Source organism: Podarcis muralis, chromosome 4, assembly GCF_964188315.1.
Source record: "Podarcis muralis chromosome 4, rPodMur119.hap1.1, whole genome shotgun sequence".
In the NCBI taxonomy this organism is placed as follows: domain Eukaryota; kingdom Metazoa; phylum Chordata; class Lepidosauria; order Squamata; family Lacertidae; genus Podarcis; species Podarcis muralis.
Window position 1 is genome coordinate 26,736,978 of NC_135658.1, and position 71,136 is coordinate 26,808,113.

Below are 71,136 nucleotides of genomic sequence, written 5' to 3' on the forward strand. Positions count from 1 at the left end.
TAGCTTCCTGCAGCCAATCGGAAGCTGTCCCTTGCTTTCCGAACGTTTTGGAAGTCAAATGGACTTCTGGAATGGATTTCGTTTGACTTCTGAGGTACGACTGTAATATTGTTAGTTATATGAGGCTGGTTAGCCCACAATTATTTTTTAAATCTGCACCTATACATACATATTAGCATGTGCAGAGGTTTGTGCAAATCCATATCCTCCTCTGTCTTCTTTTTTGGCTATGTGTTTCTTTTTTTGGCACTGCATATGCTGCCACGCTACTAAGTTAAGGATGGATGGCGGCTAACAGATTGAGGTTGAATCCTGACAAGACAGAAGTACTGTTTTTGGGGGACAGGGGGCGGGCAGGTGTGGGGGATTCCCTGGTCCTGAATGGGGTAATTGTGCCCCTGAAGGACCAGGTGCGCAGCCTGGGAGTCATTTTGGACTCACAGCTGTCCATGGAGGCACAGGTTAATTCTGTATCCAGGGCAGCTGTGTACCAGCTCCACCTGGTACGCAGGCTGAGACCCTACCTGCCCGGAGACTGTCTCACCAGAGTGGTGCATGCTCTAGTTATCTCCCGCTTGGACTACTGCAACGCGCTCTATGTGGGGCTACCTTTGAAGGTGACCCGGAAACTGCAATTAATCCAGAATGCGGCAGCTAGACTGGTGACTGGGAGTGGCCGCCGGGACCACATAACACCGGTTCTGAGAGATCTGCATTGGCTCCCAGTACGTTTCTGAGCACAATTCGAAGTGTTGGTGCTGACCTTTAAAGCCCTAAACGGCCTCGGTCCTGTATACCTGAAGGAGCATCTCCACCCCCATCGTTCAGCCCGGACACTCAGATCCAGTGCTGAGGGCCTTCTGGCGGTTCCCTCATTGCGAGAAGTAAGGTTACAGGGAACCAGGCAGAGGGCCTTCTCGGTAGTGGCGCCTGCCCTGTGGAACACCCTCCCAGCAGATGTCAAAGCAATAAACAACTATTTTACTTTTAAAAGACAACTGAAGGCAGCCCTCTTTAGGGAAGTTTTTAATGTTTGATGCTGTACTGTTTTTAATATTCAGTTTGAAGCCGCCCAGAGTGGGCGGGGTATAAATAATAAATTATTATTATTATTATTATTATTAGTAGTAGTAGTAGTAGTAGTAGTAGTAGTAGTAGTAGTAGTATTAGTATTATTATTATTACGTGAGTTCTAGGAATCAGTCACATAAAGTTTAATGGAAATGAAACAGAAGGAAGAGTTGTTTCTTTTACATAAACATCCAGGCGGAAAACTGTCGCACTGAGCAAAGTGCTTTGCTTCAGGATGAGAACAGAAATTGCACTGCAGCACGACGGCGGCAGCAGGAGGCCCCATTAGCTAAAGTGGTGCTTCAGGTTAAGAATAGTTTCAGGTTAAGAACCGATCTCCGGAACGAATTAAGTACTTAACCTGAGGTACCACTGTACTAGGGACGCGAGTGGCGCTGTGGGTAAAACTTCAGTGCCTAGGACTTGCCGATCGCATGGTCGGCGGTTTGAATCCCCGCGGCAGGGTGCGCTCCCGTCGTTCAGTCCCAGCGCCTGCCAACCTAGCAGTTCGAAAGCACCTCCGGGTGCAAGTAGATAAATAGGGACCGCTTACCAGCGGGAAGGTAAACGGCGTTCCGTGTGCTGCGCTGGCTCGCCAGATGCAGCTTGTCACGCTGGCCACGTGACCCGGAAGTGTCTTCGGACAGCGCTGGCCCCCGGCCTCTAGAGTGAGATGAGTGCACAACCCTAGAGTCTGGCAAGACTGGCCCGTACGGGCAGGGGTACCTTTACCTTTACCTTTACCACTGTACTACAAGGTCAACCAGCAAACACTGTTCAGTCTTAAAAATTTGGCAAGCAAGTCAGGCATGATTTTAGGGGAAGGGATGCAGCTCAATGCATGCAAATGGGTCAAGGGTCCATCTCTGACATCTCCTTTTAGGACTAGGAAAGACTCCTGCCTGAGACCCTGGAGAACTGCTGTGAGTCTGTGCAGACAACACTGATGGACCTCTGATCTCATTTAGAAAGGCTGTGTCCTATACTTATGGTGTTCTCAGCACTCTTGGTAACATAAGAAGAGTCTGCTGAATGAGGCCAATGGCCCATCTAGTCCAGCATCTTATTCTCACAGTGACCATCCAGATCACTGTGGGAAGCCTGAAAACAGGACCTAGATCTTGGATAATAACTTTTTGGAATATTTTGCCTTCCTTCGTTTTTGTTTATCCCAACAAGTGAAAAGCATTGATGACTATGGCTTTGGTTGATAATCAGGGTATGTAGCAAGAAAATAAGATGTAGCTCTAAATGATCTCCTTAAAAAAATTAAAATCCTTATCTCTTCATTTGAAGGGTTGTTCTAAAAGCAAGTGCTGGGCATGAATCACGCTTGCAATATCATAGATGGCAATGACTTCATCAGCAATATAAACCCAAGCCCCACATCTGACAGAAAAGAATGTGGCACAGAGGCAAAAGCTAGATTGTTTAGTCTTTGTTACTGCAAGTGTTAGGACTTGACTCACAGGCCGCCACTTATGATGTGTTGTCTTGCGGATAACTCTTTACACCGCACATCCGTTTGGCCCAAATGATGTTTTGAGCCATTGTTTCATTGTGCAAGTAGAAACAATTGTGGGTTTTGTGGTTTATGTAGTTTTGTCAGTAGTATGTATCATTTCTTCATATATCATAACCCTCTTTCATGTTAGGTTGGGGAAAATGGGGAACCAATAAGATTTATTATTTTTTTTAAAGGAAGACAAGCCAAGTATCAATGGCTTCAGAGGTGACAGATGGACCAAGGTCAATTTTCCTACAAGCAGATGCTGATTTAGTGACTAGCTTTGAGGTCTTCCTATGAGTCCCTCCTTCAAGGGAAGCATGAAGAATGATGACCAGGGGTTTTCAGTGGTGGTTCTCTATTGTGTGGAACGCTTGCCTCCCTGGTGCCTTCAGGTTAAAATGTACTTCCCCTTGCAAATTTTGATGGACTACAACAGGGGTAGGAAACTTTTCAGTTGAACGTGAGAGGCCTTAAGCCTGCCTAGAAATAACACTCTTTGACTAGAGAAGTGATGGGGAATCTGTGATCTTCCAGATCTTGTTAGACTCAAACTCCCATCATTCTGGACCATCAGACATGCTGGCTGATGGGAGCTGAGAGTTCAACATGATTTTGAGGGCAATAGGTTAGCCACACCAGGGTTACTTATTGGTGAGGGGGATGCACTTTGCATATACTCAGAATTACTTTGCCAAAACAATAATCTCACACTTTGTTGGCATTCCAAGTATGTGAAGAAGTAGAGCCCCGGTTCAAATTAAAGCCAAGCCATGAAATGAATTTACCAATGTATCCGGGATGTTAATGTCAGAATACGACTTCATCCCCACAACCCTCCAGAGCAAATTTAGGAAGTACTCAGGGAAAGGGGAATTTAAGCATGCTTACACTCGTAGATCTCTCTGTAATAATCTACTCACATAGGTGACCACTTCAAACATTTGACAATACGGGGCCTGTCTCTCAAAAGCTTATGCCACAATATATTTTTTTCACTTGAAAGTGTCACAAGAAGTTTTGCCACACCCCTGCCCACTGCTACTAGCATGGCTGGACTTTTAATTTGCATCCAGCTGTAGCAAGGGGCATACTAAAGGTGCTCTTTCCCTCAAATGCAAGACTGAAGATGCAAATGATCCCATACAAGCCCATGCTCCACCACACCTATGTGTTACAATGGTGTCTCTCAGGGGTTAGGAATCAAAAGGTGGGACATGAACTTCAAATTCTCAAGTGTCGCATTTTCAAAAACTACAAGTTTCAAAACAGCTTCTTTTCATACAGGTTTACATAACACAACACTAAACCTATATAACAGTGTGCCAGATTCAAACAGATCTTCCAGTTGGGTAATTTGCTTTTGATTTAGGAAGATAAAGGTAAAGGTACCCCTGCCCGTACAGGCCAGTCTTGACAGACTCTGGGGTTGTGCGCCCATCTCACTCAAGAGGCCGGGGGCCAGCGCTGTCCAGACACTTCCGGGTCACGTGGCCAGCGTGACAAGCTGCATCTAGCGCACCAGAGCCGCACACAGAAACGCCGTTTACCTTCCCGCTGGTAAGCGGTCCCTATTTATCTACTTGCACCCGGGGGTGCTTTCGAACTGCTAGGTTGGCAGGTGCTGGGACCGAACAACGGGAGCGCACCCCGCCGCAGGGATTCGAACCGCCGACCTTTCGATCGGCAAGCCCTAGGCGCTGAGGCCTTTACCCACAGCGCCACCCGCGTCCCTTTAGGAAGATATCAGTATGTATATATGCACTCTTAATTAGCTTCCAGAAATCCAGCTTGTGCTTTAACCATCTACCAAATTTGGTTAAGCTCTTCCTATCTTACATTTTTGGTATATAAAATCATGGGTACATAAAATTATTGCGTAATATTTATATCAAGAAACAGAGGTTAAACCGTTTCCAGTATTCAGCCACTGCTGAGCCAAAGTCATTAAAATGTGCTGGCGGTAAGTTTATGGTCATACTTGCATCTAATTTAGGACTGGGGAATACGCTGTGATTATCAGCGCTTCTTCTTGACTTCAAGCCACATCTCTCTCTCTGTAAAAATAAATAAATAAATGGATGATGCTACAAGCCTATACTCTGGCTGGAAAGAACTCCTAAAAGTTATGCTCAGATATTCACATAAACAGCTAAGTGCACAGTGTATACTGCTGAGATATTGGGGCCACCTAATGGCTCCTTATCACACATAGCAGTTTCACACAAAGCTGATGTGCTGGGCTGATTCAATATTTCACTCTTGAAGGCGAATACTTACTAAATGCAGCAGAAAAAGTATTCCAAGTTCATGAAACGTCGTTCCAATTAGCAGACAAGGCCCATACTCCACTTTAATCGTTCACATTTAATAGGCCATAACAGTAAGCAGCATTTAAAAATGTATTTTTTTATTTTTTAAAAATACATTGCAGTCAGGGGTCGGTGGGCTGCCACAGTTGGCCTCCCTAACACTGGAGAGTCAGGATGCTCAATCTAAATGAAGCCTAAGAGAATTCTCTACCTTAAAGGAATATAAAGAGAGTCCCACCGAACCAGAGTAAAGGCCCATTTAGTCTAAAATTCTGTTCCACAGAAGCCAACCAGATGCCTCAAGGAAGTGCACAAGCAGAATATCACTGTCTCTCATCAGTATCAGAGGTGTGCTGACTCTGATACTAGAGCTATTAATCTTCAGATCAGGATTAAAGAGGACATGTAGAGCTGTGGTCTAAACCACTGAGCCTCTTGGGCTTGCCAATCAGAAGGTCAATGGTTCGAATCCCCACGACGGAGTGAGCTCTCGTTGCTCTGTCCCAGCTCCTGCCAACTTAGCAGTTTGAAAGCATGCCAGTGCAAGTAGATAAACAGGTACCGCTGTGGTGGGAAGGTAAATGGCGTTTCCGTGGGCTCTGGCATCGACATTGTGTTCTGTTGCGCTGGAAGCGGTGTAACCATGCTGGCCGCAAGACCCGGAAAGCTGTCTGTGGACAAACACCAGCTCCCTCAGCCTGAAAGCCAGATGAGTGCTACATCCCATAGTCGCTTTTGACTGGACTTAACCATCCAGGGGTCCTTTACCTTTCCCTTACCTAGGAAAATACTCTGTACTGCTAACACCAACTTAATGAATCAATAAACACATTACTTTTGTAATTTTTGGAACATTTGTACTACTTATCAGTTAGAATGAAACACTGTATGACTCTATCCATGTTTTTGACACTGCAAGAAGATGCATGAGAAAGCTAAGAGAAAATAAAATAGTGTTTTCAAGCTTTAAAATTAAAATCAGAGATCAAGTATATAATACGTAATTTCTCACTGACAATGTACTATTTCTGTTAAATTCTAATCCCCTGCACAAAATACGAACTGCATACCAATCATAATTTATATCTGAAGACTTCTTCCCTATCTCTTTGGACGGTTGTTATCCTTTTTTCAAGTGACGATTTCAAGCTCTCAGTGCTTCTCAAATTAAGCTGCAGTGTGATGCAAGCAAATTGTTTATATTTAAAGAACCACCTCCTCATATTTTCAACAGCGCCAGGAATAAGATAAATGTCATGGCTAGAATTCAAAGAAATGTGCAACTACTTTCATGGACCCAAAGAGGTTTTGGACTTGCTTTTGAGCAGCATTTTTCAGCCTTCCCAGATTCAAGGTGATGTTAAGGGGAATTTCAAAACAGTTGTGATATGAAAGGGAGCCAGGTGTACAAGGAAATGAATTTAGAAAAAGTACATATATCACTGGATATATGTACAAGTCCTTGCATGAATCTCTGTGGTATTCAACTCAGTGTTACTCAGTGTTGAAATTCTGAAATTAATGTACCTAATTTAATCATGTTCACTAATTTCAGTTGGCCTACTCTAAGTAAAACTTAACTGAATGCCACCCTAAGCCATTCTTGGAATTTCTGGCATCTGAGAAACAGTAGCCAGAAGCAAAGCCTAGTTTGAAAAAACTCCAAACACATTGCTGATGTAAAGCAACATACACTCTCCTCTCTTTATCAAAAGATCCCATATCAAAATTATTCAAGCTCCACATCACCATATGGGAAAGTCACAATGGCTATGAACCATAAGCCATATATTTAATTTAGATTTGCTACTTTTAAAACTACTATGTATTCTCATTGAAGACTTAATATGGTCATCTTTGAAATGCTGGTGTTTTAGCTAAGTAGCAGTTAATTTTTAAAAAAAGAAGAAGAGTGCAGACCAAAACAAGAATTTTATAACGTTTGTTTTTATATAAAAAGAATCTTTACAATTTGACATGACATTTTCACATTTGTTAAATAAAGTAGCCCACTTGGTGACCCTGTTAGAAATCTGTTCAGTTATATGAAGTTGTTTTCCTGAGCTAAATGATACCGATAAAGTATATGCATTAATTATAGCAGCAGAAAAGGGGGGAAAGTTTTACATTTTAACATGTCCAACAAAACAAAAACCACATTCTATCAAGGCATAAATGCTCTTATTGGGAATGTGTGCTCAGCCTCTTTCTTTCTTTCTTTCTTTCTTTCTTTCTTTCTTTCTTTCTTTCTTTCTAGAAGTTACATTCAGCCACCATCAGACAACAATGATAATGCATGGAAATGTTAACTAGAAGAGTTCAATTCCATCAGAAGAGATCAGTTCCCTATCATCTGTTGCTGTCGTGATCCAATCAAAATATCAAAAGACAATTTTATTACTTTATTACTATATAAATTTTACTGAATAGAACCATCACAGAATTGTAAGGAGTCATTTTATCCAACATACATCTGGGATTTTAAAATCCACTGTAGCCACAGATTGAAGATTGAGATATTCTGAAACTATTTTCAAATTTTAATTAAATGTCACAATTAAGCCCACACTCTGATTCTACTGGGACTTAAGCATGAGGAACTCTGACCTACTTTGCAGCCAATTGTTTAGAAGACTTTGAACAGAAAGTCTAGTACACCAACGGTGCTCTAGTCTCTCACTGTGATAAAACAAGTAAGCTGTTTTACAAGGTCAGAGGAAAGTTCCTTTTCCAACTCCTTAAATAAATCATGTCAAATACATAGCCAGAGTCATCAGTTCCTCATGGAAGGAAGTAAAACCTATACCTTCCTCAGTTACTTCAGGCTTTGAATGTATCCTTATTGAGATATGAGATAAATCTTAGATAAGCAATGAAATAAAATATTTAAATCTGATATAAGCTAATATACAAAACTAGGCTCCAAAACATGTTGGAATTGAGAAGAATACAAAACCTCTAGAAGTTACAGTAATACATAAATAAAAATAAACTATAGTTATAAACCAAGTTATTCCCCATAGGGAGTTTAAAATCCCAAACTGTTACCAATTATAGAGGTACATATTACTGTAATGTAAGCTTCTTAAAAGAAGCAAAACATACTTGCCTTCTTGATTCTATTAGCTAACACCAAATTCTATTAATTTATTCTGGCCAGGAAGGCAACTGTTAGGCTAACTCTCTCTAATTAGGTGTGCGATAAACCCAGAAACTGAGTATAAATGAACAGAGAATCATTTGCACTTTTAATAAGAAACAAACAAACAAACCAACAAACAAACAATGTATGTCAAATTAATATTGCTTCTGTTACACTTATTTCCTGTGCAACACTGGCCAAAATTCAAAGCGTACTGAAGATCGTGAAAATATTACCACTGACTTGAATGGACTTTTGATAAAATCTTCTAGCAGAGTTTCAGCTGCTCGATAGCTAGCTCTTATGAGAGCAGCTGGCCTCTCTGTTCCCACTGAGCAATTGTCATGGATCAGCATTCTCAGTATGACACCTGAGCAAATTAAATGAGCATGATATAAAGAGCTTAAGAAAGCCTCTCTGAAACATTAGCTTTGTTCTGTGCAAACTGTGCTACCACTCTTTTGACTCTGCATTCCTTCCTTCCTTCTCTCTCTCTCTCTCTGGAATTATTATTTTCTCCTTTCCACAAATGTCAGAAAAGCAGCGATACAGGAAGTCAATTTTCACCACAGACCCATTTCAGTCCCGAGACTGATAGAAGAGGATATAACCAGACTCAGAGTTTTTTGAGATGTCCGATGTCAACCCGTAGAATTCTTCAATCGCTTGTGCATCTATTTTCTGAAACGAAATGCGGAGGATATAATTTCTGTAAGAAGAAAACCCACTCCAATTTATCTAGCATGGCTACAGCAATTCTAATTGGGGTTGGGAGAGATCAGAGTGCTGGAGCCACTGCCATATCTCAAGGACAATCAAGGGTCTGGAGCCTTGTCAATTCAAAACCTCCAGTGTCCCACCCCAAGACCACCCCATTTCCGAGTTTTCAACTGGCTACTGCCAATGGCAGAACTACTGGTGAGAGCTTCACAACAGTTTGGGAACAGCTTGGGCCTCTACCACAGCAGAACCTCATCAGCAATGTTTCTCTTTGCTGGTGGGAGGTGAGGGTGGGAGGAGACAGGACTGCATCTTAGAATTCCTGATCCATGATTGCAGTCATGGGATTTTTGTCTGTCACATGACAGTGTATGTTTTGACTCCACAGAGTGGGAAGTGATGGAAACAGGATGTTTGTGTTACTGTGTTCCGTGAAGTGGGACTATTGTCCTTTGTCCTTTTGCTCTTTGCTGTCTGATGCTAGAGAGAGAGGGAGCCATGTTGCAGTGCTCTGTGTGTGTTTATATGTAAATAAAGTAGATTAGCCAAAATGCTGAGTTGCTGAGGTCTGTCACGCATGATGCGCAAACTCTGCGGATCTCTAAGTGTGCCAGTGTCAGTTGGCATCGGTCACTGTGATGTTCGGGCTGAAGAAAGCTCCTGAAGCTCCTGAACAATCGACCAGGAGGGAGGGAACATGCCAGTTGGGGATGTGTCTCTGCCAGGGTCCTACTCGAGTGTAGGCTGAACTCCTGACAGTCCCCTTCCTCCAACCAACAACAACAGTGGGTGGGGTGGCAAGATTACAGCATAAACTCTTATGCTTCATAACAAAGGAAAAAAGATAGAAGTTAAGGGTAATAGCAAACATTTTGGGAACACATTTCTGCTAATGCAACAGGATTTCCCCTTCCACTCTCCTGCAACAGCCTACATACCCCTCAACCCTCTTGAGCAGATTTGGGGTGTGTGCAGGGGGCTGCCAGGGGCAGGAAATACATTCCATAAACTGCATTCATACCTCTGGCTAATAAACACCACTGGCTATCATTTTAAGATTACGACAGTAGCTGCTTGCTAGAAGGAGACACACTGAAAAAGACACTGCAAAAAAAATAATATGCAAAGGCATACTCTCTTTACTAGAAATGTTACCATGTTCTACTAGCATTGGTAACAAGTTAACAGTTTCTTTGCAAAATCTATTGTATTGGAGATAATCTAAAAGTAAGTAGCAGACACAGAATAACTACTCTAACGTTTAGAATCTAGAATTACAGACATTCTTACCTCTACAATGTCATCATCAAAGAGTAACCAAAAATCATGACTCTTCACTATTGCAATATAGTGTCCTCTGTTAGGTCCACTGTGAAGAAGAAAGCAATTCACATTGTGGTCACCATCAACTTTAAGATCATTTTTTCCTCAGAAGAAAATGTTGAAGAATTCTGACAACTACTTCTGCTTATTTTATCTTTTAAACACAACATTTATATGAAAACAAGCTTCAAATATTGCTTTTTCATAAAGAACAAGAACCAAAGAAGCAGCTAAAACTGAAGAACAAGACGTGCTCCCCCCCTTTTTTTGCTAATTTAATCACTGTATAAAAACAACACTCAACTATGACACTTGAAGGAAACAACAACGCTGGCACATAACTCTACATAAATTAATAGAGTCCATCAAAGGCCTATTGTTTTGATGATTTTAAAGAATGATACAATGCTATTTCACAGGAAATCAGTAGCAGTAATGTGTCACATTGTATTTTCTTACCTTCCACAGTGGACTACCACAGCCACTAGATCATACATTCTGTCGGGATTAGTGGCATCTCCTGATGTATTAAACAGCCGAAGCTCTAAGGGGAACACTACCCTGTAGGAGAGTTTTGTATATCGATGTAGCTGATCCATGTATTTAAATCTCTTCAGATGGAGAGCTAGGATCATAGGCAGCTTTTTCACTTTCATCCTGAAACAAAGTATTTATTTTAGTGTGGTCATAAATGTCCAAGATTCAACTGCATTTTAAAACCTACTTTTCTCTGGTGGTGGGCAGTAGCCAATGAAGTCATATCTCACAGTAGACTTATTAAAATCAATCAACTTAAGTATACAAATATGTTAAACAGAAATACCTTCACACAGCAATTACCACTTGCTAGCTGTTGAGAACTGCGTGCCGCCGAAAGCCCATAGCAATGTTTGGAAGGTGCCATAGCAATTTTGTGGGGAAGGGAACATGGTTGAAACCAAGCAAGTCACAAACTATTATATACAGAAGACTGAAAGCAGTTTGAGAACTTGGAACAGAGCTTCTGAAGTAGGAACTAAAAATATTTGTGTGCCAACACTGAGCCAAAAGGGGTGAGCATTTTGTGAGCATGTTCTACTCCTGTAAAACATTCCACTCATTTGGGGCAATTTTTCACATCTTTGCAAAATAATGTAGATTGTTTGCGAGTGGGGTGTGCGTGTGGAAATGGGGAGACATTCCTGATACTGAGCCAACCTCCTATACAATCTAGTCCTCTATACAGTACCTGACTATCTGGGGCAGCCCATTTAAAAAGCAATGCAGTGCAAATGAATAACATGAGTATGGACATCATCAATCCACCCGGCATTATTTTCAGGGGGGTGTGCATTTTAACAATGGCATCAACATGCTCGTTCTGCAATTCCTTGTTGGTATGCAAAAATTAAGAAAGTTCTAAAATGTTCACTAAGGAGCAGCATGTCAGAGCGTTTTGCACCCCTTAACGAACCACTTTTCACACTGAAAATCAGGCATCATTAAACTTCAGTAGTACATCACTGCTTGCAAATGCATGCTTTACTTTCCTGAAGCACAGCCATGCACTTAAAAGCAAACAAGATGAAAACAGCAATGGTTTGAACAATGAAGGTTGGTGGACAGGTAATGCGAATTATTACATACAATTTTACTTTAAAATTAGTCTAAAACATGGAATACCACATTTTATAGACATTAAATTAAAAACTGAACTGAATAAATATACAAGGCTGCAATTCCAACCCTACTTACCTTGGAATACCCCCCACTAAATTCAATAGGACATTGTTCTGAGCAGACATGATTAGGACTGTGTTGCAAGTATACCAACACCAATATTTTATTTAAACTTTTAGGAACCATAGTTCTTATTAACAGTTGTTGGATCCTACTGATAAACAGTGATGGCTAGAGCAAAGGCCTTACTGCTTCATTTTATCTAGTGAACACATCCCTTGTGGAAAAATTGATACAATGTAAAAAGTAATAACATTTCTAGATTTCGAACTCAGTCTTAACCCTAGCCTCCAAAGTGAGATCTGCTTTTACTTTTAAAAAAAACCATATAGTCTTATCCCTCTGCTTTCCTCCCTTCTGCTTTATCTCCTCTTTTTCTTTTTCTTAAAAGTGTAATAAAACTAGCAATGGTGCTACTGGTGTGACCCACCATGAGGTGAAGGTGAAAACCAGTTGTAGACCCAAGTAGCTAGAAATTTATCACTTCCATGGTGTAGAACTACAGCTACCGCAGACAAAAAATGCTGAGTGAACATATTCAAGGACTGATAGTTTCCTGACCCATAGAATCATAGAGTTGGAAGAGACATTGGAGGCCATTGAGTCTAAATCCCCTACTCAGGACAGGCTCTGTAGTGCAGGACGCAACTGTGACATACCTGACAAGTGGCTGCCCAGTATCTGTTACGATACCTCCAACAAAGGAGAGCCCCCGTTTTCCAAGGCAAGTCTGTTCTATTGTATAATAGCTCTTGCCACTAGGAAGCTTCTTTGAATGCTTAGCCAAAATCCCTTTCCCTGCAGTTTCCACCTAGTGGTTCTAGTTCTGCCCTCTGGAGCAACAAAGATGTCTACTTGTCACATGACAACCCTTCAGAGAGACATCCTTTTATCAAAACTAAAAACACTCAACTCTTACAGAAGCATCAAGTGAAATTCCACAAAAGTACCGATCAATTTAATTAATGACTTAAGCATAGACGAGAATAGTTTTATGAAATTTTAATCATCACTCGGCTAAACTGTAGCTTAAGTCATACGTCACCATGAAGATTCAAAACTCCAAGGAAAATAATGGAAACATATATAGAAATGAAAATGTTACATAGGTAAATGAGCCACATATACAATTTTAGAAACAGAACAATTCATGTCAAAATGTTTACAGTAGCCTATGTTCTCCTATAAAAGGATATAAAAATGGATCCTTTTCAGCTGGTCAGGCTCAGATTACATATAACAAAAAGCCAGAGATGGAGAACCTGTCACCCACAGCCTAATTTCATGCAGCCTCCTCCTTTGGCAGTCTGCTCTGAGGATGAGAAAAAGCCCTTCCCCTTTTGGCTCTGGCTTCTCCCATTGCCAGCATGCAGCCCTTGAAGGGCGGGGAAAGAGTTTCTCACTCCTGAAATAAGGAGGAGGGGGGAAGAGTGCAAAAAACGAAAGCCTGATGTGGGCCATTCCCGTCATATGCCAAAGCTTATCATGACGTCCAACAATTCCCATTTCTCACACAGAATCTTTGTAAAAAAAGCTGGTTAAAGATAAGATTTTTAATCTTCTTAAAATATACAGTGCTCACCATCTCCAACGATGGATCATATCCTGATAACATCTCACATTGCTTTGTCCAGCCACTCAAGGTTGGCTGCTCCAAATAGTATTTGTCTGAATACTGGTACCATGGTAACATCTGGAGCTTGAGCCAGTGTAAGTGTATAAAATTTGCAGATGAAATACAAAAGGGAAGGGGGTAGGTGGGAAGACAGCGAAGACAATTAGGATTAGCTTTTTAGATCATATTGAAATATTAGGGGCTGAAAACGTGAGAGGCAGAAATCACGCAGTTAGGAAATTAATCCCACTGAACCTCAAGTATCTTGGTTGCTACAGAACATTTACTGGTGTTATAACCAAATTAAACTTTCAATACACAACGTAAGGAGAAATGTTTGGATAGCTTGCTAACAACTGTGAAACCTACAATATATGCTTATGGTACCTTTTGTGTGCTTCCTGTTTACTGCGACACTCTTCACAGTAATATTTATATTCACTGCACAGGGTTTCTGTATTGCTGAATCCCCTAAAATAGAAGAACAGGCATTAATGTGAAAGACAGACCAACTCTCAACATCTTGCTTAAACGTACTGAATTTAAGCTGGCAGCGACTGACATGCTAATCCCAAAGGACAAGAAAGCCATAGCAGGTATAATGACATCTAGTAGTTCAAGTTTGGTTAATAGAGAGCGTGAAGAGCTCCATGAAAGGGAAAGGCTTGAGATTCCTAGTAGCAGTCTAAGTCGGTGCAGTAAAAGATACATTTTTACCAACTTTCTCTCTTGTTAACTTGCATAGTATGGATGAATACAGAAACGTGGGAATGGCAGCCCAGGAAATTGTGCGACTCCCTTGCCTACAGAGGTGCATCTAGCATATTTGCCATATAGCTTTCGTTATATGCTTAAGATGCACCTCTTTAGTCTGGCCTGTGACAGTCAAAGCATGTTGTTTTGAGAGACCCACCTCTTTTACTGAATTTATAGTGCTCTGGCTGGAATAGTATTACTTATTTTTATAACTGTAACCATTTCAGCTGATTTTATATGGGCATATTATATTCTTGTAACCTCCCTGGAACTTTATGGTGAAGGGTGGGTAAGAAATCAAACAAACAAACAAACAGTCCAAAATTTGAATATCTTCCATACCTTAAACAGTGAGTGATAGACGTGTTTTGCTCCACATCAACAGAAAGGTCTAAAAAATCTTCATCTTTACTGCTTATCTGCAATTTGGAGGAGGGGTGCAAAAAAAAAAAAATATTATTTCCCTGCACAAAGCACATTTTGAAATCAGGTCTCAAAGTGACCTATAAATCAAATGGTGATAAAAATCTAATAGGGGTTTTTCAAGATGAATTATCATTTAACAGGCCATACAAGCACATTAGTAAGATGGGTTTACCATTTTCTTCTATTTACCAGTATGCAGACCAGAAAAAATGCTTTTTTCCCCCACTTTCATTTTTTTGTTTGCTTTTTGTTTTTCTTACAGCAGATACAGAAGCTTTATGAAAGATAGAATAGAATACACTGACAAATGCCTAAGGCAACACTTGTCAGAACTTGGTTTGGAAACCTGCTGAACTCTGTATGCTCTCCAGTGAGCAAGATAAAAGCAAACGAGTTGATGAATTGGGAATATAATTTGTCTCTTATGAATATAGTTTTAACAGTATAGATATTAGTTTCTGTTCTGTAATACCCCATGTGTAAATACTGACAAAAGAGCAAGTGATACAAATGGAAATGGGATCATGATGCCTTGGCTCTGACTGGGACAACATCTGCAGATAAATTTACATAGTATTAATTGTTCTTGGTACAATAAACATATGAATATTGGACTGTAAATTCACAGCTGCTTTCCTTTTCTGACCCTTGTTACTGAAAAGTGGATTCCATCAGCCTTTGCATTCCCAATAGCAGACCTGAATCAAAGTCATGATGTATCTAAATCTATTGCTGCTACTACTTCTTTTTTAAGTACAAAAACTCTGCTAGATGTTTGTTTTGAATCGTACAAAAAAATTAGAGTACTAAATTTTCTTGAAGTTAAGAAGCACTGGGTAAAACTTGCTATGTGGCATCCTACCCAGGGGGATACTATGTAACAGCCATTTTGGGTAGGCTAGGGAGGTTAGGGGACAGAATGCCAGTGGTGGAGTGTCAATGAGCACAATTGATATAAAAGCAGACACATACCAGCTAAGTCTTTGATAATTCATTCATTAATGATGCAAACCTCTCATTGAAAAATATACTTCAGATTGTCTGTATTAAAAGCTACATAAGATTCTCTTTGAAGTTCCATATTCAATTGTGCTTTCACGCAAGACATGCATAACAGCACTAGAATTTTTTTATATTAGAAAGTCAGGACCCTCACAAATTGCTGCAGTGCTCTGAATACTGCAATGCAAGGATAAAAGAAATATTGAGGTTGGAGTCCTGTGTACAGAAAACTCTCCTTCTTTTAAAATAATGGTGACCAATTTTAAAAGAAAGTGCTATGCATTCTCACTTTTAGATTAGGCCTTTTATGTTCCACATTTTGACATATACCTCTGAACTTCAAATTACGTAAGTTGTCTATCCTATCATTTATGATAAGGGGCTGAGTTGCAGGTAAATAGCTATTTTGACTACCGGTTGCCCGCATGAGGGATGGTAGTTCTTTAATTTCAAGGAACAAAAACTCTGAGAACTCTAGCAAAACTTGAGTGTTAACATGAAATGCAAGATTTCTTTGTAAATAATTTCCCCATCTCCTTGAAGCAACTTTTAAACACATATGGCAGGAAGATGCTTGTTGTAAATGTTTTTCTGTCCTGATCTTTGGTACATAGAAATCCTACATATTTTCCATGCAATTCTTTTGCAAAAATTGGAGGCACTCATTCTTGTTTGCAGAATTAGAGAGAAATTCTAGGACTACTCCATCATGAAAGGAAACGTGAACAAGTGTTAATTTTAATAGCTGCTATTAAATGGTTAACTTTCATCAAGATAGACTTCAAAATAAGCAGCTTCATTTTTCTCTGTGCTCAAATCCTCACACAACTGAAATCTAACACCAGTAAACCAGTTTCCTGGTTTGGATAATGTGGGAAACTCTAATTAAAGGTTCCTCACTTTGTTTGCTCACACTGTGAAGGAAGGAGTGAAAGGGCTGTGTGCGGAACAGAGGCAAAAGCCTCATTCATATTACTGCTTAATAAGCTGAGATATGATTATCTAAATACAGTCAAAAGAGTTGTGATACACTACAGAAACAACTACATTTTATCTTAGCCAAAAGGCTGAGAAGCGAGAATGCTCCTAACCCTTCTTTTAGAGTCTTTTAGCCTCGTTTAGATTCTTATAGTCTTTTATATATACCTTCTGTTTTAATAATTTTAGCTTTCCAAAACGTTTTACAGATTTTAAATGATTGTTCCCCACCCTACTTATGCTGGTCTGTGACCATAATAAAGATTTGATTGATTGATATAGAAACAAGGATACAAAAAACACATTTGCACAATAAATGAAATCAAAGTAATCTATAGAAATACCTACCGTTTCACAAGTAAGACATCTGGTTTCATTTGTTAACGTTCCCTGAAAAATTTCATGAACCCACGTTGGGTCTGGTGGACTGTTGTTATTTTCACTGTCAATGCTGCCATTCGGTAAACGACCATTTTGCTTTTCTTGTTTACTCTCCTCTTGCAAAATATCAGCAACTGTATTTAGCAAATAGTTCAAGAACTCATGCGCATCTTGCTGCATATAGTTGTCAAAAAGCTCTGCAAAAGAAATTTACTAGGATATAAGCCGGTTGAACAAAAAGCAAGTAAGTTATATCTATAGACAGACCACCTTCCAATATTATGCAAAAGAGTTTTGCAATAAACAAACTCCACTCTCCACTAGTACACATACTGGCCATCAGTCTGAGGATTTTAATAGTTTAAAAATACTGTTTAAGAAACATTATTGTCTTTAGGATATATGTTATGGCTGTTCCAGCATATTCTAATAAAAAGAGGCAAAGTAAGTGTAAATGATATGGCCATCAAATTTTAAATTTTACTGGAATTTTTCTGTGCATCTTAGTGATATTATGTGATTGTAAACCACCTCAATACAGGGTGACATTTAAACCTTTAAAATAAAATATTTATTGCAAGTGTGGCAAAATACAGGGTTATGCTCCCATTTAATAGGGATAATAGGGATAATATAGTACTTTAACTATCACCAGGGCGGGGTGGGGAACCATAAGTTCAGTTTCTGAGTGTCAGTCCAAATTAGAAGAACAAGAATGAACAACAGAGAGACAACACCCTTTTTCTGATTCAGTAGAACTGATAAAGGTAAACGTGTCATAACAGCAAAATAAAGCATTACCATTCTCTTTCCGAAGTCTTGTTATGAACTTTTTTGGAGGTATTACTCCAACTTTTTTCTTCTGGGTGGCTATGCTGTGGAAAAGATCAGCTAAGCAAGTGAGAAGACTTTCCTTTTTTCTGGGCTGACTTTTGTATGCCAAGACTTTCTCCCGAAATGGACGACAAAAATAAAGTGCCTGAAGAACTGAATTGCAGTAGCATGTATTTCCAAACTAGAACACAAAGAAATGATCTATTAGTTCTCCCTGAAAAGGAAGACTGTTTACAAAGAGAGTGGTGTGAAACAAAAGTGTATCTTAGCAAAAGTGTCTCTTACTGTTTTTTGGAGACTGAAGTATAACTTATCCATTAACTAGTGGCAGATTTAACAGTCAGCAAAGTATGCACCTTTTACTGCCATCTGGCTTCTCTGTTGCACATATTTTATTTTTAGAAATATCTGACAACCAATGGGTTTTCTTTCTACAATGGAAATCTATGCAGCATTAGTAAATGTTATTGTTTTGAAAATTCACCAGAAAAACTCTGGGTAATATCCGATGTCAAATAATAGTCTAACTGAGCAATGGGGCTGCCTTTTCTCTGCCTCAGATCTGTTTTGGAGGGTCCCCCAAATTTCCAGAGAAAATGTGAGGGTCATGAGGGAGACTACAGGGGGTGGAGAGGAAGGGGGAGCCCAATTCCACTCATAGAAACTGTTCCACTCCCGGGAAGTTACATTTGAGTATAACTCTCTATCTTGTATTCTCCATTTTATAAAATGTATGCACTGTTAATGCTGTAAAATTCGAAGTTCACAGTACACGTTCCTTATCAAGAGGCTGATAGCTCTGTTTAGTAATGTTACATGACTGAGAATGAGCCATAGGCTCATGTACTTCCTCTTCCCCCTCTTCAGAGCAAGTTCCCTCTTCTCCCTTGTCAGGCTTACCTACGGTACTATCATTACAACTACACCAATGTTTCACTTCAAATTTTGGCTTAGCTGGGAGTTCTGATTAGGGTCAAACCAGGTTAGAGTTGGTGCAGAAGTAACCATGAATCACTATTAAGATCACTAAGACAAGGGAATTATTGCTAGAAAGAGAAATGTGTGAGGGTCCGCAGCGTTATATGCACCAAGATCACCGCAGAAACATGGAGTTGTGTTTTTTTTAATGGGGCAGGGAACAGAGAACCCATATATCACTATTTTAAGTTTTGAAAGCCATACAGTCTACCAGCTGTTTGAGGCATCTTTTAAACGGGTCCAACTCCCAGTCAATTAAACAACTGCAATGAATTTTATATGATTGTCCTTTTGATCTAATGCATCAACTACAAACATAAGAATACAAGGTTTCAGTCCAATTAAGATGGGAGTTTTGTTTGTTGGCTGCTTTTAATTTTTAGTTTAAAGATATCCTAATGCCATTGTTTCCAGCTTCAACAAATCCTCTTAACTTTAACTCCAATGTACCACGGACACCCAGCACACTGCATATAGTTCTCTGCATATTCTGAGTGGACACTCAGGCTGGCACATATGGCAGGCATTGGCTAGCGTCACAACTGGCTCTCATGAACAATGAGAGACCTAGGATATACCTCTCCTGAGGCTGTATGTACACTGCAAAAAAAGAAAACTACCAGAGATGGGCAAGCTGTCTTTCAGGGACTCTTCCTCACTTTCACTCACCTTCTCATTGAGTAACCCCTGCCAGGCTTCCTAGGAATCCCAGGATTCTCCAGAACAGTTTAAAACACTGGTCTTGCACTTAGTTTAGATTCTGAACTTAAGTCTGAATAAAGATTGAATATATTTTTCCACTCAAATAAAAAACACGTTTACAGTGGTACCTCAGCTTACAGGCGCTTCAGGTTACAGGCACTTCAGGTTACAGACTCCACTAACTCGGAAGTAGTAACACGGGTTAAGAACTTTACCTCAGGATGAGAACAGAAATCACATGGCAGTGTTGCAGCAGCAGGAGGAGGCCCCATTGGCTAAAGTGGTACCTCAGGTTAAGAACAGTTTCAGGTTAAGAACGGACCTCCAGAATGAATTAAGTTCTTAACCCGAGGTACCACTGTAATCAATTACTAGAGAGCTTTTATAATTTCTTTATGCCCAGAATTTGTGTAGTCCTAAGGCACAGGCAAGCAACTTCTTTCATATACATTCACTTTCTTTCAAAACAAGTAATATCTGCAACTTACATTTACTAAACCAAAATAATGCTCATTGACTGGAAACTGTTCCGGACCAATTTCTTTCTCCAAGGCCGAGGCATTAGCGCCCTAGAGGGAGGGGAAAACACACACCAGTAATTACCATGACCTGTTCTATGGCACAGTTTACCCATGCAGGCAAATTAGGCAAAGAGTTTGCTTAAGAACAACTAAAGAAGGATGCCCAAAACAAGAATACAACCCGCGATGCAAGTTTCTCTGTACATACAACAGTATGGCTGTGCATGTTGAGCTGACAACTGATATACTAGTTTGTAACGCTAACAAACAGTACTTCTGTTTGTTACTTCTTCACACAACACATAGTTGCTGTTGTTTTTAATTTGTTTACAGTATTTATAGCCTGCTCTTCATTATTTTCAATCTCAGAATTGGGAACAAAGTAATAAAAACAGAGAAAAACAATATACCAAAATTACAAATCATACAAACAGGTCTGACAAACAATGTATTAACAAATCTGTCATAAGACAAACAAGCGAGACTACAATGACAAAAATTAAAATTTCCAATTTAACCAGATGCCTGGGTTTAAAAAAAAACACAGAACACTTTCAAATAGATTAAACCACCAATGGTTTTAGCAGCAGCTCCCATGTCATTTTTCACTTATGGCAACCTACTTACTCCCCCTCTTTCTCTCACACAAAGAGAGCTAAAGGTCAGAAATTATACTAGAAATGCAAACCTGCGATGGCAGGCACATTATCATTAAGCCATAAAACGTAATATAACAGTGCGGCCTGCTGTTATTAGGATAGAAGGAAGGCAGAGAAGCCAAACTAGTTTACCGGGTAACATGCTAGCAGTTCCCCAGCTGCTCCAGAGTTTTGCTTAAGTGACCCAGGCCAGTAACTACACTCTGAAATTAAAATGGTTATGCCTTTACTATTTGCCTTTACTATAGTAAATAGTAAAAGCATGCCTTTACTATTTATTTATCTAAGTTATTAGTTCTTGGTTAGCTGAAGCTAGCTGCTGTCCAGCATGTTTAAGGAGCTCTGAAGGATCATTATATTTTGAGAGATCAATATGGGAGGGAAGAAGCCAATGTGCTCATGGCTGCGGAAGCCTGACACATTATTAAATGTATGGAGGGAATCCTCACAATTCTACTCCACACTAAAGCGTTATAGAGTCAGTTTTAACTAGAAGGGCTGAAAATTAAAGGCATCCATGCTCATTTTTGAAGGTTGTAGCACATTATTGGAATCGTGATGTTTAAAAATAAAGATCCTGCACATGTTAGTTATACGAATGCAAAAATTAGCTGATCTTTACATTGCTCATTGACTTGATAACATGCATCTGTTCCTCGGACTTATGCCTGTCTTGACAAATTTGTGAATATAGTCCAGCACTTACAAGGACTTCTTGGATTAGTTAAACATACTCAAGTATAAGCAAAAACCTTCGGCATGGCTATTCAGAAGCCCTGGTATGTTTAATGCTGCTCTTTCTTACATTTGTATAGGACTCCAGGTTAAATTTTATGGTAAAGGACTAAGTAGCATTAATTTGCACACCCATCATTTCTGACATTAACTATCAGGATAACATCCCAGTACTAACCTCCTTCCATTTTTATGTATAACTGAAATTAATATACTTAAATTTACTTAAATATTTAAATATAGTCATGACGGAGGAAGTAGCAACACAAGAATGTGATTCAATTCCTATTGATGACCTTACTGCCAATATTTTCTTTTTAAAATGAATGGGTGCTCCTCTGTAGGATGGATAAACAGTTTTGCAATTATGGATCCAACCTTTCACATTGAAATCTTTTATGAAGTCACTGGTTTAAAAATACAAAGAGTTCAGAGATCACAATTCTGCTTGAACCTTTACCAATGGTTGACTAAAGTGACATTGGTTGTCTTTTGAGGAGACTTGCAGGGAGACTCTAATTGATGAATGAACTTTGTACAAGTTGCCCTATTTAAAATATACTTTTTCAACAAAGCACATGGCAGGCTTCATAATTAAGTGCATAATCACAATGTCAAAGTATACAGAAGAAGAAGATCAGTAAAACAGAAAATGTATTATGTCGTGAACATAAAACTACTCAATCTACAGTGTGACACCTTGCCTGATGGTACTGTTTAAACCTGTTGCATTCAGCAAGGGATGTCAAGGGATGGTGAATTTAATATGATTGGGTGGTTTGTTTCCCTGGGGTGGTCTGAGTTGCTAGGATACTGACAGAAGAAAAACAAAATGGAAATCTATTACCCAGCTGAGAACCCCCTCTCACAGTAACACTTCGTATTATCTTCTAGCTACTTTGGGAGCCAATTTTTGGTTCAAAGCAGCTTGAAAATATAAAAAACCTATTAGCGTTTGTACAGATAATTGGTTTTTCAACAGTGTGTTCACCATTATACCCCTTTTAAGATTGCACTTCCCTTGCACACATGGGGAGCTTCCCAGCTTACAAACCTACTTCCTGATTAGTACTAAGCTTAGTTTGTCAACTTCAGACTTAATGGCAATCAATGATTATATCAAGCCACTGAAGCCAGAGGAGAATCTGAGTGCTAGTCTTTACTGCTATCCCACTTAATGTTATTGGTAGATTTGACAGGAAGGTTTCCGGGGGCGGGGGGTATGATTATTCTTTTTTCCTGAGTTTTTACAATTTTAATGGCTGAGTCAGTCCATTTCATACTCTCTCTTTGGCATGCAGCAATGGGCTGAGCTTGATTATGAAGATTAGGTCACCCTTCACCAGGCCGTTGATTCTATCCCTAGGTTTTAGAGATATTTATAGGGGAAATGGTTAGGTTCATTTGGCCTCATTTCCTTTACACTCCTTCTGGCTCTAGGATGGGTTTGTTTTCTCTGATGATGTATCTGATGATGTATCTCAATATTGGCTGCTGTGTTGTGCTTTCTTATCCACTTGTAATTAATTCATTTTGGAAAGGAAGGTTGGATAGGTACATTAAGTATTGAAGAATTCACACTTGATACCCAGCTCTACCTCTCTTTCAAATCAGAACCAGTGAAGGCGGTGAAGGTCCTGTGTGAGTGCCTGGACGCGGTTGGAGGCTGGATGGTGGCTAACAGACTGAGGTTGAACCCTGACAAGACAGAAGTACTCTTTTTGAGGGACAGGAGTCATTCTGGACTCACAGCTGTCCATGGAGGTGCAGGTCAATTCTGTGTCCAGGGCAGCTGTTTATCAGCTCCATCTGGTACGCAGGCTGAGACCCTATCTGCCCGTGGACTGTCTCGCCAGAGTGGTGCATGCTCTAGTTATCTCTCGCTTGGACTACTGCAATGCGCTCTATGTGGGGCTACCTGGAAACTACAACTAATCCAGAATGCGGCAGCTAAACTGGTGACTGGGAGCAGCCGCCGAGACCACATAACACCGGTCTTGAAAGACCTACACTGGCTCCCAGTACATTTCCGAGCACAATTCAAAGTATTGGTGCTGACCTTTAAAACCCTAAACAGCCTAGGTCCAGTATACCTGAAGGCGCGTCTCCACCACTGTACTGCCCGGACACTGAGGTCCAGTGCTGACAGCCTTCTGGCAGTTCCCTCGCTGCGAGAAGCCAAGTTACAGGGAACCAGGAGGGGCCTTCTCAGTAGTGGTACCCGCCCTGTGGAACGCCCTCCCACCAGATGTCAAAGAGAAAAACAACTACTGTACCAGACTTTTAGAAGAAGCTTTTAATGTTTAATAGACTATTGTATTTTAATATTCTGTTGAAAGCCACCCAGAGTGGATGGGGAAACCCAGCCCGATGGGAGGGATATAAATAATATATTATTATTATTATTATTATTATTATTATTATTATTATTATTATTACATGTGATTGAATTGCTTTCTTCAACACAACCTGGCAGCATTATTTAATAATATATGAACACTACCAGATCACATACAAAAACTTTAAAGTTCCATGTTTCGAACCAATCTCAGAAGTCAAAGAACCTTATTGTTCTCATACAAAGATTGAACTATTCTCACAGTGGAGAGCAAACTTGCATAACCTCTGGTCTGGGTAATCAGATTCAGTGCCTTTTCCTACCAGGATGCTTAATCAGCCATACATACTTGCTTAGTATGCCTCTTATTAGCACACAGGGCAAAGGCTAAACTACAGTGTTGTATTAGGAGTGAAGCAGCCCTGCCACAGACCTGATCTAGATCTCCTCACTTAGCTCCTCTTAAAAAAAGGGCAAACCATGAAAACCTATGCAAATCTATGCATTTAACATAATATGTAGCTGGGCTTTGAAAAGAAGAATGTCAAGAATCAATTTAAGTGAGAACAGAGTAGAGCTATCTGTCATTGTCCAATGTATTCACTGCAAATCTACTATCCATTGCATTTACCTCATGACCAAGGGTTGTCACAGCAGCATACAAAAACAGAAATCTAGAAGCATTTTAATATTCATTATCTAAAACCAGCAACATTTAAAATCAGATTTTTAAAACACTTTTGCTATCCACCAGTATTTGTATACCCTTGTGGCAGAACCTGATTTGTGGAGCTGCCTTCTCAAAGAGGGTTGTGGGGCACCATCTTTATTCTCTTTTCAGTGCTAGATGAAAACTTTATTTACATGTGTTTTTTTCATACTGCTTTTTTTTATTGTCACATTACTGTAGTTCATCTCTTAAGTTGCAATGTTGCTCTGAAATGCTTTAATAAGTATATAGGTAAAGGTAAAGGGACCCCTGACCGTTAGGTCCAGTCGCAGACGACTCTGGGGTTGCGGCGCTCATCTAGCTTTATTGGCCGAGGGAGCCGGCATACAGCTTCCGGGTCATGTGGCCAGCATGATTAAGCCGCTTCTGGTGAACCAGAGCAGTGCACAGAAATGCCGTTTACCTTCCCGCCAGAGTGGTACCTATTTATCTACTTGCACTTTGACGTGCTTTCGAACTGCTAGGTTGGCAGGAGCTGGGACCGAGCAACGGGAGCTCACCCCGTCGTGGGGATTCGAACCGCCAACCTTCTGATCGGCAAGCCCTAGGCTCTGTGGTTTAACCCACAGCGCCACCTGCATCCCTATTATAAGTATATAATAGTATATAAAGATACGACATTCAGTCTAGAAATCTGCAGCACTGTACAGTTGTCAGAAATGTCAACAAGCAGATTCAGGATAGATGCTGTTCCAAACAAAAAAATAAAATATGATGGCAGCAAATATTGTGTCAGAATAATGCTGACAACAGTGAACTACTCACTTGCTACTAACAACCCATAGAGTCAGTATTAGAACTATCCCAATGAATTTTGTGGCAATGCAATTAAATAATTATACATTTTGATAATGTCTTAATCAGTATTTCATCCTACTAAAGCATTAAAACACTGTTGCTCTACACTCCTGTTCTACTAATTTTATTATTGGTTGGTTTTGTTGTTGCAGTTTTATGATTTTAATGATTGTGTGTTTTGTTTTTAACTGTGAAATTTTTGTAACCCAACCAAAGACTATATGCTGAAGGGCAGGCTATAAGTTTAAATAAATAAATGCGCAGCTAGTGCCTAGCACTAACTTGCATATCAGAACTCTGAAAACAGATACCGTGACAAAAGATAAGAGACGGAAAATAACTATAAATGTATTGTGGTGATACATCAGAGTGGTTCAAAATTCCATTTTATTAGGTTCACAGCTCTGCTTAGTCCATAAATACTTTACTGCAAGTTTAACTCTCACATTACGAGCCTTTCATCAGTTCAGCACCCACTGGTAAGTATACATGTTTACGCTGTCCCTCTTCCTTTACTTTCAAAATATTTTTTCCCTTATGTTATGAAAGAATCTCACAAATTCTCATTCCAATGCCTTTTGAGCATTTTTTTTGTCTTGGAAGGATATGTGCTTGTATCCCCTGACCCACAATCACTAGATACTCAACTTCCATGAGAAAAAAGCAGCAAATGCACATATCGTTTGTCTCACGTTTCTTCTTTTCCAGTAAAGACTGAGCACAGTATAATGGCATCACATTGTATGTATGGGGGTGGGGCTGAATAAAGCAGTCAAAAGGCATCTATGCCTATGTATTCTTGTAGAGCCCATCTTGCTAAGGCACATGGGCATCTACTGAGGAATAACAACACAGGAGATTAAAAAGATCCCCCTGCTGACATGTAGGCGTGTCAACTACAGGAAGAGGTGATGGCTAAAGACAAAAAAAAGAAAAGGAGAGAGATAGGTATGCAAAGTAAGAGAAAGAACAAGGGCTTTGTGGAAAACACCACAAAATATGAAAACTTGGATAAAGGGGAGAAGGAAGTAATTTGAGATTGGGGGAAAGGAAGGATGTACTGTAGTCTTTAAAGCAGAGACTACATCCTACAGGCTACTTTTTTCAGCAGGAGGGCTGCATTGAGGGCTGGCCACCCATCTGAGATCTACATATCAAGAATGGAAGTTGTCAGAGTGGCATGGTCAATAAATGCATGAGCATGCACACACACAAACACTTACCATATATACACACAAACACACAGCCAGACATACACACATTCAGACAGGCAGGCAGACAAGTGGCGGGGGGGGGTCACAGTATTTCTGCTTCTATTCCATCACTGTGCTGAGGAGTAAAAATTGATTCAGAAGTCTTCTTACTTTGTAAATGTGCCTATTCTCCTTCCCATTGCAAGAAAGTCTTAGGGCTCAGGAAACAGGACGAAGTTAACTTTCTTGTTTCCAAAACTCTGAGGCTTTCTTGCCATAAACACCTCTGTGCATTTAAGTTCAGGCAGAAATGTCCACTTTGGGGGACATCCGAAAGCAATATAGTGGGAACATTACAGCACTTTAGCAGAGTTGTTTTTTTAAAAAAATTAGTTGCCAAATTACTCAGGTCCAGGGGAGCCACAACAAAACCCTTGGGAGGACAGGGGCCAGCCTGTTCAAAGGAAAGAAAGAAAAGAAAGAAAGAAAGACGTCACTAGCCACTTCAATGCAAACTCCAATACTATGATTCTCACAGACCTGTGGGGCTGAGGCTGATAACTGCTACAAACCAACTGGGCCCAGATAAGGCAGCATTTGCAGTCTTCTGCAGAATGGTGACATATCTTTTGGCAAGAGATTTCCTATTTGCTTTGCTCCTACCTTCTAAAAGGCTTCTATGTCAAAGGGGAAATAGTATCAAGTTTCCCCACTCTTAAAGTAAGCAGTTAAGGATTTTAAGGTGAGAAAAGTCCAGTCAGCACACTTAACAGATTATGAACAAAAATCCACATGTGCCAAGAAGAATGTCCTCCTTGAGGGGGCTTTTTAATTTACTCAAGCGGCTGTCTGTATTTGAAAGCCTCATTTGCTACTCTCTTTCATAGCTACTTAAATGAGCCACACGTCAAAGTATGCCAGTGTTGACATCAATGTTGTGCCCTCTAAAGCTGATTAACAGCGGTTTTGATCCTGTCCTGCTTTCCCAAGTAATTAAAGCATAAGGAAATGAAACCTATGTGGAAAGCAAGCCTAGGAAGAGGAAGCTGAATATTCAAATGAAGATGGTGAGAGGCAGGACACTCAACCTGCCGGATGAAGCAAGCTCTTAGCCCAGGAGAGCTTATGCCACAAGGTGTTAGCCTTTTAAAAACACAGGATACCTCGCTTTTGGTGCAACACACCAGTTACCACACCAGAGTGCTTTAATTTGCATGAGGAAAAGCACCCTCCTCACTTGAAGCTCTATGTTTTTAAGTTGTATTCATTCAATTTGTTTTTATTATTGCTTGTTAGCCGCCCTGAGCCCGGCCTTGGCTGGGGAGGGCGGGGTGTGTGTGTGTGTGTGTGTGTGTGTGTGTATATATATAATAATTTACTGCCTTCATAGGAGCTACTCATAACCTGCTGTGCCAACACTCCTCCCTATACAGTGCTACCTTGAGGCCCACCTCCAAAATCTTTGCCCGCCCACTGATTTCCACACCTTTTTCGTTTTAAGGGGCTCACTCGTCCAGCTCACTCATCGTTCCTGTTACCGCCTCCAGGTCAGGATCCAGCAGCCCAACCCCCGCACGCTTCTGCTTTAAGGTTTGCCCCAAAGCGCCAGCCACCCTAATCCAGGGTGGGCCTCACCCCGGGCAGAAAACGTGTTCCCGAGCGGAAATAGCCTCCCGCCGCCGCCGCCCCTCCAGGCAGGGAGGTGCACCCGGGGGCCTCCCGTCCCCTCTCGGCACACGCCCTCAGGCCCCTTCGGAGCCCAGCTCGAGGCGCTCCCTCTCCCCTGGGGGACTCCTCACACCGCCGCCACCGCCGCCGCCATCATCACACAGGGCAGCCGAACATGGGCGGAAGGGGAGATAGCAGCGCCCACCCCTCCGCCCGCTCCTCACCATGGTACAGATGGAGGCGAATTTGGAGACTGTCATTAGGATTTCCATCCGCGCAGCGCCATCTTCCACCCAATCACACGTCGAGGCGAGCCGGGGGAGTTTCCCACCGGAGGAGGAGGAGGGGAAGGAAAAAAAAGAAGACCCGGGCGCCGCCCCCAAGCAACGGCTGAGGGAGAGCGGGATGCCTCCGCCCCCCTCCGGCCTCCCCGAGAGCTCCGCCCGCCTGACGAAACGGCCCGTAAGCAGTTCCAACCGCCGAGACAGACGACGGTGGGCGGGGGGGGGGGGTGAGGATGACGGAGGGCACGCGCTGCGTCCGCTCGCCTTGCCCTCGGCACTCAACCAACCGCCCTTCTCCGCGCGCCGCCGCCGCGCAGCCTCTTCCGCCCGCACGAGCCCCGCTGCCCCTACTACGGCTTGCTACCCGGAACCGTAGCGCCGTAGTCTCGCGGGCCCCCAAGAGCGCAGCCAATCCGCTTTCCCTGATCAGCGCGAGAGCACGCCGGCTGCCTCTCCGTGGCTCCCCGAGGTCCTAGCGCTAGACATCCAATAGTTTTTATTTTGGGGTGTTTCCTCCCCGCTCTTGCTGTTCGTGGTTAATACGCGTCTTTCTCTCTCATACACGCGCGCAGGTGATGCGTTGTGTGTTTTAGGCTCCTGCGAGCAGCACGAAACCAGAGCGGGTAGTAGTAGGTATGTTAAGTGTTTCTGCAGCGGGAGCAACCGTAGCGTAATGAGATAGTTGCAGCCATGCTCCCCACCCCGCTCCAGCTGCCACACCCCTTCTAAGATTATGCAAGCTTCGAAGGTTATACAGTAAGTTTATAATTATACAGTAATAATTAAGGATACATTGCAGCGATTATTGCAGATCCCTGTGGGTTGCCTTTAATCTAGATATATACCGTTTTATGCGCTCATAACATGGGCAAACGGTTTGGGAGAGCTCCAATATATTCACTAGGTTGCGTTTTCCGTAATATTCCAGTAAATGCAACACAGTTCTCTTGGAATGGAAGCGCCTGGTGTTTTCAGGCTCCCTAAATGCTTGGCTTTGAAGCACACAGTGGCTGACAAGCTCTCTTTTCATGCCTGGTTTGGCGGCTCTAGGACCCCGGAGAGAGGGATGCTGCAGGGACGCTGCTGCAGAAATAGTAGCCGCCGACCCTCCCCACGTGCACACTACACCACCTTAAAGACTGGGATTTATTATAGCATAAGCTTTTGGGGGGACACACTCCACTTCATCAGACACATAAAGTCATGATCAGATGCATCTTCAGGCGTCCCATCAGGCTATAGGAGAGGGAAAGAGATGGGACTGCTGTGCTGAAAAAGCATCTGTTATGCTCCTTCCTCAAAGGTCACAGCAGTCATTCCATCCAGTTATAGGAGAAGGAGAGAGAAATGGGATTTATCTCCATCAGTGCTGTGCTGGTAAAAGACCAGCAGTTTCATAACTCCTTGAAATCTTTCCACTAGTCATGCCAATAATTAAATTGCCAAGAAACTGTGCAAAATGGTATGTCCACGTTACCAATAACTGCAGTCAATGTGTTCCCACCGCTAGTTTTTGAAGCTACATTCACATGTTGTCAGCCATAAACCATATCAATCCTGTAGTTTCTTCACAAATGCTGGTGTTTGATGCATTTCTCACCTCAAACCACCTTTAATCCAACTAGAAATCTGGAGGCGGAGTAAGTGGGAATGTGAATGTATGAGCCAGCTGTTGTGCATGCGCAGTTCTAGGGTGGGTGTTTACAGCGGTGGAAAACCAAAAAAGGCATGTACATGGAATAAATACATCCCGATCCTCTCTCTGATGTGAACAACACAGCACAAATGCAGCTTGAAATGGCAGCAGGTGTAAATGATCTTATAATCATAGAATCTTAGAGTTGGAAGGAACCCCAAGGGTCATCTAGTCAAACCCCCTGCAATGCAGGAATCTCAGCTAAAGCATCCATGACAAATGGCCATCCAACCTCTCTTTAAAAATCTCCAAGGAAGGAGACTCCACCAGCTCTCATGAGAATCTTTACTACTGCTGAACAGCTCTGTAATAAAGATTTTTTGAATGTTTAGTCAGAATCTCCTTTCTTGCAACTTGAAGCCATTGGTTCAAGTCCTACCCTCCAGAGCAGGAGAAAACAAGCATGCTCCCTCATCCATGTGACATACCTTAAGATATACAGTGGTGCCTCGCAAGACAAAATTAATCTGTTCTGCAAGTCTCTTTGTCTTGCGGAGCACGGCTATTAGCGGCTTAGCGGCTATTAACGGCTTAGCGGCTATTAACGGCTTAGCGGCTTTAAGAAAAAGGAAAGGAACTCGCAAGAACTCGCAAGACGTTTCGTCTTGCGAAGCAAGCCCATAGGGAAATTCGTCTTGGGGAATGACTCAAAAAACGGAAAACCCTTTCGTCTAGCGAGTTTTTCTTCTTGCGAGGCATTCGTCTTGCAGGGCACCACTGTATGAAGATGGCTATCATATCCATGTCCTCTCAGTTTCCTCTTTTCCAGTCTAAACATACCCAGCTCCTTCAATCGCTCCTCAGAAAGCTTAGTTTCCAGACCATTGATCATCTTGGTTGCCCTCCTCTGCACATGTTCCAGCTTGTCAACATCCTTCTTAAATTGTGGTGCCCAGAATTGGACACAGTATTCCAAATGTGGTCTGACTAAGGCAGAATAGAATGGTACTATTACTTCCCTTGATCTGGACACTACATGCAGCCTAGAATAAAGGTAAAGGTAAAGGTACCCCTGCCCGTACGGGCCAGTCTTGCCAGACTCTAGGGTTGTGCGCCCATCTCACTCTATAGGCCGGGGGCCAGCGCTGTCCGCAGACACTTCCGGGTCACGTGGCCAGCGTGACAAGCTGCATCTGGCGAGCCAGTGCAGCACACGGAACGCCATTTACCTTCCCGCCAGTAAGCGGTCCCTATTTATCTACTTGCACCTGGGGGTGCTTTCGAACTGCTAGGTTGGCAGGCGCTGGGACCGAGCAACGGGAGCGCACCCCGCTGCGGGGATTCGAACCACCGACCATGCGATCGGCAAGTCCTAGGCGCTGAGGCTTTAACCCACAGCGCCACCCGCGTCCCTGCAGCCTAGAATAGCATTAGCTTTTTATTTTTACTGCTGCTTCTTGTTCTGTTTGAAGCAACAAATATTAAAATACCCCAATATTGCTTTTCCCTCCTCCCCCCTAATCCCCTTTCCTTTTGTGCTGTTTTTTGTTAATTGTTTACAGCATTTAAATACCACTCTTTGGTCAAAAGTCTCCCTGAGAGCCTTACAAAAATCAGTTCTAAGATGGTCCCTGCCTTTGGGTTCACATTCTAAAGAGACATGAGGAGGGAGGGAGGAGCAAAAGACAGGCTTAAGCACAAATTGAATTCCTTATGAAACAGTTATTATTGTGACTATCTAGAAGATGAAGAGCTCCTGGTTGTCAGACTGCTCATGCATCTCTCCATAACATGGCCTGATGCAGTTTAATGCCACTGTGTGCGCTGTGGGTAAAAGCCTCAGCGCCTAGGGCTTGCTGATCGAAAGGTCGGCGGTTTGAATCCCCGCGGCGGGGTGCGCTCCCGCTGCTCGGTCCCAGCGCCTGCCAACCTAGCAGTTCGAAAGCACCCCCGGGTGCAAGTAGATAAATAGGGACCGCTTACCAGTGGGAAGGTTAACGGCGTTCCGTGTGCTGCTCTGGCTCGCCAGATGCAGCTTGTCACGCTGGCCACGTGACCCGGAAGTGCCTTCGGACAGCGCTGGCCCCCGGCCTCTTGAGTGAGATGGGCGCACAACCCCAGAGTCTGTCAAGACTGGCCCGTACGGGCAGGGGTACCTTTACCTTTAAGATGGTGGTAGTCAAAATGTTGGTAATGCATTTAGCACTTGTCTCCCATCTGATGGGCCTCCAGGGCTCCTTGTATAAATAAAAGGTGCAGAGAATCTTTCCTACCTCATAATATTAGAACTCGGCACCATCCAATGAAGCTGAATAGTGGTGTGATAGGAATTTTATGGTCTTAGATATATGGCAATGTTCATAACCGCACATACATAGATCAACACAGGAAGGCCAACCTGGAACCATTTTGATTCCCAAACTGACCAAATCCTTTCTCTGCAAGGTTAAACTGGAAAAGCCTCCCCATTGTCTCTTTCCTCACAAATCCTGTCTCAAGGATATGTCTGTTTGAATAAGGTGTGAGCCTGTGACCTGGCCCAGGAAATAAGTATTTTACCACTACAAAAGAATGGCCAGGCTCCCCGGGAAATCCAATCAAGTAACTTGCCAGACAGGAGATAAACTGTGACAGGAGAAAAACAACATTTAAATTTCTGTGATGTAGGTGGGATGTATCTGAGGGGTGGTCTTAGGTTACACCCCTTCTGTGATGTATGTGTAATGTTTCTGGGGGTGGTCTTGATCTAGAGAATGGGAATTTCAAAAGTCTTTATAAGGTCTTGCACACCATCTTTCTGGGTCCTCCTCCTCTCCTGCGTGTGAGGGAGTACCCTGTTGCAACAGATCAATAAAGATCAAGCTTACTAGCTGCTTTGCTTCTCAATATTCTCTGGTTGGCCTCTGTTATTTTCTCCTACCAATAGGGAACCTATGTAAGGACTCTATATGGGCTCTTGGATACCCCATAAGGGAAAAGGGCAATATTTTTATTTACAACAGATGGCGACCACGAAGGGACTTTTGGTTACCCGGATTCTGGAAGCGAGGAAGGACTGGTTATCCAGCGCGCACCAGGCAGTTTGCCAGGAGGAATAACCAGTCTTCCATCGATCCCAGGGTCTGGAAATAACTGGAGGTTCAGCGGGGCTAACCAGAGGAAGCAACGCTTGATCAGGCCGGCCTTAAACAACCAGTCAAGAGATCGTGGGATCACCAGGAACAGCGCATGCGGAAGTGAGTATTAAGTAGGAAACACTGGTAGTGGGTTGGGTTCTCTAAACCACAGCAACCAAAATTCTTTAATTCTTCCTTTTCCCTTCAATTCTAAAATTTCTACTTTTTTCCTCATCTAAAAATTGCCTTCTCCTTTCTGTCCCCTCGATCTCAACACCAGCCCTAGCCCTTCGGAGTATGCCCAGGCAAAAAGTTGTGTGTGACTTCTTTCATTTCCCTTCTATGCTGACCTATTCCTTCGGAGTTTTGCCCAGAAAAAGGTCGTGCTTTTTCTTCTGTACTGAAAACTATAACTCCCAGGTGCAGCCGCACCTCTGCCATGGCGATCTTTGTTAGAGATGACCTGTGAGCAGAGAAAGCAAGGGCACCTGATTCCTTTCCTTCTTTGTCATTTCTGAGTCCCAATCTGGCACTGCGCTACGCAAGCGTCCAGTAGGAAACTCTCAGGTTAGATTGTAAGAGGCAGGAGGTTGCTGTGGGCTCCCTGGCTGAGTAATGACCAAAGGGGGGGTTTGAGATCGCTGACCGCACTGTTAGCTTAGTAGCCAGGAAAGGCCAACAGCTGTACCAGCCTAGTAAGTCAGGCCAGACGAACGGCGGTGTGTCACAGTACTAATTCTCGGAGTTGTCCAAATTGAGTGTACTGTGGGTTATTTATTGTGTTTCCTGAATAGTGGGGATAAAACCCCGACTGCAGTATAAAAGTAAAAGCTAGCACTATTAAAATTCTTAATAAAATGGGTGCACCTCAATCAAAAGAAAAATAGTCCTCAGACCCCTGGCGTGAAAGAAGCCCAATTGGTGCTTACTTCCCGCTTGGACTCTGACAATTTGTGTTTAAGAAATGCTGTGTTTAAATTTTACTTAGGTAACATCCAGCAGCTGCTTATCTTAAATGTGCCATCTAAAATAAAAATGCAAGCTTGCTCCAAGTTCTAAATCTAAGAAAGCCATGTTGAACCTTATCAATCTTAAACAAGACAAAAATTGAGAATGAAGTGTGCAAATGTTTGTTATTTGAGAGAGGCTCTAAAAGAGTTTTTCTCCCAAGTGGTAAAATCCTGTATACGTGCTACTTGTGTTCTGAAAGGAGGATTACCCCACCTCCTTCCTCTAGTTTAAGTGAGGAGAGTGATTTTAAGTCTAATGGTAAATGATGTTGTGTTGTAACTTTTGAGTTTGTGAGTACACCTGTGTTCCAGTCTATTTTGGAACGCGAAGTTAACCTAATGTTTCTGCTGCAAAAGCCTAGTTGAGCAAAATTGCTGTCTCAAGCTAAAATGCAGTGTATGTATTTCATTAAGCACATGCCTATGAAAGTATGGTGTTCTTTCTAAGAAAATTGTTATTAAATGTAGAGGCTTCCATGGCCAGCAAAATTCTATGAGTCCAGTCCAAATATCAGTCTCTATAAGACTTCCTGGCCTCTTTCTTAGAAAATGCCCCCCCTTGTTTCATTCTGTCTCTCTCATATTTTTTTTCTCTTTTCTTCTCCTTCTTACTTCTGTGCCAAGTAAATTTACTCCCGAGTAAGCTTCCTTTAAAGGAAACTGCAGGGGGGGGGCATAGATTAGGCTTACTATTCCTCTGCAAGTTCAGGAAAAATTGTTCACTCTTGTATTCCTTTTAAATCAAATCTATGGCTGTTTTAATTATGGGTACTTTTATTTTCCTCTTCCTTAGTACATGATAGGCGCATGGTTTGTGATAGGCGCATGGCTTGTGATCTCTTCCCCAGTTGTGTCTGTGTACATAAGTATGTGTGTGTCTCTCTGGTAGTACAAATCTTGCTATGAACCCTGTATTTTAGGGTTGGACTAGATGACCCCAGGGTCCCTTTCAACTCTCCCAATTTGTGGCTGTGGGGAAGGCCATGTGTTTGCAAGCATTGGAGGGTAATTCTTAAATTCTGGTGAGGTGATGTGTTGAAATTCAGCCCAGATTTGCTCTTTGTTTTTTTTAAAAGGTGAGAGGTGAAAGCTGTGATGTTTTGAAGCAGAACTGGTGATATCAGGCATTTGAGTGATTACAGTGTTTATCATTTTGTCTATTATTTTGAATACTTGAATTGCTGAGTTTCTCTTTTTTGTTTTAAAAATCTAACCCTATTTTAAAAATCTACTCCTTACCCTTCCCTTCCCTTATTCAAATTCTAATTTAGCCAAAAGATGCAACATTTTCAATAGTATAAAAGGTTTGCTGAGACATGAACTCTGCACATGCACAGAGGCTAGATCAGCTTACAAAGTGAGAAAGGAGGGGGGAGAGAGGAGGTTTGGAGAGGTGGGCTGCAGGGAGTTCAAAGCACTCCCACTGTGAGTTCCTCTCTTGAGTAGTTTGCCTCCCCAATGGGGATTTAACAGTTTTTTTTTGTTTGTTTGTGTATATGTCTATGCATTTTAGGAACAGCATTTCCTGGCAGACTTCTCACATGAAATAATTTTCTCTTTTAACAGGATATGTGAACCCCATTAACAAAGTGTTTGTCCCTTCTTTTCTCCCACAGCACAAATGATAATGAGGGGATGCAAACAGTGATTTAAATACTCTATAAAAAGTAATTGCATTTGTATTTCTTTTCGTCTTTCTTACCTTAAAGCCAAACAGTCACTTTCCTTCTGTTCAGCAAAACAAGTCTGAATCCCTGCTATATTAGTTTATTTCCCTCTATCTCTTTGTGGCTTTGACACTTTTTTAGGTTACAAATAATTGTTCATTTATTAATCAGTTTTTCATTGGGTTGTTAGAATGCCAAAACAGGTTACTTCAGGTGACTTCAGGTTTAAACAAAAAACAAATTGTGTGTCTTAGCATTTAATTATCTTTGGTTCCTCATAGGTCATTGTGTGTGTGTGTGTGTGTGTGTGTGTGTGTGTGTGTGTGTTTTACTTTGGGGACATGTCCATCACATGTTGAAAGTCATTTTCATCAAGTTCTACTTATCAGATAGTACATGCTGAATTTGAACCTTTTTTCCATTGTTTTCCCATTTTTTTTTCAGTCCAGTGGTAATCTGTGTGGTTTTGATAATATCTTATTATTATTTAATAATAATTCTTTTCTAAATTTGATGTCTTTGTGTCAAGTATGTTTTCATCTGACTGGTAATCTAATTTTTTGCTTTCTTTTTTATTTTTTAACCTTTGTTGTATTTTTTACAGTTCTCTTTCTATACACGTGGAGTAATTTTTTATGTAATAATATGGGGGGGAACAACAAAAACTAAGTGAAGGAAAGCAAACAAACTTAGCAGATAATAACAGTAATTATATGAAAATGTGATAATAATATTAAAATGAGTAAAATGCTTAACATGCTAAGATTTTATTATTTGCAGCTAACAACTCAAGGAGATTGGGGGGGCTTTTGCCCCTTCTTTTTCTAACTGTCTTTTAAGTCCCTAAAACCCCCGCCCCCTTACAGGATGTCACTTCTACAGATGTGTTACTACAGACCTATGATGAAAAAGCTTCGCCACCACCTGCAGCAACAGACACCAAAGTTTTCAAAGTGCCCACAGCTATCTTCTTTCAAAGGATATAGACTGACGGGGGAGTGGGGCTGACAAAGGGGGGAGGAGTTGAATTGCAAAGACATTTTCTCACTTTTGAGATACATACGTAAAAGATCACAATTGTCTCAAGATATGTATCTGATATGTAATTAGTTTGTTGTGTATTATGTGTTATTACGTAGGAATGTTGAAATGTGTCTGACAGTGTGTTATTTCCACAAAGTGGGGGGGATATTTTTGTGTGTAATTGTTTTTATGTGAATCTCTTCTATGACTTCTGTATCTCTTGCAGATTCAGTACTGTCTTTAAGTAGCAATTGTTCTGTATTAATCTTGGATTTCCCGTATACCTGTGAAATTAATCTAACCACAACCAAGTATTATTCTTGGAACCATATTTTATCAGGTAGTTTTGAAACAACACACTTTATTATTATTTGGGATGTTTTGATTAGAATGCCAAATGGAAATGAGTGTAGATCATGTCTCAAATTTTATTTATTTGAGGACACGTCCACCATACATGGAATAAGGTTCCTACACTTTGTTTATATCTCCAACACATTATTTATTTTATTTTATTTTATTTTGCTAACATCTGCATATCATTTTCATAGTTTTTTCCCAGATTGCACACAGTGAATCTGAAGGTTTTTCCCCATAATTGCTCTCATTTTTTTATCTCAATTGGACAACCAAATTGTGTGCTTGCTCTTCTCTGCCGAATTTTGATTTTACCAAGGAGAAGCTTCAAGATCCATAAAAGCCTAGATAACAAGAAAAGTGTATATGCCTTGATTTAGCAGGAATGATCCCCTATAGAGTTAAATTAACTAATTTGGACAAGTGCCCTTTTAAGAATGGTTGTTTTAACAGATTGGTTTGGAACGTTGAGAACCATGGGCATATATAAATTATAATTGAACTCAGTTTGAATTGGGCAAGTGTATCCAGGCTGCAATTAGCTTTTTGGTCCTTTAAGTGCAAGTGAGCAACTTCCCATGGGTGCAAGACAACAGCCTATAATAAAATCCCATAGAAAGGCCAAGGCCAAGGCATCTCCCTCACGAGATGTCCAAACCTGTGCCAGCTATGGTGAATGCCAGGCGACATGGTTAAATGAAAGCCCCGAGGGGATTCAACAGACAGGATGTGTTGCTGTAGCACTATGTCAGTGTGAGACCACAGAAGAGCTAGCTTGACACCTGAGAAACACACAAAAATGGCGAAGGACAAAACACCAACTGCATTTTTCAGTCATTAGTGGACCTTCCTGCTAGGTGTAAAGCATAGAACACTATTGAGTAAATGGTATCTCCCAAAGTGTTAGAATGCCATAAGTAATTTAGTAGCAAAACGCAACATGTGTTATTTTTATATACAAAGACATCCATTTACAACATACGATGTTATTATTTGTGGGGCAAAAATTTTTAAGAAAAATTCTAGCCCCAAAGGGGGGATAATGTGATAGGAATTTTATGGTCTTAGATATATGGCAATGTTCATAACCGCACATACATAGATCAACACAGGAAGGCCAACCTGGAACCATTTTGATTCCCAAACTGACCAAATCCTTTCTCTGCAAGGTTAAACTGGAAAAGCCTCCCCATTGTCTCTTTCCTCACAAATCCTGTCTCAAGGATATGTCTGTTTGAATAAGGTGTGAGCCTGTGACCTGGCCCAGGAAATAAGTATTTTACCACTACAAAAGAATGGCCAGGCTCCCCGGGAAATCCAATCAAGTAACTTGCCAGACAGGAGATAAACTGTGACAGGAGAAAAACAACATTTAAATTTCTGTGATGTAGGTGGGATGTATCTGAGGGGTGGTCTTAGGTTACACCCCTTCTGTGATGTATGTGTAATGTTTCTGGGGGTGGTCTTGATCTAGAGAATGGGAATTTCAAAAGTCTTTATAAGGTCTTGCACACCATCTTTCTGGGTCCTCCTCCTCTCCTGCGTGTGAGGGAGTACCCTGTTGCAACAGATCAATAAAGATCAAGCTTACTAGCTGCTTTGCTTCTCAATATTCTCTGGTTGGCCTCTGTTATTTTCTCCTACCAATAGGGAACCTATGTAAGGACTCTATATGGGCTCTTGGATACCCCATAAGGGAAAAGGGCAATATTTTTATTTACAACAGTGGAAGATTCGGGGCAAATAAAAATGTACTTTTTCACACAGTGCATCGTTCAACATTTATCCAACTGACTTATTAGCATTTACTCAGGGACTCTCCAAAGTCTTAAAACATTTGAAATTGGCAGTGCCCAGTATTGCATCTGAGGTATTCCCCATTGCGTGAGGTGTTGACATGTACACATGAAGGCGGGTGGTGTGTATGTGAACCTGGTTAGGAGAACTGATGTTCAATGGCTGAGCCGATCAGGTGCAAGGAGCAAGCTTAGCTGTTGTCCACAACAGCTCTATAACTTTCTCTTACGTGCCATTCATTCTTTCGAAATTAGTGCCGGGAGGATGTTGCACTTGAGATCGCTTACAGTGGGCCAGAAACCTGCCCTCCATCGCAGTTGTTCCTCCCTAAGAAAAATAAAATGTCCAACGCGGCCTATCCGCTGCTTACAACATCCAGTTATTACATAGATGGTGCTATTCACAGCAGTACATGACTCCATTCAACCGGCTCCCTGGGACCACGTGACGGCAGCCAGCCGCACGCGCTGCCTAACGCCTGCGTGGGCGGGGTCAGCTCCTAGGCCCCGGGCTCCCTTTTTGCCTAGCAAGGGCCTCCTGGAAAGCGCGTCTACGATAACTGCCTGCTTCCGTTCACAGTACTACGGAAGACAGAGGTATTTATTCCATGCTCGGTTGCTTTCTCCCCAGCACACGTGTCGCTTCCTTTTTTATATATATTTATATATATTTAATATATATAAAAGTTTCCACGCCAGCATGCGACGTCGCATACACTCCGGCGTTTCTGCGGGACAGCCCTGCATCCCGGAGGGCCCCTGCACGCGGGCAGGAAGGAGCGGAGAGCACAGGAAGCCCCGCCTTCTTTCCTTTCGGCCTCGGACGCCATCTTACAGGTGCACGGCGGAGCTCGGCTGCTCCTCTTCCACTCCTGGGGGGCCGCTTCTAGCGGGTCCGTGAGGGGCTTTGGCGCGAAATGGGCCGGTGGCGGGGAAACGGGAGAGGGGGAACTGCGCTGGGCGGCGATTGGAAGTGAGGAGAGCGAGGGAGCGAGAGCCGTTTCGCCGAGGGCGGCCTGGCCTCCGGGAAGGATGGGAAGAGGGGGGAGGCCGGCTAGGCGGGAGAGGGCGGCGGGAGGACTCGGACCCGGGAGCGGCGCTAGTGGGGTGCGCTGGCCTGGGAGGAAACTGCAGCAACGGGTGCGATCCAAGCGCACGTGGAGGTTTGCGATGGAGGCCGCCGCCTCCTGCTTTCTCCTCCTCGCCCAGAAGTGGACTGAGCGCACGCCTTGCATTCAGAAAGCCCCAGGCTTCTCCAGTTAAGGCAGGACCTCGAGTGGCAGGGCTGGGAAGCCTTCAAAGGTCTAGATGTCACTAAGGTGTATAGTCGCTCCTGGAAACGTATCTTCTTATTGCAGCGGTTCTCAACCTGTGGGTCCCCAGACTCTCATCATCCCTGAGCTCTGGCCTTACTAGCTGGGGTGATGGGAGTTGTAGTTCAACATCTGGGGACACAGGTTGAGAAAGGCTGCTTTATGGAGACACCCCCCCCCCCCCCAATTTGCCTGCTCTTGAGCGTCAGTGGCTTTTCCAGAGGCTTGGGCAGGGAGATCTTTTGTACTGCCTCAACTCTTGGGTTTTTTTTATACTGGAGGTAGCAGAGACTGAACCTGTGGCTTAACTATGCATGTGCAAATGAACTTGGAAGTGTTTTGGAGGATATTGTGTGTATCCACACGCAAGCAAAAGTGGGTGTAGATACCTGGGTGTAAAATGCATGTATATGGATTTCAAGATGTTGCACGGGTAATTATTCTGACGAGATATTGAGGCTCGAATGAGACATGATGCTAAACGTGTTTAATGCTAGACAAGGGGTTTTCTGCAGTATTGTGGTGTGAGGGGTATATAATCCCTCCCCCCTGACAATCTTGACATATGCCGCCTCCCCTCATTGTTATTTGCTTTGGGGGAAAGCTACCATTGTGCATGTTTTAATTTTATTTTCTGTTAATTTTTGATCCAATTGTATTTTCTCTTTCAGTAAACCGTCAAGATGACCAACACCAAGGGGAAGAGGAGGGGGACACGTTACATGTTCTCAAGACCCTTTCGCAAACATGGTAGGGAATATTTGTTCAGCTAGTTTAGTTGGTCAGTGGGTTTGTTGCCTTTAGTTGATCCAGGAATAAGGGTTATTTCAGTAAACTGATGTGACCACCAAGGTCAGGTGAACGTTCACATCCCAGAGTCCATATGCTCTCAGTATCAGCTGAGACTTACGCGTCTTTAATTTATTGAAAAATGTCTTTACATATACTTTGCTAGAAATCTGTACATGCAGGCTAGAAAGCTCAGAAAGTAGCACTAATAGAGGGGCTTTGGGAAGAGGAATTGCTTCTATGTGTAGTTTATTTTACTTATATAGCCTGAATGTTGTAAGTCAATTTTAATACTTTTGATACATTTCATAGAGTTGGAAGAGATCCCAAGGGTCAACTAGTCCAACCTCTGCTTAAAATCCTCCAAGGAAGGAGAGTCCACCACCTTCCCAAGGGAGTCCATTGTCAAACAGCTCTTACTGTCAGAATGTGCTTTCTGATGTTTAGTTTGAATCTCCTTTCTTGTAACTTGAATCCATTGGTTCAGGTACTACCTTTCAGAGCAAGAGAAAACAAGCTTGCTCCATCCCTCATGTATCAGCCCATTAGTTATTTGAAGATGCCTATAATATACACTCTTAACCACCTCTTTCTCAAGCTAAACATACAAAACTATCTTAAGTAAAAATATGATTGATTATTATTGCATTTTTTCATAGGTGTGGTCCCTCTTGCTACCTACATGCGCATCTATAGGAAGGGTGATATTGTTGACATAAAGGTATTTTTAAATTTAAAAATGCTGCTCAAATGCTAATTCTAATACTGTAGTTCTCTCATTATCCTTCTAAAACAGAATTCAAATTAAATACAATCTAACATATAGAGTATTAAATGCTGGGATTTGAACTATGCTCACATTTGCATTTCATCTTACAATGTAATTTGGAAAATACACAGAGGAGTATTAATTTGCCAGAAGGTTGCCCTCTTCAGTATATCACACTAATGCTAATACAGAACTTTACTTGAAATTTTTATTTCATAACACTCTGGAGCTTGATGATGATTGTCTCTTATGATTGCTTTTGTAATAGCAAAGTGAGCAAATCATTTCACCGGCACTGAAAGCAAACCAGAGGTGTCCAGTTCTTTAGATTTAATTTTATTTGATTAAATATTTTAAGATACCATTAATATGTAAGGATAATTGTGGCAACCATGCGTGTATTGGCAAACCATTCATCAGTTTGGATATGGCTGTTGCATGATCTGATTTCCTGCAACAGGATAAGTGAGCAACTGGAAGACCCAGTACTTCGCTCTAGAATTTTTTTTCAAATGGTAAACATTGCTTGATATACAATGCTATTCCATTCGCAGAGTAGACCAATTGAAATCTAGTCCATTGATTGCAATAGGACTATTCTGAGTATGACTTGCTAGATATTACCCACTGTATAATCCAAAACATAGCTTACTTGATAGTTTAATTATTAGACAGATGCTTAGTCTAGTTAAAGCTTGGGAACCTGACATTGGAGGACTTTGGGACAAATTTATATTTTTAAACATGTTCTTTCTGATATTGAAAGCTTTTGGGAAATGTTGCTAATGTTATGATTGCAATTGCTTTAGTTCAATATATCTTTGACATTTTTTTGTAAGATAAGCTATGGTAATATTTTCTGTCTGTCTTTTATTAACAGGGCATGGGCACAATTCAGAAAGGCATGCCCCACAAATGTTACCATGGCAAGACAGGAAGGGTATACAACGTTACCCAGCATGCTGTGGGCATTATTGTGAACAAGAAAGTTAAGTAAGTGCTACTAAAATGGTTTGGAGCTTTAATTGCATTGATGGATTCCTTTCTCCCCATTCACTTTGCCAATTAGACATTTGTTGTCTCCATTGGCCATTCAGGTGGGGCAGAGACAATATCCTTTTAAAACCCAACCAGTTAATACTTAATTGGCTTGGATCCTGTCAAAGGAAACATACTGAAAAGTTCTTCAAAATCTGAAAGCTGTTCATGTTCCTACAGCAATCAGAGTTGCCTATGCTCTGAAACTAGCATGGTAACCATATGTACTGACTTGGGCTCAGCTGTTAGTCCTACTTGTTTTTTTTTTTTTTTTTTTAAAAACCCACAGGAAAAGCTGCTAAATCTAACAGTGTTGGTGTTCTGTGTCTAGGGGCAAGATTCTGGCCAAGAGAATTAATGTGCGAATTGAGCATATTAAGCACTCAAAGAGCAGAGACAGCTTCTTGCAGCGTGTGAAAGAAAATGAAAGAAAGAAAAAAGAAGGAAAGGAAAAGGGAATTTGGTTTGAACTAAAACGCCAGGTAATGTATTGAGATGTGAACAAAGTGTATGTACTTTGTCTGCAAACAAAGGGAGGGGGGTTGGCGGAAGTGGTTTGAACATTCTGTGTGACTAAGATGTCAGGAAGCAATTAAGTTTCTGACAAGAAGAATGTCAGGTAATTAATTCCATTAACACATTTTTCAGATTAGAAGGAAGTTTAGTCAGAAACACTAGCGGGGTTTTTTTCTGCATAATCCAAGTATGTTTCAAATGCATTTAGCCTTGGTATTATTTTCATAAAGTTATTTTCAGTGCTAGTAGGTAATCTTTGTTCATATTATGGGGGGCGGGGGGAACCTGCTGTTGGCTTGTTTTAAAAAATTGCTACTGTGTGACTCATCCTATTCTCAAGTGATACAGCAAACTTGCTAGGGGAAAATATATTTAACAAATTGTAAAATGATTCATGCATAGAATTATTAGTTGCCATATTGCGAGACGAGGTGCCATGCTTTCTCAAGTCCAAAGTATTGTAGGTTTTTGTGTTCTAGGGACATAGCGCTGCAGTAAAAACAAGGAAAGCCCAACAGATGGCACCTGGACTAAACAATGCTATTGTAACTTAGATTTATGTTTAAATTTCTTTTTCTGCCTTCTAGCCTGCTCCTCCAAGAGAAGCCCACTTTGTGAGAAACAATGGCAAGGAGCCAGAGCTGCTGGAACCAATTCCATATGAGTTTATGGCATAGTGTATGTGAACAAAATAAAATACCATGTTGAGGACCTAAGTTTGTGTTGGTGTGGTCAAATTATTCTTAACAAGCACTGTGCTTTTGTAAAAAGACAAGAACTATTTGGCATGAATGGAGTGTTGAGTTAAATTATAGGCAGAAATGATCACTTAAAGATAGCCAAGTTCTTTCTCGCCCCTAAGGGCTGTCCAATCCCCAATGCACTATAAATTGGCCCAAAATTGTTACTTGTGGGTTTGCTGTTGATTTAATTCCAGCTAAGTGAGCTAGATGTTTAAAAATACATAAATAATACTTATTAGTTAGAGCTGATTAGCATAGTCTCTCAAAGCATTGGTTTGGGTTATAAAATTTAGTAACTTGAGCAGAGTTCTAGGTGTGTCAATCTGGGTTGAGAGATGCAATGACCGTTTTGTGTGTGGGTTCCATTCCTGGCCCCCTGCATGCATCGGCGGAGCATGAATGAGCCCGACCTGTTACGCCCTCTTTCTGCCCTCTTCTGGGTCCAAAAGGAATCATACGTCTGTGGTTGCACATCAATTAAATGCACACAAAATGGTTGTTGCTTCTGTGTGTGCGCGCGTGTGTGTCTATACGCAACTTACCATTTGGCTAATGAAATCAACCCATTCTCTTGCACTAATGGGATGAAGCAGAAACCAAGTGTTTTTTCAGTCTATAAAGGGTACATGCAGATGGAGTCCAGCTTTTGATCAGTAAGGGGTATTTATCTCCGTTATCTATGCCAAGCTATATCTTTACAAACTTTGGTCAACAAAATCCATTTTGGAAAAGTTGAGCATATTCCAGCCGCCCATTCTGTGGCTGTGTGTGTGGGGAAATGGCACGTAGATCACCTGTGTGAATGGAGAGTTTGACATCTAGCAGACTCTAAAAAATAACACCCTTTGTTCTTATAAATTAAGTGCTGTTCATTACGTTGATTGTGCTTTCCTCTTGTCCTTGATGGCTTAGTACAATTATGCTTTCTGTAGCTACAGGAGTGATGTTCCAAAAATACACCAACATAGCCCAGTTTAATCACTTGGTGATTCAACTACAGTTGGGCTGAAGTTGCTGAACTGAGTAGCCTCTCAAAAAGGAATCCAGTCTCCAATGAAGTTTTTTGTCCTTTATTGTCTCAGGGTAAGGGATGACAGCATCCCTTATTTCCCATCCTCTACCCCCTTTCCACTACATTTGCCTCTTGCCCCCACCAACACTAGGGGATCCACTTAGTGTGAGATTATAAACTCATGTTGATCTTTAAATATGATTGATTCTGCATTTTAGCCTCGTCACCCTGGTGCTTGGCTTCCTTCTACAGAAAACACATCTGTGGGGATCAATGAGAAAAGAGTGATATGGGAGATTTAAAAAATGGGATGAATGGGCTGGTACATCAACAGAAAACACTGGTTCTGTTAAAACATCCTAGAGATGGCATGGTTTTTTTCATGGGTTCTACACCATGAGTACTGCGATGTCAGACATCGGATCTCTGCTGACAAAACAGATCTGGTGCCTTCCAAAAAGAACTGCAGCATGCATTCTTAGGGGCCCTTGTAATTTTTACCAAGGATTCCTTTAAAACCACCATCAGATTATAGGTTAAGGGTGAAGGTCTGTAGCTCAGTGACAGGGTATCTGATTACATGCTGGATGTCCCAGATTCAATTCTTGTGTCCAGGTAGGGCTGGGAGATTCCTACCTGAAACTGAAGTACCTCCATCTGTCTGAGCTAGATGGACCAATGGTCTGACTATAAGGCAGCTTCCTATTTTCTGTCATTCTACATAAAAAGCATAATATCCATCCTCAGAACAAGTTGTGCCAGAAAGCACCATGTATTTACCCTTGGCTGTACATTCTACCAACAGATTTTGGAGCAGCACATATTTTTCAATCTTTAAAGATGTCACGTTTTTATACTATTTAAATCTTGATCTCTGGCTCTTTGTTTCTTTCTCTGGCTCATCCCCCTATATTCTCTTCATTAGCATCCTTTTTCAAGTATTTCCATTTCTGGATCTTCTGCGGTCCTTCCCCTTGTTTGCTGCTATTCCATCTTCTGTCTCATCCAGTCTTAGCTCTGTATCCTCACCCCCACATCTGTCATTCAACTTCTACCTGGCCAGCTCATTCTTGATGGGTCAAAATACACTGAAAGAGTCAAAGCCACTTCAGACCATGTGGTGTATGTTTCAAGAGTGCCATACAAATGTGCACTTTTACAGAGAGCTGCAGAAAGCAAAAGATGGGAGTCAGAAATAGGTTACATTATTAAAAGCAGCAGTTTTTGACTGGAAACAAACCTATCAAGGTTTTTCTCTTTTTTTATCAATAAAAATGTAGGTGGGCAAAACAAGCTTCCTCTTTAGCTATGTGGTTTCTTTGTTGAAATGAACTGAATAGAAAAAGTGACTGTACTATTCTATGGGAGAAACACTGATGAGAGCGTGATTCAGTCAGGTGCAGAGCTGCCCACTACAAAAGGTTACGAGTAACACATGCCTCTCCACTGTCCCAGGTGTGGGATCTCCATTTTGCACATGTGAAAAGGGTTAAAGGACATGCAAGCAAGTCCCCTTTGTTCCCAGCTCAGATGAGGCAGTAATGCTTCTGAATATCAGTTGCTGGAGGCTAGAGTGCTGCTGTGGCTGGGTCCTGCTTGCAAGTTTTCCACAGGCTTCCAGCTGGCCACTGTGAGAACAGGATGCTGGACCAGGGCAAATGGCCTGATCCAGGAGGCTCTTCTGTCCTTTTCTCATAATACTGGAACTTAGGGCAATGAGTGAAGGCAGACAAAAGAAAGAAACTTAAAACTATCATCAGCGTTCCTCATTTTTAATTTGTATACCATCTATCTTACAATACCCAAGGCGGTTTACAAGCTGAAGAAACAAGGAATGTACACCTTATAACAATCTAATCCAATACAAAAATGTGGTAATAAAACAACTTCAAGCAAACTACATCAAAAATGTAACATTCAGCAATAGTATAGAAGAATAATACCAGCATATAAAAATTTAGCAGAAATCCACTCTTAACAATTACAAAAAATAATTTCTAAACTACAATCCATAAAACAACGGCAAGCCACAGTGCATAAAACAATACAATTTGAGAAGCAGAGACTAGAGGGTGGAGCAAGGCAGGTGAAAGAAGGCCTTGCCTGATGAAGTCTCTCCCCTCACAGTTCTTCCTCCAGGACCTCTGAGCCTAGGGCTTGCCGATTGGAAGGTCGGTGGTTCGAATCCCCACGACAGGGTGAGCTCCCGTTGCTCAGTCCCAGCTCCTGCCAACCTAGCAGTTCGAAAGCACGTCAAAGTGCAAGTAGATAAATAGGTACTGCTCCAGCGGGAAGGTAAACGGCATTTCTGTGCACTGCTCTAGTTTCGCCAGAAGCGACTTAGTCATGCTAGCCACATGACCCGGAAAAACTGTCTGTGGAGAAACGTTGGCTTCCTCGGCCAGTAAAGCAAGATGAGCACCACAACCCCAGAGTCGTTTGCGACTGGACTTAACTGTCAGGGGTCCTTTACCTTTTTAGGCCCGGAGGCTGGGGCAAGGCAGGTGGAAGAAGGCCTTGCCGGATGAAGTCTCTCCCCTCACCTATGAATCTGTGTGTAAACGGCTCAAGACTGCAATACCCCAAGGACCGCCTCTCCCCATATAAACCAACCTGGACACTTGTGTTCCTCACCTGAGGCCGTTCTTTGTGTGCCTCCTCCCTGAGAGGTCCGAAGGGTGGCAATCCAAGAGTAGGCTTTTTCTGCCGCGGCTCCCTGTTTGTGGAATGCTCTCCCCAGGGAGGTTTGTCAGGCGCCTTCATTGCCGTATTTTTCGCCCTATAGGGCGCACCGACCCATAGGGCGCACCTAGTTTTCGGGGGGGGGGGGGTCAAGGAAAAAAATATGACACACACACCCCCCACAGCTCTGGGAGCAGCGGACAGGTTGCACGCAGCCTGTGCGCTACTCCAAGACCTTCTCCCTGCTTTTGCGGGAGGTAGCGGAATTCCCCCACCTCCCGCAAAAGCCCACAGGAGCTGCACGCGACTCCTGCGGGCTTTTCGACCAGGAGGGAGAAGGGACTGAAACGGCCAGTCAGTCCCTTGTCCCTCCCCGGGGAAAAGCCCCCTCCCCATAGAAAAGCCAGCAGAAACCGCTCACCCTTTGAAGAGCGCACGGCTTTTGCGGGAGGTGGGGGAATTCCCCCATCTCCCGCAAAAGCCCACAGGAGGGAGAAGGGACTGACTTGGCCAGTCAATCCCTTCTCCCTCCTTGGGGAAAAGCCCCCAAGAGTGGCGTGCTCTTTAAAGGCTGTGTGGCTCCTACGGGCTTTTCTACGAGGTATATATATTTTAGGCACCAGGTGAAAACGTTCCTCCTCAACCAGACCGTTGGCTGATTAACATTCTGCCTTTTAAAGGCGTTGGGGGTGTATTTTGTTTTTGTTTTAACATTTATTTGTGTTTTTACCTTGTATTTTTATCTTGTGAACTTCCCTAAGATCTTGGGATGAAGGGCGGTATACAAATCTTAATAATAATAATAATAATAATAATAATAATAATAATAATAATAATAATAATAATGGATGCCTACTTGAAAGGCTTTAAAAGAGGATTAGAAAGTCTTATTTTCACAGTGGCCAATGGCAACTAGTCATGATAGCTCTGTTTTCTCTTTTTGGTGATGTGCAAAATCCCTCCTCCTCCTGCAGCAGCAGCCCAATGTATTTCTATGCAGGCAGACTTGACTTTTTTTGCCGGGTGCATGAGAGACACCAACCTCTTTCTTGAGCTGCCTGCATGGAGTTCCTCTTCACCCACAGCTTCCAGAGCAGTGCATGAATATAAGGCCGCTTTAAACCGTATGCTGATAATTGGGTTGTTCTGATATTTTATTTAAAACATTTCCATACCCACCATTCAACTGAAAATGTCCAGGGAGCAGTTTACAACCATTGGAAAATTGTTTGTTAGCTATGTATTTGGACACTTCTTAGGATATCCACCATCGAAAAGACAGAGCAAGTTAAATAATCATGAACTGACAAAATGTAAAACGAATGTAAAACAATGTAATGTAAAATGTAAATGTAAAACAAAATGTAAAAAGCAGGGAGCCTCAACCCTTTTGCCATTTGCTTTACTAGTCCCTTCAAGCAGCAACTTGTATTTCCTCTCTGCTCACTGAGAAGAGGCACAAGAGGATGCTGGCTGTACGCAGAGAAGGAAAACACAAACACACACATCTGTTTTCAAGCCTGCACCTATGAGCCATATTTGCACAGCTCAAGAGGATGCAGGAGAGGGGATGGGTGGTAATTTCGAATCTGCTGTCAGCAGATTGTTCGAGGAAATGACAATAGGCAATATTCCAGCTTTTGTGTGTAGCCTTGAATCAATAAATCCTGCACTCAGGTGTTGCCACTTGAAGAAAGAAGAGGAGGAGAGAGAAAAACAGCCTCTCAGTTCATATTTGTTACCTTTTCCAATGCAAGTGCAATAAACAAGTTGATATGGGCGGTATAAAGGAAAGCAGATTTCTCTGCTCTCGTATGGGGCATGGCTCCTAATTGTCCCTTTGCTGGTCAACCTCCCATTGCTTGGGAAAGTGTCGCACCTCAGTAGCAGAGCATTTGTTGTGCATGAAGAAGGCCTCATATTCAATCCCTGGCATCCCCAGGTAGGGCTGAGAGAGGAGGGCATTTGCTAGAGGCCTACACTCCAACAGACCCACTTACAAGAATACCCAGAATTCCCCTGCTGCAGTGAGGTGGGCTACAGAAGGTGTCTTGCCCAAGAGTATTCCAAGAATAATCTCCCGTTTGGATTACTGCAATGCGCTCTACATGGGGCTACCTTTGAAGGTGGCTCGGAAACTACAACTGACCCAGAATGCGGTTGCCAGATTGGTGACTGGGAGCGGCCGCCAGAACCACATAACACCAGTCCTGAAATACCCACATTGGCTCCCAGTACATTTCCAAGCACAATTCAAAGGGTTGGTGTTGACTTTTAAAGTCCTAAATGGCTTTGGCCCCATATACCTGAAGGATACATGTCCACCCCCATCATCCAGCTCAGACACTGAGGTCCGGCGCCAAGGGCCTTCTGGCAGTTCCCTCACTGCCAAAAGTGAAGTTACAGGGAACCAGGCAGGGGGCCTTCTCGGTAATTGTGCCCACCCTGTGCAACGCCCTCCCGTCAGATGTCAAGGAAATGAACAACTATCTGACTTTTAGAAGACATATGAAGGCAGCTCTGGATAAGGAAGTTTTTAATGTTTGATGTCTTACGGTGTTTTAATTTGTTGGAAGCTGCCTAGAGTGGCGGGGGCAACCCAATCAGATGGGCAGCATATAAATATAAATTATTGCAGGGGAAGTCCCTAACTCACTGAGGTTCTGAGGCCCATTGCCTGCCGTCACCTGGTTGTGCCAGTCAAAGCCATTCCCGGGATATGGCTGCTGTCACATGCTGACAGCTTCTAGGAACCACTTTGATCATTATTGACCGTGTGGATTGGGTCATTTTTAGGCAAGGGAAGGAGGGAGGCTGTCTGGCCCAATGCTAGGCAGGAGCACTCCATACTGCAGGTTCCCTTTTTGAATCATCCAAGTACACAACCTTTTGCCACATTTCGGGAACTGCTCTGAACTGGCAATGACATGCCCTGTACCTGTGGTCTGCTAGTGGTGCATTCACACCCATGAAATTGAATTCACACTGGAAGGGAACAATTCAGAGTGCCAGTTAATAAATCATCTCAGAACGCGCCTATATTAGCTGCGATGTTTCATGTGGGTCCACACAATGGTGCCTCTCATCTCTCTTATACATGAGGGTGTTTCTTTTTCTTACAGATTTCAGCCAAACAGCTATGAAGCGCATCCCTCTAGAGGACTAAAACGGGAGCTCATTTCTTTTAGTGTGTCAGTAGTTTTACTTTATTTTTACACAGGGGAGAAAAATATGTTCAACAATTTTACTGCTCCTTCCAAAGCCATCTTAAAAAATAGATTAGTAGTGCAGTGTAATATTTTTTGCAATGTGGGTTTATTACAGCTACAAAAGCAATATTGAACTCTTTTCTTTCATTTTTTACTCATTTCACAACATGACTGAGAAATTCAAATTTTAATGACACTGTTTATGAGTAAACCAGAGAGGCACATGAGACACAACAAACGCACACCACACTGTTACCAGAGATAAAAATCTGGAAGAGAATAACAAAAGCTTGTCCCGGAGGCTGGTATAGTTTAAACTCTTCTCAGTAAAATCACACAAGTCTAACTAGATATGCCAGGGGAGCAAAGTTGTGATACCCAGAAGTATTTAGACTACAGTTCCTATCAACCCCAACTAGAGGCAATCAATGTGGCGCTCTCTAGTGTTTCCCAGTATTTCCAGCTGTTTTCAGACTACAATTCCCATCATCCCTGACCACTGGTCCTGCTTGCTAGGAATGATGGGAAATGTAGTCCAAAAACTGCTAGAGACCCAAGTTTGGGAAATACTGGCTTTGATCATTATTGACCATGTGGATTGGGTCATTTTTAGCTTGTGTACCCCATGGTCCTCTCACCCACCACTGCCCCCACTCAGGTCCTGAGTTTGAGCTCCACGTTGGTCAAAATATCCCTGCATTGCAGAGGGTTGTACTAAATGACACTCAAGAGTCCTTTCCAACTCTACACTGCTTGGGGCAGGGACTGGGAGTAAGCTGAGGGAAGGGGGCTGTGGGCTGGTTCTCTCAGCTCCCTATCCCTGTCGCCTTGCTCTCCCCAGAGCTCCTCTTGGTAACACTCAGTGAAGTAGCTTTGTTTTTGCAGTTAGGAAAAGTACATATGGTGTCTCTGCTTATCGCAACAAAGGTGAAAGGCTGCCACCTCGCATCTTTGGAAGCGGTGCTTTGAAATCCCTCACGTCCTGAACTCCTTCGGTCTGAAAGAGTCCGTTTCCCGCTTAGGATGAGAAACGGTTCTGAGAATCAGACCCTTACCAAGCATCCTATATCCGACTACATGGCAGCTGCAGGCCCACACAATACACTTAAAGCACATTCGAAGCACAAGACTCCTTCACCCCAAAGAATTCTGGGAACTGTAGCTTGCTAAGGTTGTTGGGAACTGTAGCTCTGTAGCAGACAGTCCTATCCTATGCCACATCAGATGCATGCCTACTATGGTAGCCATAGGAACCTTTCCTCCCCAATAAAATGTTTTAGTAACTTTTTAGCATTCTTCCACAGAACTCCTCCTGTCCTTACAGACCAATCCTTTCGCCCCACCTGTTTTGTCACGCAGTTGTCACATAGGCTTTGTATAAATATATCTTTAAACAACTGTGCACACCCATCTGATATCCCTGAATTGGTTTGGAGAGTATCTGCACTGCATCATTGACAGTATGCCTTTGAATAGCAGTGGCTGGGTATTGCAAGTGGGGAGAGCGCTATCGCACTCAAGCCCTGCTTCTGGGCTTCCCACAGACACTTGGCTGGCCGATATGAGAGCAGGGTGTTGCAATGAATGAGCCTTCGGTCTGATCCAGAAGGATTTGTAATCTGGTGAACTGGGTTCGCGTCTCCACTCCTCCACATGCAGCTGCTGGGTGACCTTGGCGTAGCCACACTTCTCTGAAGTCTCTCAGCTTCACTCACCTCAAAGAGTGTTTGTTGTGGGGAAGGAAGAGAAAGGAGATTGTTAGCCGCTTAGAGACTCCTTAGGGTAGTAATAAAGCGGGATATCAAATCCAAACTCTTTTTCTTCTTCTGAATTTATGTGCTCATGGCTGCTTTGCGCTGGAAAACTGCTCTCGCGTGTGGTCTGCAGCTATTCTTCTGAGAGAATAGTTTCTCTGGCATGAAAACAGAATTGCTGCAATTTTAATTTTCATACAAAAGTAGCTCCCATAAGCAGGATTCTGTTGCCAGACGCCCTGATTGGATCATGGTTTCCAAATAATAGTAGTAGTAGTAGTAGTAGTAATAATAATAATAATAATAATAATAATAATAATAATAATAATAATAATTTATTATTAAGAGCCAGTGTGGTGTAGTGGTTAAGAGCGGTAGTCTGCTAATCTGGGGAACCGGGTTCGCGTCTCCGCTCCTCCACTTGCAGCTGCTGGGTGACCTTGGGCCAGTCACACTTCCTTGAAGTCTCTCAGCCCCGCTCACCTCACAGAGTGTTTGTTGTGGGGGAGGAAGGGAAAGGAGAATGTTAGCCGCTTTGAGACTCCTTAAAGGGAGTGAAAGGCGGGATATCAAATCCAAACTCTTCTTCTTCTTCTATTTATACCCCGCCCATCTGGCTGGGCTTCCCCAGCCACTCTGGGCGGCTTCCAAAAAAATATTAAAATACTGTAATACATCAAACACAAACATGATGTGTGTTTGTGACAGCCACACTTCACACGTTGCAGGTAACATTGCTTCCCATGACAGCTGTACACAGAGGGGTAGCCTACAGAATTACTTAGGGTGTGTTCACATGGCTCCCTTACGAGTGCAGTGAAATTGTTTTTCCAGTGTGTTTCACGGCTCCTTCCCTCCCTAGCTGTTCATGTCAGCACAGCTTCATTCATTTCTGTTTGTATTCACACCAGTGGGCACTGGTAGCATGCTTGGCATCCGTCTGTCTCAGGAGACAATGGAAGAGTGTTCCTTCATGGGTGGAGACAAACCATTGGTGAGTTACAGCACACTGCTGTGGCTGTACAGACCGATACAGGAAAGACATATTTTGTTGCAGCTGGAGCAAAGGAAGCCGTCCAGTTATTCCGATGCAGGTGTACCTTGGCGTTTCTTCTCTTCACCTTTTGCAAAGGTGTTCACATATGGCTCGAGACGAATTAGGAGCAGCTTAAGGGCTCCGACTGGTGTGAAACCAGTTTGAGAAACAACGCATCAAAACAATAGGCTTTTGTAACAAAGCACAGGGCACATATGCATAACAGGGATTTAAAAACAAAGAACTGGAAACACAGTGAGTGCGCAATGAACAGGGAACACAGCCTGTGATGTAAATCCAACTGTATTTAATTACGTTCACTTTTCTAAAATAATTTTTATATTGGCAAAGAAGCACAAAGGATAGGTTTCTAAAAATGGCATGACTGGAAGGATAATAATGAAGATGTATTGAGGTGTACAGGTACATCATCCTAAGCACACCTGATACATGATAGCCATACAAAGGGAGGGGGGAACAACATCTGATAAAAGATGGAGGGGTCATGCTAAGGAAATGCCCTTAAGAAGCATGGGGTGAGCATAGCTCAGTCGGTACAGCATGAAACTCATAATCTCAGGGTTGTGGGACTGGGCCGCATGGTGAGCAAAACACGGGTTGGACTAGATAACCCATCGTGGTTCCTTCAAACTCTGCACTTCTAAGATTCTGTGATTCTAAATATGTATAACCACTGAACAAGCAAATCAAGGTGAATCCAGGATGAATCCCCATTGTCTTAGATCCCCCTGCCCAGCAAGCAAATCAGACCAAATGTTCAGTAAAGACCAGACATGGTCTAACCTCCAGGTAAGTTCCACGTGAACAAATCAGGACACATGCCCAATAAAAGTGTCGTCTGGAGGAGCTTGAAGACTTTTTTGATGATGTCGTGATGCCCCATAAAATGTAAGTGAACAAAGCATAGCAATTCCACACAAAACAGGTCATAGGTGGAGGCAGCCCCAGGTGAGCTGAATCCATTGGATGTAGTGAGACTTAGTAAACTTGCAAAGCCACATGAGAGCTAGTGCACACGACTGCACTACACTTGTATTTCTTAACCAATTTTTAAAACCAATTCAACCTCTTGTATTCATCAATTTAAAAATAAAGTGTAGAAATGGGTGGGATAAAAAGAAGCACCATATTTTAATATGGTGACCTTGCTTTACAGAGGGCAGTCCTATATCTGAAGGGCTGTCCAGTCTGGTTAAAGGATGAAGTACCCTCAGTTTAGACAACAGAGGCCATCAACAGTCAGCACCGACCTGGACTAAAACTGAGCAGGTGTACAGCACACCTGAGCGAAGTGAAACTGCAGTGTGAAATGTATTGCATTTCTTGTTAAACTGCAGCCATGATTTCTAAATTCTATCTACATCAGCAAACGCAAATGTTGCACAAACCTGGATCATCTTCTATCCTCCTTTTTTGGAGATGCGTTTCCTTTACCTTTTTTGTTGGCTTTGCTTTACTGGGTCACCCTCTGCCTTTTGGCAGTCTGTGCGTGCCATAGGAGCAGACTCCTAGAGACCAAGATCCCCTTCAATAAAATACTGGAAACCCCACCTCTCCACATTTTATTCACTCCCGGCGCGTGCGGAGCGGGGGGGGGGGCTCCCATTCATTCACGCCCATCCAAGCCGCAAGCCAGGATCCAGCCGCGGCTCTCCAATAAAGCGCGCCCCGACACAAAGCTCCCTCGTTTCGCTGCCCCCGAAAACCTTGGAGCGCCATTGGAACCTGCATTGGATCCGCGGGCATCTCCCACGGTCTGCGCTGGGCGGCGCTCGTCGCGGTGCGCGCACATCTCCCGGCCCTCGTGCGCACGCAGCGCCGGCCCTTCCCCGGCCCATAGATGGAAGGAAGGGGCGGAGACAGCTCCCGCCCGCCCGCCACCCGGCGCGCTTTAAAGGCTCGGCGGCTGCGATCCGGAGCAGAGGCTGGAGCCGGGAGCCTGGCTCACTGTCCTTCCTCGCCTCGCTTCCAGCTGCCCTCTGGAAAGGTCGCCTCACCGCCGCTAGCTGCGCCCCTCCGGATTCGTCTTCGCCTCGCCGGGCGCAGGAGGAAGGGGAGCCTATCCCCATGCGGCTGTCCATCATGTCTCACAACTACCTTTTAGCTCCGATCCAGGAGTGTCCCTCCGACTACCTGGTCAAGGACGTGAAGCTGGCTGTGCTGGGAACGGGGAGCGTGGGGAAAAGCGGTAAGCGTCAAGGTCACCGCCGTATCCGCGGAGGGGCTGCTGCAAAGCGGGATGGAGCCGAAGCGGGCGGGCGGGCGGGCGGGCGGGCGCGTGTTTTGAATGCGAAAGGTCCCGTTTGCCCAACCCTTGTAATCATAGAATTGTAGAGGGGGAAGGGACCCCAAGAGTCATGGAGGCGACCCCCCTGCAATGCAGGAATCTCAATTCCTGGTCAGTGTGGCCACTCTGGAGCTAGATGCATCCTTGGTTTGATGTGCCTATAAGGCAGCTGCCAGATGCTGGTGGACTAACTCAGTCTCTCTCTCTCTCTCCCCCCACCCCGCAACCCGATGCCCTCCAGATTTTGTGAGCTACAGCCCCCTTCATCCCTGACCATTAGCCGTGCTGAAGGAAGTTGCAGTTCGCAACATCTGCACTGGCTGCCCTTGTGCAGGCTACTGCAGGGGCGTGGGGGCAGGGCAAGCCACCCACGGGGGTGCCGTGGCAATCTACCCAGGGGGGTGGCGTGGCGAGCTGCCCATGGAGTTTGCCTGGCGGGCACAAGCCCCACGCTGCTGTTTTGGGCAGCACAGGGCACATCACTCCCAGGAGAGACGCATAGCTTGGGTATGCTGCTGGCTAGGCCCTGTGGTAAATGCCCCCCCCCCGTGGTGTGCCATTTTGTCACCCCCTCAGGGATGACACCCGGGGCGGACCCCCCCCCCCCCCGGTAAGCGGGAAGGATAATTTTCCTGGCTTGTTGCAAGGCAGCCACCTCTGTTCTCAAAGCCATCCACATTTCAGCCCTTTTGTCTCCCAGAATGAATGAATGAGGGAATGAATGGTTTCTGGGGGAATGCTCTCCTAAAGCCACAGAGGCATGTACGTGCAGATCTTCTCCTGACACAAAGAAGCTGCGAACATATTCAGGGAAGAGAGTTGCTTTCGAAGCAGACTCTACACGCCTGTTGCATTATAGGCGGGAGATGCCTACACTGGCAAGCAGGCATCGTAGCTAAGGAGACGACACTCATTTTGCTAAAAGCTTTGTGTGTCTGTGTTTGCTTGTAGCAGGACATCATCGCAGCCCCCACCTTTTTTTGCAAATGCTATTTTTATCAAAGGGATATGTGTCGTTTGATGCGTCTTCCTTTGCCACCTGTCACCGCTAGTAACCCAACAACTCTCATTTCTTTCCAGCTATGATTGTACGGTACCTAACCAGGAGGTTCATTGGAGACTATGAACCCAACACAGGTGAGCTTCTTTCTTTCATAGAATCTCTCTGTGAATCTGGGTCTGGTGCTTGTGGGGATCATGCACATATAGCCTTGTTTTCCCAGGGAAGTCTGGGAAATGGATCTGTTTACGCTGCCCATAATACCATCCAGCCCTTCTCCTATGCTTCTGTGCTTGCCCAACAGGGACGAGAGGACAGGGAAGAAGCAGTATTGTGGGGTTTTTTTTTAATATAACCTTATAATTTTGCAGACCCTAGGTCTAGTGCGGTTAGACTGAGTCCAAGACTAGAACTGGAGAGATCCAGTTTCTGATTTCAACTCTGCCATGAAGTTTCCTGGATGACCTTAGGCAAATCACTATTTGTCAGCCTAGCCTCCCTCACAGGGTTCTTGTGAGGATAAAATGGGGAAGAGGAATGAAGCACCTTGAGCTCATTGGCGGGCGAGAGATATAATAAATAAACACTAACAAATGAACAGAGTCACATCCTTCCTCCAAAGAGCCCAGGAAAGTGTATGTTAGTTTTTATCTTCACAGCAACATAAAAAGGTAAATAAGGCTGAGAAAATGTGAATGACTCTTGGTCACCCAGTAAGGTGCCTGGCTAAGCCTCCCCAATTCTCTGACCACACCGGTTCCTTTTATTTACATTGCACCCCCATGGAGAAAGAATGTGTTTAGCATCAGTTCCCCTGCTTCTTTATAATATACCTCCTACCTCCAAATAAAGTGCAACAGTTTTGAAATGAGCTTCCCTTTTTCTTTCTCCAGGCAATCTCTATTCAAGGCTCGTTCACGTTGAAGGTGACCAGATTTTCTTGCAAATCCAAGACACCCCAGGATGTATTGAGGTACGGAAACAATCCTAAACATGTCCATTCTGTCGGCCTTTTGAGGTTTGATTCATTCCATCAGTAGATATGAATGTTGCTGAGAAAATTCCCACTGATAGGAGTAGGCTGCGATCTTTCACGTTCATTGATGCAATCTGCACATTAATGCAAATGATGTTCTGTGACTGAAGTCCAATGGTTAAAGGGTTGGAGGAAATAAATGGAAAAGATTTGCTGCATAGAATGTGGAATTGCTCGGCAATTGTCTGTGTCCACAGTCAGCAAGTAACTTGTAGGCATTTCAGAAGACCCACTGTATTTTCAAGAGGGCTTAATTCAAGCCAGCATTTTTCAACAGCTGTAGAGAATCTCCTTTGCACACAGAAGATCCCAGGTTCAATTCCTGGCATCTCCAGGTACTGCTGCCAGTCAGTGTAGACAGTACTAAGCTAGATTCACCAATAGTCTGACTGCATAAGGCAGCTTCCTATTACAGTGGGTACCTTGGGTTAAGTACTTAATTTGTTCTGGAGGTCCACACTTAACCTGAAACTGTTCTTAACCTGAAGCACCACTTTAGCTAATGGGGCCTCCCACTGCTGCCGCGCCCCCGGAGCATGATTTCTGTTCTCATCCTGAAGCAAAGTTCTTAACCTGAAGCACTATTTCTGGGTTAGCGGAGTCTGTAACCTGAAGCGTATGTAACCCTAGGTACCACTGTATTGCAGTCTTAGAAATAATGCTCTCGTAGGCTGTTTAGAAAGTGGTGTGACTTTTGCTACGTTTCATGCAGAAACTAAAAGTTCTTCGAAGCTCTTTGTTTCATTATACAGTAGAGCCGTACATCTTGCTGGTTGGGGCTCAAAAGCCACCACAGATGAAGACCTGCACATTGCCTTTGGCAATCCCTTCTATATTCAGATGCAAAAGCATCAATGGTCAGGCTGGTATCTGATGAGTCTCTAAAGCTGTTGCACACAGCCATTCCACATGTGAGAAGCACACATGGCACAGTTAACATGTGCCACTGTCATGCAACCTTTGTGAGCTTGTGAACTGGCTATTGGCTAAGACAGCCTCCCCCAACCTGGTGCCCTCCAGACACTTTGGACTACAATTCCCATCAGCCTTGACTGTTGACCACACTGGCTGAGGCTGATGGTATTTGTAGTCCAAAACATCTGGCGGACATCAAGTTGGGAACAGCTGTGCCAGTAACAGATTTCAAGCTGGATTTTCTCTTTCCAAAGCAACCAGCCTGTCTTGAAGCAAACCTCTTCTTATTTGGAAAGGCATTTGATATAGTTGCTGTTGAAAAGTTTCCCACTTGTATCTCATTTATTTAAATCTTTGTGCTCTTTTTCTTTCCAGGTGCAAGATGATGTTGCACAGATGTTGGATTCGCTCTCCAGGTGCCTGAAGTGGGCAGACGGTGTTGTCTTAGTCTATTCCATTACAGACTACCGTAGTTACCAGTCCATCCGTCCCCTTTATCAACACATCCAGAAGATCCGTCCAGACTCTAAAGTCCCTGTTGTCATCGTAGGCAACAAAGGCGACTTGGCTCACTCCAGACAGGTGGCGGCCAGCGATGGCCTGCAGCTGGCCAATGAACTGGGCAGTGTGTTTCTAGAAATCTCCACCAGCGATAGCTGCCAAGGTGTATGTGATGTATTTCAGTATCTTTGTAAAGAAGTGAGTAAGTTGCACAGCTGTGGCAGCGGAGACAAAAGGCGGTCGTCCCTCATTTCTCGACCAAAATCACCTAACATGCAAGATCTCAAGCGACGTTTCAAACAGGCTTTATCGTACAAAGTCAAGTGAGCACCAACCTTGACGTCAGCCCCTGCTGAACAGACTGTTTTATAAAACATACATTTATAAGAATAATTTATTTTTGTACTGATTCTGTTTGTTCGTGCATTTGCAAGTATGCAGCTTCCTTGCATTGCTTTTGTATTAATTGACTCTGCAACCCCACAACTGAGTGCTGGATTGCAACAGAATGAAACTGTGAAAGAGACAGTGCCAATATGCATATCCCTCTGTTTGATAGTGACCTGCTCTTTAAACTTAGGGCAAGCAAAGTTTGAAAGTATTTGGATTTCACGTTTGTCAAACTTTGTTAGTCTGAACTTGCCTTAAATGAGAGAGTTTCCATTTTACCAGATGGTGGCTAGGGTTGCTCATCTCTCTTTGAGCCTATTCAAATACAGATTTAAATCCCCCCCTTAAAAAAAAAAGGAACTTACAGACTGGTGTTTCATTCTGTATGTAAACACGGGGAAAGAATTACAACTGATTTTGTAAAATGCTGCAAGGATCTGAGTTATACAATTGCAAAAATAAAACTATTTAAATAAAATAATTAAATATCACTTTTTTATGTGTGGACCCCTTCATTTTCCAGAAACCCTTGTTATATTAGCATATTGAAATCAGGCCAGATATATGCCAAGCTCCATAGAACTATGAAACTAATTCCACTAGCCAAATGAAGGTACTTTAAATTCTTGAATAGCAGTCTCTAGTACCGTCTATGTATTAGAATCTAGGGGAGTGGGTGGTGCTGTGGTCTAAACCACTGAGCCTCTTGGGCTTGCTGATCAGAAGGTCAGCGGTTCGAATCCGTGTGGTAGGGTGAGCTCCCGTTGCTCTGTCCCAGCTCCTGTCAACCTCACAGTTTGAAAACACACCAGTGCAAGTAGATAAATAGGTACCACTGCAGCAGGAAGGTAAACGGTGTTTCCATGTGCTCTGGTTTCTGTCATGGTGTCCGTTGCACCAGAAGCGGTTTAGTCATGCTGACTACATGACCCGGAAAGCTGTCTGTGGACAAACACCGGCTCCCTCAGCTTGAAAGCGAGATGAGCGCCACAACCCCATAGTCGCCTTTGACTGGACTTAACTGTCCAGGGGTGCTTTACCTTTACCTTACCTAATACTGTGTGGTAAACTGCTTTTGAAAAGTCCTTTCAACACAGGTTCGCAAGATGACTGAAAGCGCCTGCTGTTCAAAGGGGAACACATGGCAGAAATCCAGCTGGGCATGCCAAAAGCAACTCTCTAGATGCCAGGCTTAAGCTACTATCCCTAGGCATACCTGCTTGAGACTAAGCCCAGGGGGACTTCATAGTAAGCATGCACAATGAGTCACTGACCTATGATGCACATTGTAAGTAGGTACTCATCTCTTTGGCCTTCAGAGTTTGCCACTCAGTCTTGACTGTATTTTGTATACCTGATTCATACTATTGCTAATACTGGAGTATTCTCACAGTAATTGAGATTTACCCGATTTCTATTTGTGGATTGTGCAAAATCACTGCAATTCATCAACAACATCTTCCACAGAATTATCCATCCTTTATAACATAGGCCCTAACTATATTGAGATTGCAGACTCTAGAAGCATTTGGGATTGTAAATCCCATTAAACTCATAGGAATTCTGAGGAGTCATCCAAAGGATTTGCATCATAAGTCATCTTAATATTCCTACTTTGATTTCACAGCAGTACATGTGGCTTCATGGAAGATGCTGCATCAAGTCCCTTGCTGGGAGCTTTTGAACAGAGCTTTAGAACAAAGCTAGGAAATAAATGTAATACGTAAACAACGAATATCATAATACAATAGCCTCATTAGGTGTAAACAGTGTAATCTCTCTCAGCCTAGCTTTTTGTTCTGATTCCAACAGGATTAACTCTTAAATGCGAGCCCAATGGTCCAATAGAGTAGCCTTTTATTTTGAAACAAGAGTTCAGTGCCCTAGCTTATCTCCAGCCCATTATATTTTCAACATAAAAGAATAATGATGGTTGGCTTGCCATTATCAGACTTTCCCCTGCCTTTTAATAGCTGTGTGGAAGTCAAATCAAGAGAGAAGCCAGAGGCGGATTTAGGGCAGTGTGGCTGGTTCCACAGCAGCACAGGGTTGCAGATGCTTTGGGACTACAACTCCCATTATCCCTGACCTTTATTGACCACCCTGGCCAGGTCTTATGTGTGGGAAGGGTTTTAATGGATAGGAGAGGGCATATTGATGGCAATTTACCCCTCCTGGCACTGCATGTGTGGGTTAAACAGAGTTTCTAAATCCCATCCATGGCTGCAAAATTCAAAGCATAGGAATTAGGCCGTAAACTTTGTTTTGAGCAAGTCCAGCGATGAAGTAAGCCGGCTTTCCCTTTCTTACCCCGCTTAACAAAGAACCAGGCAACAACTTGTAAAGTAAGTTCAAAAATAAGATTTACTTACTTTATAATCATGCATTGGCTCACAGCAATGGTAACAGTAAAGACTATGCAGGCAAAATGCTTATATTTACAGCAAAACCGTGCCTGAAGAGAGAGAGAGGAACAAGTACTATATGCTCCTTAATCTCCATGAGAGGAGGGAAAATGACATCACACAGAGCCCTCTCTACCAATTGTATTTCTATGGTCTGAGTACTGGCCTGTCTTCAGTACAACTCTATGGACTTAGCCCCTTCTCATGCTAACTAGCAAGAATATGCATTTGCTAGGTTTGCCTGCTAATCACCCACATTATGGGAGCTGGAGTCCCTATCCCTGCTAGTGCAAAGGGCCATAGCTCAGTAGTAGAGCAGCTGTTGCCCATGCAGAAAGTTCCAGGTTCAATCCTTGCCTTTTCTGGGTAGGGCTGGGAGACAGACCCCTGTCTAAAAGCTTCTGCCAATTACTGAATTAGATGGACCAATAGTCCTACTTGTTAGGATCATCCTACTTGTGTGTAGGACCCTGGTAGAGACACGTGCCCAACTGGCATGTTCTCTCCCTCCTGGTCGGTCGTTCGGGAGCTTCCAAGGCTTTCTCCAGCCCGAACATCACAGTGACTGATGCCAAGAGGCATCAGCACACTTAGGAACCTGCAGAGTATTTGCAGTTTGCGTAACAGAACTCAGTAGGCACAGCATTTTGGCTAATCTACTTTTATTTACATATAATACATTCGAAGCATTCTGACTTAGCTCCTTCCTCTTTCTCATCAGACAGCAAAGAGAGAAAGAACAAAGGACAATAGTCCCACATCACGGAACACAGTAACACCAAAACATCCTGTCTCTGTCACTTCCCACCATGTGGAATGAAAACATACACCTGTTGTGTATTGAGTCAAAGGATTTTATATCTGTATTATTATTATTGTCTGTATTTGCATTAGGGTAAAGTAACTGCCTTTTGGTTCCAGAGGGTACAGCTACTATTGGTTCATTTAAGCTGCTGTATTTGGATCCTCTGTCTTATTGGTTTCCTCCAAAAGGCAGGACTGTGATTGCCTGATATTGTTCCCTCCAAAATGTATCCTTTCTATCTAGTTCCCTGTCCCTATAAATGTAGCTCTTCCCTCCTCAGGTCTCAGTCTTGTTTGCTTTAATAAAGAAGTGTTACTAGAGAACTGACTCCAGCATATTATGTCAAGAGAGCTGAAATCACAAACCCCACGTCACAACAACACCGTCATGTGATAGACAACAATCTCATGACAGCAAACATGGAGCAAGAATCCTAACACTAATTCAGTATAAGGCAGCTTCCTATGTCCCCATGAAAGCTTTGAAGGGAGAGGAAAACAGCCAGCAGGGAGAATATTGCACTCCTCCATTCAACACTGCATCCGCCTAAGCTTATTTTCCCTAAAGGGAAAAACAAACAAACCCCTGTCTGAGCAGTTACACAGATTTGCATGTAAAGTGTCTTCTGTCCTTTCTAACCTTTTCTACTTTAAAATCCATAAAGTATTTAGAAGCAATCTGAGAAGTATAAACATAGGGGTGGGATGCAATTGCAGCCGTAATCATGGGTTATGCTGCATGAAGAGAAAGGAAGGGTTTCTCCTCCTCCCACGAGTCGCTGAAATTGCATTTATTATGGTAGCGTGAAAGACAGACGTGTTAGTCTCCCTTTGGAAGGGAAGTTAATGGGATGTCTGCCTTACACTCAAGCAACCCCATTGCCCTGGTTTAACACACTCAACTGCACTTTCCGTATGGTTCATTCCAATTTAGAAATGAACTCTGTATTCAAGAGAGATGGGTGTGTGATTGTTTGGGAAGCATAAGCAAAGTGGCAGATGGGAAAGCTGGAAATGGTTAGAGAGAGAGGATATTCTTTCTGCAGCATGTGTGGGTATTTCTTTCGTCCTGGTCTTGCCTCTGGTCAGATGCAGTTTGTGAGTAGTCATGATGGTATAGGAACCTCCAATCTACAGTCATACCTCATGTTATGTCCGCTTCATGTTATGTTCTTTCAGGTTACGTCCCACGGTGACCCGGAAGTACTGGAAGGGGTTACTTCCGGGATTCGCCACTCGCTGTTGGCTTTTTGCAGTATGGTACCACTGCAGAGAGCTTACTGGGGAGACCATGCATTAAAAAGGGACTCAAAAATAACTTAAACAAGGTTTTAATAACAAAAACAAAAACTCCATTTACACTAAATACATCAACAACCATGACCCAACCACCAACCCATCCCCCAGGGAAATGGGAGAGCTAGGTGCTGCTCCTTATATACTATACCCAATTGCTGACACAGCTTAATCAATATAACTCAGCAGCACCTGCTATGTTTCACAGCTGCAAGACTGGGTCTTGTTATCTTGCTCTGGCCCTTGCTCTGGCCCCTTAAAGACATACACATCGGGTGGAACAATGATGAACCTTTACATTTAAAGAAACCATTCAACACTCGCGCCTGCGCAGAAGCGCAAAATGATGTCACGCGCATGCACAGAAGCAGTGAGTCAAAACCTGTGCGTGCGCAGATGCGCCGCTGTGGGTTGCACTCTTTTCATGTTGCGAACAAGCCTCCGGAACGGATCCCGTTCGCAACCAGAGGTACCACTGTATCTACTCACTAGAGACAAAATGTGTGGGAAATGTTCACTCTGCAAGAAAGACCCATTCCTTCAAACCACCTTCCGTTTTCTGAAATTATGGCCACATCCACACCATGGACTTAAAAGCAATCTTATACCGCTTTGCCAATGACTTCCCCTGAAAGAATCCTAGGAACTGTAGTTTGTTAAGGGTGATGAGACTTGCTAAAAGACTGCACGGAGCTACGTTTCCCAGTGCCTGTAACAAATTACAGTCCTCAGCAGGGGTGCCAACTTGAATAAAATATTGGGGAGGGGGCAGATAAGCCCCACCCTGCATAATCGATCACATGACACAGTGCATGCAAAGCATTTGTTTTCTCATGAAAATTGAGATCATGCCTGCTTCTGGTTACAATTAAGGAACACCCCCCCCCCCAAAAAAAAGAAATGCAGGAGGAGGTTGAAACTTCAGTCTGGCATGCCAACCACATTAGGATGCTGGCCAATCAGTGCTGGTTATAGAATCGTAGAATTGTACAGCTGGAAGGAGCCCTGAGGATCATCTAGTCCAACCCCCTGCAATACAGGAATATCCCCATAAGGGGATCGAACCTGCAACCTAGTCATTATCAGCACCATTCTCCAACCAACTAAGCTATCCAGCTGAATGGTCATGTCAGCATCATCAGGCACCCATCCAGGCCTACATTTTAGCAGGGGCCTACTGCTGACCACCCTCCAGAAACCCTTGGCTTTTGTCTTTGCCGCTATTGCTGCCCATTGTCTTCAAGCATGCAAGCAGTGACAGGAGCAAGGAGGAACATCCGCTTGCCTTTCCATCTTTCCTGGGCCATGGTGCTGACTGGGCCCAGGAGGAAAAGGCATGTGAATGGGCTATGGTGAAAAGCAACAAGGAGGTGGATCCTCTCAAGGAAGGAGTTCTGAAGAGAACACCTTGCCAAAGAACCTCCCTTCCATCATCATCATCATCATCATCAATCAACCCCATCTGGAATTAACACTGCATGAACACAATTTGGACTGCATAATTGAAGCACACACCATGCACAGAGTGGCTACATATGAATGAATTTTCTTCTTCTTCAAAGGCTGCAATCCTTAGTATATTATATTGAAGCCAACTGGAACTTGCTTCCAAGGCAATGTGCGGAGGACTCAGCTATAAATCCTGCAGAGAGTCTGAGTGGCGGTTGTCATAGTGACAGATTCTACTAACCCAATGTGGTAGCCAATGTTCCATTGTTAAAAAAATAAATTGTTAACTTTCTTTTCAGAAAACCCTAGCCATGTATGAGTATCATACCATTGCATCTGTTTAGCCCTCTGCAATAAAATAAAATAAAATTCTAATAACCAAGTTTCTACCTGGTTCTATTCTCAAAAAAGTTGTATGGGGGGGGGGCTAATTCCACCCACCCTCTACACTGAGGTGAGGAAACATTTCTGGCTGGTGGGCCGGATTTTTATCTCTCTATCCCTGCGGAGCCAATTTTAACAAACGGGCTGCCCCCCACACTTCTCAGAGGCCTGATGCTATAGTGATGTCAGATGCAGCTGTTCTTTGAAGCCCTAATTCTCTGGACTTGGAAGCATGTTGCAGGCCTATTTGAAAACCCATTTACAAAACACCTCTGTGCTGCTCTTCAAACCTCCAGGTTAACATCTCCAAGCTGACTTACACCCGTGTGAGATTCATGTGCGTTGCTGTTTTGCTTATGCAAGGGTTATGCCAGATACCTTTAAATGGTGCATCTGAATCTATTTCCATATTCGTTGCCCTTGGAGAACAATACTCCTGGAGATGACTGTACAGACAATGTGATTCAGCCTCGCGAAAGTATGTAATACTCTTCTGGAGGTAGCAGTTCAGGATGACACAGCGGTAACCATGGTGTGCGAATAAAGAAAAGTTTAGCCTAAATAAATAAATAAAATACTACTGCGCTATAGCGTCCTCATAAGTGAGTAATATCTGTAGTGATCTAAAAAGAGAGAGAGAGAACGGCAGTAGCATTAAGAAAACGGCATTATTTCTTGATGAGAAATCTCTTCTGTCTGTTATTTTACTTACCTATCATATTTGTACCCCATCTTCTTCCAAAGGGATTCAGGGTTTGTAAAAGGAGAGAGATGATATAATGCTCATGGTATCCATGATGCAGCGCAACCATGAATCTGGGGAAATCTGTGTGGGCTTCAGGGAATTCTTCAGATAGCTGGCCTAGAATTATTGGTGGATTCAGAAAACCCAACATCTGGGTTTTGCCAACCCCCTAACATTTATCACTAAGGCACTCATAAAACGTCTTTCTGCGATGTTGAGCCCCTGATTATTGGCCATATGATATAAGGTCTGAATTTCAAGTCTAGAAGATGACCCTGGAGGGCGATGGCTTGTCCGAAGGCTGCAGTTCTCATCAGATGTGTTGAAGGAACTTCCATTAGCATTAGTAAGTGGAAACCGCACCATTCCCCTTTCGCATTCTAGCTGAACTTGCTGTCTAGTGGGAGTTTGTTCCAACAAGCTGGAACTGTTCTTTTCAAATCACTTGTCTCTCTCTCTCTCCATTAACAGAAACCAGTCCCCTTTCCAATGAAGCCCACAAATTGTTTCTGTCTTTATGACCTTGTTTGTGCGGCAACTGAATGTGCCAACAGCACCTCCAGAAAAATGAGGGTTGGTTGTTGTTTTTTTGTTCAAGGCAGATGAAAGCCGTTTATGACTCCTACAGGCTTATAAAAATCAGACATCATTTCATCCGAAACCTTAGAGTGAAAACAATGATTGCTTACTTGGGGGCAACCGGGGTGTGTGTGTGTGTGTGTCCCAGTGGACAAACCAGAAGACGCAATTCAAGATCCCATAGAACAGGAATGGAGATTTTTGATTTGTAGGAAAAGGCAATGGAGGCCTTCAGCTGATGGTGGCTGGAGACAGAGGCCAAAGCGAGCAGAGCTGAGTTTGCAGCTCTTCAGGATTGCATAATTAGTCCTTTTAGAGGTGCTTTCAGACTGTCACTTTTCTTGGGTGGAATTCAGTCCTCTACAGACTTCTGTTTTATTGTGCTTTCAGGATGTCAGGAAAAGTGAAAAGCCTGAAGCAAACTGAATTGGGAGTACCACACAACCTGACTTGCAGCCCCTGAGCGACCCTGCTGCATTCAGTTCTGGTGGAAGATGCCATCCCATTGCCAGGCTAGCATTTAGCTGCTAGTCTCAGGGCCCCCCCAGTCATCCCTTCCATCGTGCGATCATGATGATTTGTGTTCATGATGCTGCTGGAGAGCATCACACGTGATCCTGCGTTTGTGCCTGCAAATGTTTTGGGAGAGCCATACTGCTTCATTTGCAATCCATGCAGATCCTTTAACTTCCCAATGAAATCCCACTACTTCTCATGCCAGAAACATACTGGTTAATTTTTGTCCCACTTTTGATGTGCTATAGGCTCTCTGGACAGCAGTGATGTGGTAGCACTGGGGGAGCATCACAGAATGAGCAACAGAGCAGAATAGATCCACCCATTATTGTGTCCATAGCACATTGTAGAGTTGCTCTTGGCATCTGTCTGTCTCGAGAGACAATGGAGTGCGCCTCGGGGGTGTGTGTGTGAAGTCAAACTGGTGCATTTGCAGCACCCAAGTGACCTCCCCCGGGCTCAAGCCTGGGCAGTATGTATGGAGGTCCTGGGCTGCCCAGATGAAAAGATCCCCCTCTCAGCCTCGCTGATGCGGTCGAAAGGGAAACAGAGCAATACATTTGGCACCAGCTTGGCTGCAAGAGTTGCCGGAAGGAGGCATACAAGGCAAAACAAGTCTTAGGGATTCCACTCAGGATTTGTGTAAGTCTTCCTCCTTAGCTTTTTCTCCTCCCGAAGGTGTCCTGCAAGGCAGCAGAGATTTAGGATCAGAGTTTTCCTTCTGCTAGATGGGCTCACTTCCCAGGTTGGCAAGCCCCATCTGCCGCTCACTTTCCTCTGCAGCACATGCAGAAACCGCCTTCTTGACCATTGGACTCACTATTGGTCTCATCTGCTCCATCTGCCAGAGCCTGTATTCACATGCAGGGAAGTCCCTAACTTAAGGTTACCAGATTTTTTTCAAAGAATCTGGGGACACTTTTTTTTTTTTTTGAAAAGAGAGAAAAAAAAGTTGTTTGTTTTTTTTTAAAGAAGAGAAGTAATATCTTCCCCTCTGTGGTCTCCTCTGTCGTGTGGCCTGCCTCTGGGCCCCGGCCTGCTCTCTTGGAGCGCTAGCTCCCGTGGAGTAGGCTTGGATTGGGCCTGGGCTCGGCCATGTGTCCTTGCCCTCCCAGTGCTCTCCTACCACTCCTCAGCAGCAGCAGCGGCGTGGCAAGGTCGGGGCTCCCCTCTTTTTTCTCCTTCCTCTTTCTCTCTCTTCCTTCTCCTTCTCCTCTCCTCCTTCTCCCTGCGTTGGCTCAGGGGTTGTCCTGGCCCCAGAGCACCCCTGGGCAGTCAGCCAGGTGACCGGGCGCTCTTGCTCCCGGCTCGATTTGGGTCACGGGGTGTGTGTGTCACCGGTTCCCCCAGTTGACGTGCTGGGCGTCTCAGGTTCCCTTTTGGCAGTGGCGGCGGCAGTGGCACTCTCAGAAGCCAGGAGCCAGCCTGGTAGCGCAGTTGGCTCTGGCTGGCTTCAGGAGCTGCTCGCTGCTGTGGCGCCTGCCATTTTGCCTCGCCGGAAGTCCCCACATGATGTGTCTTGTGCCGTTGAACCAATCACGCAACGTTCATTCCCTCCTAATAAATCTACAACACTTAAAATATAAATCTGGGGACATTAAGTGAAATCCAGGGACATTCTGGGGACAGATTTTGTCTGGGGACAGATTTGTAAATCTGGGGACTGTCCCCAGGAAACAGGGACATCTGGTAACCATACCCTAACTCACTGAAGATTTGAGACCCATCAGCTACCCTCACCTGGTTTAGAAGGCCAGTCAAAGCTGCTTCCCAGGGTGCGGCCGCTGTTTCATGTTGACAGCTTCTAGGAGCCACCAGTGAGAGCTGAATGCAGGGAGGGGCGTCAAATTTTAGCCTTAATACACCCTCCCAATGTACATCAAAGCAGTGTGTGGCCTGCAGGTTCTGTGTCAAAGTACTATTGTGGCCCACTTGGTGTGAAAAGTTGGACCGCCCTATTCTAAATAAATATTCCCACCCCCTCCCTCAGCTTCTAGTTACAGGCAAGACAAACAGTTGAAGGCATCCAGTTCTAGGCTGCAGCGTGAAATTGAAAAATATATGTGCGCGCAGTCAAAAAAATTATTTGTGGTTTCAATCCTCATGAAACCTTTCATCTCATGCTAAAAATATATCTGAAATAAAACGCACCATAAAGAACAAGGAACACTGAATGCAATTAGGTTTGAACAGAACTCTCTGTACATTCAAATAAAGTCTTCTTTATTTATTGCCTTTTGCCTTTCAAAGACCACTTACCTTGCTGTGAGCTCTAAGGGGTGTGCTTTATATACAGGCTTTGTGTCCAAAGGGTTTTAGAAATAATCTTACATCAAAATATATATTCTACTCTCTAAATAAAAGAATATATTCCATTTTCCGCTCTAGACTTTCAGGATAACTATTTATAGATTATCACTATTATCACCTGGGCCCATTTCTTTTGTAAACTAAGATGATAATAAAGGTTAGCACTTCAAGATGCAGAGATTCCTGAGTGTAGTTTAATACTGAAACACTATGAAAGCCATGTACATTTAAGGGAGCAATTTACTGAAGTTGTGGAGTGAGGTTTAAGCAACAATTTCACTTTCAGCAAAGCAGTGCATGTGATAAGGCGTACAGAAGCATCTTAAAATAAACCCCAATCTTCACAGTAAACAATAAGCAAAAGAGCTTTAATCCTTCAAGTTGAAGATGGAAAATTGCAATATGAAACTGTCTTGGAGAATCACAGGATTGTACAACAGTAATGCTCAACATCAAAAAAACGAAGATTATGGCCACTGGTCCCATCACTTCCTGGCAAATAGAAGGGGAAGAAATGGAGGCAGTGAGAGATTTTACTTTCTTGGGCTCTGCGTGGTCACTGCAGATGGTGACAGCAGCCACAAAATTAAAAGACGCCTGCTTATTGGGAGAAAAGCAATGACAAACCTAGACAGCATCT

General features: G+C 43.1%; 3 protein-coding genes and 2 non-coding genes across 6 annotated transcripts; 4 read left to right on the plus strand and 1 right to left on the minus strand.

The window, feature by feature from the left end:
• Positions 1 to 6,819: 6,819 nt before the first annotated feature.
• On the minus strand, positions 6,820 to 28,750 carry USP12 (ubiquitin specific peptidase 12). Its single transcript, XM_028726381.2, has 9 exons — positions 28,333 to 28,750; positions 19,955 to 20,035; positions 17,754 to 17,967; positions 16,920 to 17,149; positions 14,508 to 14,584; positions 13,797 to 13,880; positions 10,535 to 10,732; positions 10,043 to 10,121; positions 6,820 to 8,713 (listed from the first exon to the last, which is right to left on the minus strand). Exons 1-9 carry the CDS (start codon positions 28,378 to 28,380, stop codon positions 8,612 to 8,614), a joined length of 1,113 nt encoding a protein of 370 aa, XP_028582214.1. The 5' UTR covers positions 28,381 to 28,750; the 3' UTR covers positions 6,820 to 8,611.
• A 10,996-nt stretch (positions 28,751 to 39,746) lies between these two features.
• On the plus strand, positions 39,747 to 44,138 carry RPL21 (ribosomal protein L21). 2 transcript variants are annotated; one of them, XM_028726383.2, is made up of 6 exons: positions 39,747 to 39,834; positions 40,982 to 41,060; positions 41,759 to 41,820; positions 42,749 to 42,861; positions 43,238 to 43,388; positions 44,010 to 44,138. In XM_028726383.2, exons 2-6 carry the CDS (start codon positions 40,994 to 40,996, stop codon positions 44,097 to 44,099), a joined length of 483 nt encoding a protein of 160 aa, XP_028582216.1. In that variant the 5' UTR covers positions 39,747 to 39,834; positions 40,982 to 40,993; the 3' UTR covers positions 44,100 to 44,138. The 2 variants fall into 2 exon arrangements, with proteins under 2 accessions (XP_028582216.1, XP_028582215.1); XM_028726382.2 differs by having other exon boundaries at positions 39,823 to 39,890.
• On the plus strand, positions 42,096 to 42,172 carry LOC114596642 (small nucleolar RNA SNORD102). Its single transcript, XR_003706586.1, has one exon. It is a non-coding gene; the product is annotated as a small nucleolar RNA SNORD102 (small nucleolar RNA).
• LOC114596657 (small nucleolar RNA SNORA27) lies at positions 42,912 to 43,043 on the plus strand. Its single transcript, XR_003706600.1, has one exon. It is a non-coding gene; the product is annotated as a small nucleolar RNA SNORA27 (small nucleolar RNA).
• Positions 44,139 to 55,726: 11,588 nt separating the features above from the next.
• RASL11A (RAS like family 11 member A) lies at positions 55,727 to 60,499 on the plus strand. Its single transcript, XM_028726384.2, has 4 exons — positions 55,727 to 56,067; positions 57,247 to 57,303; positions 58,060 to 58,139; positions 59,493 to 60,499. The coding sequence occupies exons 1-4, from the start codon at positions 55,947 to 55,949 to the stop codon at positions 59,943 to 59,945; spliced, it is 711 nt and encodes a 236-aa protein (XP_028582217.2). The 5' UTR covers positions 55,727 to 55,946; the 3' UTR covers positions 59,946 to 60,499.
• Positions 60,500 to 71,136: the final 10,637 nt, after the last annotated feature.

Excerpts from the sequence above, each read along its gene's own strand:
- USP12 (XM_028726381.2), bottom strand. The coding sequence starts at position 28,380 with ATGGAAATCCTAATGACAGTCTCCAAATTCGCCTCCATCTGTACCATG. Across the intron at positions 20,036-28,332 it reads TCGCCTCCATCTGTACCATG|GGCGCTAATGCCTCGGCCTT; the intron begins GTGAGGAGCGGG and ends CCCTCCCTCTAG. Across the intron at positions 10,733-13,796 it reads AAACAGGAAGCACACAAAAG|GATGAAAGTGAAAAAGCTGC; the intron begins GTACCATAAGCA and ends ACTTTGTTTCAG.
- RPL21 (XM_028726383.2), top strand. The coding sequence starts at position 40,994 with ATGACCAACACCAAGGGGAAGAGGAGGGGGACACGTTACATGTTCTCA. Across the intron at positions 41,061-41,758 it reads AAGACCCTTTCGCAAACATG|GTGTGGTCCCTCTTGCTACC; the intron begins GTAGGGAATATT and ends ATTTTTTCATAG. Across the intron at positions 42,862-43,237 it reads ATTGTGAACAAGAAAGTTAA|GGGCAAGATTCTGGCCAAGA; the intron begins GTAAGTGCTACT and ends TTCTGTGTCTAG.
- RASL11A (XM_028726384.2), top strand. The coding sequence starts at position 55,947 with ATGCGGCTGTCCATCATGTCTCACAACTACCTTTTAGCTCCGATCCAG. Across the intron at positions 56,068-57,246 it reads GGGGAGCGTGGGGAAAAGCG|CTATGATTGTACGGTACCTA; the intron begins GTAAGCGTCAAG and ends ATTTCTTTCCAG. Across the intron at positions 58,140-59,492 it reads ACACCCCAGGATGTATTGAG|GTGCAAGATGATGTTGCACA; the intron begins GTACGGAAACAA and ends TTTTCTTTCCAG.